This window comes from Antechinus flavipes, chromosome 2 (assembly GCF_016432865.1).
Source record: "Antechinus flavipes isolate AdamAnt ecotype Samford, QLD, Australia chromosome 2, AdamAnt_v2, whole genome shotgun sequence".
NCBI classification, from domain to species: domain Eukaryota; kingdom Metazoa; phylum Chordata; class Mammalia; order Dasyuromorphia; family Dasyuridae; genus Antechinus; species Antechinus flavipes.
Genome location: NC_067399.1, coordinates 399094701 through 399154345, shown reverse-complemented (window position 1 = coordinate 399154345; position 59645 = coordinate 399094701). Strand labels below are relative to the sequence as shown.

Below are 59645 nucleotides of genomic sequence, written 5' to 3'. Positions count from 1 at the left end.
TTATGCATTTCCAGGGCTGCTTATCCAAGAAGTTTAGTCTATATATTAAGCCCACTCTGGCAAGATATCTCAGTAGACAGGCTAAACCAAGTTGAAGGTAACTGAGGAGCCTCAAGCCTGTTAAGTGAGTTAGGGAGATGTTTACACCCAACACATGGAGACTTCTCCTGGGGAAATGGAATTTGTTCCAAAGGCCATGAATGGGCCAAAGCAGGTTCTGTGGAGCATTTAGAGCTTAGTGAGACACTGAAGATGCCAAATCATTCACTGCATCCTGTGACCATCTCTGGGCATCTTGACTTTTGTCTTGTCATTGGACTTCAATGATTCTGGAAGAAAGAGTAAAACTGACATTTTTTTACTTAATCCGATTCATGCATGAGTGAAGATATTAACCTGTGATGTCATTGGTTCTCTTTGAAAACAAAGGACAAACAACAACAATCCCATAAATTGGCATAAAATGCTTCAATTGATGAATACCCCTTCACATTCCCATTCTTTACCACCTCAAAAAGGACTATAAATATTTTTTATATTCTTAGAGTTTGTTTTTTACTTAGGACTAATACCTCCCTTAATCTACAGTTTTCCTAATTCCCTTTCTCCCCTCTTCCCTTTCTGTGATATTTTCCTGTTGAATAATAGTAGCTAATATGTAGGTAGCACTTTTATGTGCCAGACACTGTGCCAAGTGGTTTACAGTTATTATCTTATTTAATTATTGAGTAAAATAATATTCTGTACCTAATTCCGTGTTTATATTCTTTCCTCCTTTGATCAGTTTAAAGTTCAAATGTCAGCCCCTCCCCTTCTTCCTTGTTTTTATAGATTTCTACTTGTGTACCCTGAATACATGAGATAATTAACTCTCACTCCTGCCCAATATATTCTTCCCTTTTCTTTGCATTCTTCTTTTAAGATCAATATATAATAGAACTTCTCCCAAGCTTTCTATATAATTAGATTTGCTTTATGATTCCTAGTGGTAATTGGATTTATAGGAGATGCATGCATCATTTCCCCAAATCTGAATGCGAGTAGTTTATCCTTGTTTAGTCTTTTATGACTGTTCATTTGTATTTATCTTAATTACGTTTCTCTTTATTACTATGTTTGAACTTTAAAGTTTCTATTCACTAGACTTTTCATCAAGAATGCTTGGAGTGTCTCTATTTTATTAAAGGTCCCTTTTCCCCCCTGTAGATTTATACTCAGTTTCCTTGGGGAAGTTATTTTTGGTTGTAAGCTTATATATCCTTTGCCTTTTGGAATATTGTTATTTCAAATTGCATGCTTTTATAGTTGTAGCTGAAAAATCATGTGTGATTCAGACTGTGATTCCTCAGTACTTGAATTTTTTCTTTTTCTTTTCTTTTTCTTTTAGGCTGTTTGTTGTATTTTTTCTTTGACCTGAAAGCTCTGGATCTTGGCTATAATCTTCCTATGAACTTTTATTTGAGATTTATTTCAGGAAGTAACCAATAGATTCTATTTCTATTTTGCCATCAGGTTCTAAGAGATCTGGTCAGTTTTCTTTCTTTCTTTTTTTTTTTTTAACTCTCTTCACATTTTATTCATAAATAAAAAATATGAATTTTATTTATAAATAAATAAATTTATTCATAAATTTTAAAAAAGGTTATTTTAAAAATTTTATAATAGCTTTTTTTTGTCAAAACATGTGCATGGGTAATTTTTCAACATTGACCCTTGCAAAACCTTCTGTTCCAACTTTTCCCCTCTTTCCCTCCATTCCCTCCCCTAGATGACAGGTTAAATATGTTAAAGTATATGTTAAATATAATATATGTATGCATATTTATACAGTTATCTTGTTGCACAAGAAACATTGGATTTAGAAAGAAGATAAAAATAACCTGGGAAGAAAAACAAAAATGCAAGCAAACAATAACAGAAAGATTGGAAATGCTATGTTGTGGTCCACACTCATTTCCTAGTATTCTTTCACTGGGTGTAGCTAGTTCTGTTCATTACTAATCAATTGGAACTGATTTGTATCCTCTCGTTGTTGAAGAGAGCCACTTCCATCAGAATTGATCCTCATATAGTATTGTTGTTGAAGTGCATAATGATCTCCTAGTTCTGCTTATTTCACTTAACATCATTTTGTAGGTCTTTCCAAACCTCTCTATATTCATCCTGCTGGTCATTTTTTATAGAACAATAATATTCCATAACATTCATATACCACAGTTTACTCAGCCATTCTCCAATTGATGGGCATCCATCCAATTTCCAGTTTCTAGCCACTACAAAAGGGGCTGCCACAAACATTTTCTGGGCAGTTTTCTTTTAAGATTTCTTGAATTATGATATGTAGGTTCTTTTTTAGTTATGACTTTCAGGTAGTCCAATGATTTCTCAAATTTTTTTCTCCAAGATATGCTTTCCAGGTTAGTTGCTTTTGCTGTGAAATATCTTATTTTTTTCAGCCTTTCAACTTTGTTTTAATATTCCTTTTTGTCTCATGAATCATTGCCTTCTATATGGTCCATTCTAACTTTTAGTTTATTTCTTGGACAAGGTTTTGCACTTCTTGTGCCAAGCTGCTAATTTCCTTGCCAGTGCTTTCTTTCATAGTTGTAATTTCTTTTACAATTTTCTCCTTCAAGTTCTCTCATTTAATTTATGAAAATATTTTAAAACTCCTTTTAAACTCGTGCTTTATGTGTAAAACCTATATTAAGTTGCTTGCCATCTTAGGGAAGTGGAGAAGAAAAGGAGGGAGGGAGGAAAATTTGGAACTCAAAATTTAAAAAAAGGAATGGTGAAAACTAAAAGAAAAAAATAAAATTATATATATGTAAACCTCTCTTTGAGGTTTTGCTTATATACATATTTTTTCCCAAATCATTCTCTTCTTCTGGGTTGGTATCTTGAATATTCCTGTCCCCACTTTTATGGTAGGATTCTACATATTTTTTGTTTGTTTGTTTGTTCATTCTTCTAGTCACTTCCTGACTTTAGACTTGATAATAACAATCAAACTCTAGGCACTTCTAGAAGGAAGGTATGCCTTCATCCTATTACTTTTTTCTTGACATATTTAGTGTTGTATTATTCTATGTTCTTAGAAACAGCTTAGACTGTAAAGCCATAAACAGTGCTCCCAAAGTGATCTAACATAGGGAAAAGTCTGATTGCTGTCTCTATGGTCTTGAGCTCAAGTTCCTGACTTGGATTTGAATCTGAGCAATAAGAGACTATTGCTGGACTCAGTCCCTATCACCCAGTTAGGAAGTTCTGCTAGTTCAGAGCAACAGAAAAGCAGATTTTTCTTTAGTTTGTAAACATTAAACTCAACATGTCCCAAATTGAACTCATTATCTTTCCCCTACTCATCTCCACTCCTAACTTCCACATTAGTATAGAGAGCAACACAGTCCCTTAGGCTTGAAAACTACCTATCATCTTCAACTCCTTACTACCTCTGATGCCTCATAGCCAATCTCTTTTCTGGCCCTGCCACCACCATGAGATAGTCAGTACAGTCCTAGACTATTACAATAGCCTTTTTCAAATCCCACCCTACTCCAGAATCCATTCTCCACTCAGTTGCCAAACATTTCTCTAAAGCACAGTTCAAACCAGTATTTGCTGATCTTTGTTCTAAATGACACGAGTCTCCTCCCAAAAGAATCCATTCTCCCATCCATCGTGGTGGCCCTCATCAGTGAAACCCATTTTCCAGAAAATACAAGGCAAGGCCCAGGCCATCCTTAAGAAGATACAATGAACTATTCAAAGTTCTATCACCCTTTAAGCTCATCAAACTGATCAGGGAATTCCCTTAAGTAACCCTTTACCCATGTAACCCTATGACCTAGGCTTCATTTCTGGAATATAATTCTGCTATCTGATGCTACATACTAGGAGTTCTTAATCTAGGGTCTGTGAACCTATTTTTCAAAAATATTTTAATAATTGTATTTTAATATAATTTATTTCTTTTGTAGTCCTGTATATTTTATTTTAAGCAGTTAAAACCATTATTCTGAGAAGTGGTCCATAGGCTTCATCAGATGACCAAAGGGTCCATAATACAAAAAATGTTAAGAATCCTTGCTATAATTTAACATGTATTGGTCTACCTGCCATCCGGGGGAGGGGGTGGGAGGAAGGAGAGGAAAAGTTGGAACAGAAGGTTTTGCAAGGGTCAGTGCTGAAAAATTACCCATACATATATCTTGTAAATAAAAAGCTACCATAATAATAATAATAATAATAATCCTTGCTGTATTTTATATTTCTATATATGATCTATTTTTCTGGGCTGTACACTTTTGTTATTTTGGATAGCCTGTGTATTTGGAAAATAGGCTTTGACTATACTGTATGCAAGTGAATGGATATTTTATGGCTTACTTGTGGGGTGTGCATCTGGGGTAATAACTTGTAAATATGGTATGTGTAAGTTAATGGACATTTTATGATATGTACCTATAGCTTAATGAGTACAACTGGCTGATTTTCAAGGACTATAATTTTTTTTTAAACAGTGGTAAGAACTTAGGAGGCATGATCAACAAGAGAGGCGAATTATATTTCCCTTGGTGTCTAAGCCTGAAGAACAGTCTCTTATTAAGAAAAAATTCCCAGGATTTCAGTTTCTATGGATACTGTGTGTCTGTGGTATAGAATGATTGGATTGGGAGGCATGAACTCTGATTAATTAGAGAAGGTCTTCTGATTTGGAAAAGGAAATAAAAACATGATTACTTGGGGAGCATGGTAAGAGGCCAGGGAACCAAATGGGAATGGAATTATAGATCAACTAGGCAAGCAAGCTACAGGGAGGTGAACCTCTACTACTGCAGAAACTGCTAGTTCTTCCAGGGATGTGTAGTAGAGGTAGAGAGCTACAGAATATAAACTTTGAATAGCCAGTGCTCAAGGGTGTCAAAAGACTGTGTTGTTTCCCCCAGTTTGTAGATATACACCTTGTTTTGGAAATAAATTTCCCTAAATTATGTTTAGGGGGAAGAAAGTAGAAATGTACAAATTTAGGAGAATGGCTACTGAGAGTGTTTCTAATGTTTCTTTTATATTATAATTAAATGTTAATTATTATATTTCCTATTTGCCTGGTTTTCCATTAGCCTAGTAATAACTGACTAACTTTGCCTGATATAACTCTGTAGGTTTCTCATCTCACATGGGGATAAGGGTTCAAAGTAGATGAAGTATATTTACTGAAAGATTCCCAACACAAATGTGAACTTATACCTTTGAGGGTTTAAAACTGGAAGGCACATTGCTGATTTATGGTTCTAAGGAAAACATATTAAAGAAAAAATCCTTATCAGGGCAACAACTTCAGGCAGAATTGGGGAACAACCTAAGTTGATCTTTGGTACTCCAATACTTCTTAAAAAAATGTTCTTTTTAAAAATTCTAAACTTAAACACCAAAAATGAATGAACATTTCCATATGGAACACAAAAAAAGATTGTATGTAAAATAATGAATATCCATTTTATTTGGCTTGCTTTCTTAAAACAGCACAAATGTATTTATGCATATATATGTGAATATGTATATGTGTTTATAATAAACAGTTATTACTTCCCAAACTGTCCTTTTAAACATTTTTATGCTTATTAAAAAAAAAAACAAACAACAGGACAGAAGGACAGAAAAGAAAAACAAAACAAAACAGAACAGAACAGAATATTGTTGTGCCCAGAAGAACATTAGGGGATTCAAAATATATAAAATAAATTTTCAGTTCAAGAAAGGATATATAATAATAATAAAAATTATATTCATGAGGGTCCATCTTTGCTTCCTTGTAGGTTGTTCTTTTTTACATACACCCTCCTCACATCCCCTACCCACACAATACATACACATACACACATATATATACATTCATATCTACCCATAGATCCACACACATATACATATATCTGTATACACACATATACACCACATGCATACATACCTACATATACTCAGACACCCACACATATTTGTCCTTATGTAAACATTCATCAAAGACAAAATTAATATGTCTGACATATAATGTAGATTTCTTTTTTGATTGAATCTTTTTTAAGTTTGACTTTGTCTAAGATCAGTGATTACTATCCATACTTTTTGTTCCCTAATACATTTTGCTCCTGATCCTTGTAGTGTCTATTTATATCTCTTTATTTCCTATTCCTACTAACTCTATGCTTTAATTTGGTTCCTTAACTTGCTTTGCTGTTACTATTCCTTTCTCCACCCATGGATACCTCCCTTGTCTTTTTCCCCCATCCTGTACTTCCCTCTCCACCTCTCCCTCCCTTCTTATTTCTAGATCTTGGAGAGTGCTATACCCTTCATGATATATATACATACACACAGACATATTTTTTTTTTCCAGAACTGTGAGCCCTCCTCTCCCCTCTACTGCCTCTGTGTCTATTCTTCCTCTGTACTTCATTTGTATAATATAATTACTATTTTTACCCTTTCCCAAATGATTTTGCTTTTTTAGAGTCAGATCATACTCAACTCTGCCCCAATTTTTATATTAATTAAGTTCCTTGAAATTAATCTTTAACATTGGCTCTTATATGTTAATTTTTTTTTATTGAGTTTGGATTTGGTTAAAGTTTTGAAAATCTGCAAATTCATTGAATGTCCATTTTTTTTCCCATTCAATATTATAGATAATTTTACTGCATATGATGTTTTTGGTTATAGGCCTAGTTATTTTGATTGCCAATATATATAATTCTAGCTCCTGTGAACGTTTATTATGGCTATTGAAAAGTCCTGTACAACTAATTGTAACTTCAGCATATTTGAATTGTTTTTTTTCTTGTTTCTTGCAAAATTTTCTCTTTGATCTAGGGGTTTCAAAATTTGGTGATATAATGCCAGAGAAACTGAGACAAGATAGAGATTAGAGAATATTTAAGAATTTATTTAAAAGGGAGAGATTTACTGGGACCAAATGGATTCATGATTTGGTCCCAAGACTGAATGAGGCTATCGTCTCCAAGAATCCAACAAACAATGTGAGTTCTCAATGACATACACACACACACACACACACACACACACACACACACACGGCTCAGGCTCAGGAGGTAGACTGAGGTAGGGGCGGAGTCAGGGTGCTGAGAGCAAGAACGGGACTCTGACAAGGTGAGATGAGCCTCCAGAGAGGGGGATGACATAATAGGGAGAGGCACACTGGAGATGGGGAGAGGCATCTTGATAAGACCGTATTTGATATTCTGATAGCTTGGGGTGGGGAGAGGCATTCTGATATTCTAAAACATAAGATCTTTTATCTTTATCAAATATTCTGATGAAGAGGGAGGGGAGGTTTTTCAGGACAATTATAAACTGAGGCAGGACACTTAGAGAAACTGAGGTAGGACAATAAAATAGAAATGTGGCACAACAGTGATAATATTCCTATGTGTTTTCCATAAAGGATCTCTTTGAGGTGGTAAAAAATGAATTTTTTCTATTTCTACTTCTCTTGTTCTATTACTTTAGGATAATTTTCTTTGATTATTTCTTGCATTATTGTATCACGGTCCTTTTTTTGGTCACAGCTTTCAGGTAGTCTAATTCTTATATTGTTTCTTCTTGATTTCTTTTCCAGAAAGTTGTTTTTCTTATAAGATGTTTCACATTTTGTTTTATTTTTTCATTCTTTATATTCCATTTTGTTATTTCTTGGTTCCTCATAACAAGGTGGTATAGAGGAAAATATATTCCTGATGCATGGGATGGGGTGGGAAACATTTGAACATTTGTTCTTTTTATATTTTTGAAGCATCACTTTACAAAAGCTAATTGATATTTGACAGTTGAATAGATCTGAGACCTTAGTCACAGGACTCTTAACAATGGAGAACATAACCAGTGGCAATTTGAGTTGCTGTCAGTAGAGGGAAGAATTGCCCAACCTTCTCAGGGTACCCTGGATCCTTGAGGGTCAGAAGTAGCTGACCTATCTCTTGGAAAGGGAGTTAGGCTACTTTTGTATTCTCTTCTTATTAACCCTGATTCTGAGAAAGAGCAAGATCCCCTCTCTTTTTCTTTCTTTCTGTATAGTGTGTTTTTTTTATCCTCTTTTCCTTTCCCTCTTAAAATTAAGCTCACAACAGAACCAATCCTGTTTTTTCTTTCTTTTTCTTTTTTAAAATTTAACTCCTTCACTCTTCTTTTAAGATATTAAAATTCTGAAGGGATACTTGTTTCTTCTTCCTATATCAGAATGTTAGTGATACAATATGAAACACTAAAACTTTTGGTTTTGGAGTCTGCCTCAGGAAACTCTTATGCCCAACCTGTCTGATTTTGATAGACTACTCAGTTCATTGTGTTATGCCACAGTTCTCAGTTTCTCTAATTATCCTGACTTGGTTTCTCTGCTTCAGCTCAAAGCTCAGTCCTGTAAAACCTTCTCTCCCTCTTCATCAGAATATTTGATAAGGATAAAAGATCTTATGTTTTAGAATATCAGAATGTCTCTCCCCATCCTTAGCTACCAGAATGTCCAATACTGTCTTATCAAGATGCCTCTCCTCCTCTCCAGGGTTCCTTCCCCATGCCTCCCCTCATCCTGTCAGAATTGGATTGTCAGAGTCCCTTTCCAGCTCTCAGCACTCTGACTCCATCCCCACCTCAGTTTACTCCCTAAGTATGAGCCATGTGTATATATATATATATATATATATATATATATATATATATATATATGTCATTGAGTACTCACATTGTTTGCTGGATTCTTGGAGACGATGGTCTCATTCAGCCCTGGGACCAAACCATGGATCCATTTGGTCACAGTAAATGTCTCCCATTAAATAAATTATTAAATACTCTCTAATCATTATCTTGCCTCAGTTTCTCTGGCATTATAACTGCTGACTGATGATCTGGTCAGTGATAATCAAATTTCAGAGACTCCCCCCTTAATTAAATCTGGAGATCACTCCCTAGCCCTACTCTTGGATTGTAGAATTAACAGGCCAATGATAGACTCCCTAGCCCTTGAGCCACAGTGTTAGCATATCTATGATAGAAACTGGATAAAATGACTCTCCTTGGTTCTGTTTCTTTACTGCATTTCCTTAGAATTCAGTCTGATTTGTAAGGGTTTCCATAACTTTCAATAAACTTTGCCCCTTGACTAGGAGATGGGTTCAAGCTTGCAAATTCTTTTGAGATACTTTGCAACACCAATCTGGGACTTTTAGGGTCCCCCTTTCCAACCTCAACATTAGCACTATATCAAGTTTACTTCCAATTGTTTACTTAAATTTTGCTTTTGTGATTTCTCTTGAATTGTTTTTATATTTCAAAATTCCTATGTTTTTATTTAAAATATTTGAATGTCTTCTGTTACATTAAAGATCCTTTTTTATACTCAGTTTTGTAGGGCAAATTATTACTAGTTATAAGATTAGATTTTTTGTTTTTTTGGTAATGTATTTCAAGATCAATCATTTATATTAGAAACTGCCAGGTCTTGCATGATCCTGACTTAGGTTTCCTGGGACTTGAACTCCTTGGATGTTTCTAGTATTTTTTTCTTTCATATGGGAACTATAGATTTTGGCTATAGCATTACTAGAACTTTTGCTTTTCTGGTTTATTTCAGGAGATGATCAATGAATTCCTTCTATTTCTATTTTGTCTTTTAGTTCTAATAGATATGAGCAGTTCTCATTTGTGATTTTTAAAATAGAATGCCCAGGCTTAAAAATTTTCAGAGAGATTAGTAATTTGTTTTAAAATGATCTCCCCTTGACCACTTTTCCAGGATAATTATTTTTTTTTATATCAATTGTCTTACATTTTCTTTGATTTTTTTCTCCCTAGCTTTTGATTTTTTCTTTCCTAAGAATTTTTCTTTAATTTTAAATTTTTTGCTTCATTTCTTCTAAGTATTCATGCAGTTCTTGAATAAAATCTATTTTTTTCCTTTTAGTCTTTGCTTAGAGTTGTTATACATATTTTACACTTCTGGGCTATATTTTTGGGCATCTTTAGATCTATGATAATTTTTATAGTAGTTTGTGTTTTTTGTTTTTTTAAAAACTCTTCTCATTAGCTTTAATTCCTGAATAGGACTATGCAAGGGCTAGTCTGTGCCCCTGATTATGCTTTTACTTAGTATGATTTGTTATTCTTGGATTTGCACTGTGTTTTTGTTCTGACCAATACCTCCCAGGATTAGACCTACTAGATTTTTAAGATTTGGAACACTGGATCTTCAGGTCCCTCTCTAGCATATCAGGACAATCCTGAAGCTCTCTTGCTCTGGTTATTGTTGTTTCTGGGGCTCTGCTGAGGGTTTTTGACTATCTTGGGGCTTTCTGACCATTCTGGGACTTTTTCAAGGGAGCCTTTACTTTTGCTACATTTGGACACAGAGCCTTTCAGGCTACCCATTTCTCTGGTCCATCTCTGGTCAAGATTGAAGGCTATAAACTTATTTACCGATGTTCTTTGTGAGGGATCATCCCTTTTTTCTAGTAGTTGGGCTTCAGACTGCCTTTTTTTCTCCCCCTTATCCCTACCACCAATCTACCAAGGTAGAAGAAATCACTTAACTGTAGTTTATTTCAAGAGTAGGTAGGTATGTGGGAACTGGTTCATGTCTGCTTCTGTTTATGAAGCTATCTTGACTGGGAGTGCCCTTCTTCTTTTTTCAATACTCTGCCTATTTTCAACAACATTTTCTGTGGATCCAGCTGATCCATCATCCTCATACAGTCTTGGAAAGATTTAAGAATCTTTAGGCCTCCACGAGTTGGATTTAGATCCTTCTTCCGAATCTACATATGTGACCTTGAATGAATTATTTAACCTCTTAGGCCTCTAATTCCCTTATCTGTAAAACTGAAATAGTATTTTCATTAGTACCTGCTCAGATGTAATTAAAGAATAAAACTTTAAAGGCCATAGGATTCCAGCTATTATTATGGATTAAGTTACCTAGTGGGGTATTCTCTTTCACATCATCTGGGAAGTACTCCTGACTTTTACTTGGCTTTTTCACTAAAATCTGACTTAGCAAAAACTCAAGAGAAGGCTCAAAACTCTTCATCTTCCCATCTTTTAGTCAATATTTTAAATACACTTGATGTCTAGTGTATTAAAACTGTATCATGTTCTGTTTCCTCCTTCCCAGCTTCTAGTCGATATATTAAGTTGATGAGTAGCCAATATAAAATAACAATTTTCAGGAAGTGAGATTGCAAAAAGAAACCTAGAAGACATAAACAAAGCATTCCAAAGATCAAAGGAACATAACCAACATAGCATAATACTAACCAAATATCACATCCTGGTAATATATGATAAATTGGCAGAATCTATCCAAATGTTTCCATTACATGAGTGATTCTCAGTACCTCTCACCCTCCCCATTTTCTTCCTCCGCTGTCTTGCTTCCTTCACTACCCTATCCACTGTCTGCCACTCTATCTATCCCTTTCCCCCCACTTGTCCTGTACTTTCTGTGCTGTTTGCCTTTATACCCTCTGGGCCTTATTAAACACTTTCTGTTGCCTTCATATCTTTCCTGGCAGATGCCCAAAGAACTAGGTATGCCCACACCCATTTAATAAATTAATTAGAGACTCATCTAGTTTTTAATGTATAAAATTTTTTAAAATGAAGTTTTATATTAAATTATTAAAAAGCACTTGATTTCACAATTTTGAAGTTCTGTTTTGTTTACAAATGGAACGTTGCATTTAGATAATTAATGTGTCAGCAGTGTTATAGTGACCAAAAAGCTAATATGAGCTTAGGTTTCTTGAATAAAAGTATGGGATTCAAAATACACATATGTATGTACATACATACATATATGTTATATGCACATGTACACACACGTTTGCTTACTTATTATGAGAGTTTTTGTTTGTTTTTCTCTGTGTCTCTGTTTTTGTGTTTCTCTGTGTCCCTATCTCTCTGTTTCTGTCTCATTTCTGTCTCCCTCTTTCTATCTCTATCTCTGTGTTGCCATAGAGGAAGGATTTGAATCCAGTTCTTCTGACTAGTGCTCTTTCTATTGTCTCACTCTGTTAAAGACAGCTGTGAGGGACAGAACTAGGAAGTAGAATTAAATTCAGCAAATACAAGTTACAGAAAGGGACATTTTGGGTCAACAGAAGGAAAAACTTATTAGAGGTCTTGACACTGGAATACATTGGAAAAAAAGCTATGGAAAATCTGGCAACATACCAACAAGCAGACAATCACCTTGCTGACAAAGGTCTTGTGTAGTCAAAGCTATGATTTTCCAGTAGCAATGTATCACTATAAGAGTTGGATTATAAGAAAAGCTGAGTGCTGCACAATCATCACTTTTGTATCATGGTGCTAGAGAAGGCTTTGGAGAGTTCTTGGATAGCAAGGGGGTCAAATCAGTTAATAATTAAAGAAATTAACTCAGGCTATTCACTAGAAGCTCAAATAATGTGGTTACCTACTGTGAAGATGGAACTCATTGGAAAAGACTCAGATGCTGGGAAAGATTGATGACAAAGGAAAAAAAATGGCAGAGTATGAGATGGATAGATACTGAAATGGAAACAACAAGAATGAATTTTGATAGATTTCAGTAAATAGTGGCAAATAGAAAGACCTGGCTTCCTATGGTCCATAGGCTCACAGAGTACAAGAAAACCAAACAACTGAACAACAAACAACACCAAAAAGATATCTTTATTTCAGATTTTAAAATACGAAATCTTGTGGTTGTAGACTACTTTAAATTTCCTTCTCATAATGTCTATTCCCATATTTGTTATTACAGAATTATAATTTAAAAAACATTTTGGGTCTGGTGATGGTAATTTAGATTTCTTCCTATGTATACTAAGAATCAGAACAAAAAGGAAATAGTCCTGGAATAGTATTTCCTGTCAAATTACTGCCAGAGTAAGTATCATGAATGTGATTATCCCCATTTGACAGATGAGGAAGCTGAAGCATACTGAAGTTTCCTCCTCCTCTCCCCATCTTATCTCTCACACTAAGTGGGTTCTTGATCCTGATCTCTTCAACTAGATTGATGATCTCTAAGATTCTTTTAACTCTAAATCCTATGCTCCTGTTTGTGGTCTGGGTTAGGCTTTAAGAGGAAGGGGTGAAGTGCTGAATTGGGTGACCTGGATCAGAGAATCAATTGATCCTTTTTTCTTTCCCTTTTCCCTCTCCGCCAGCTCAGGAAGGGAGAGTCAAAGGGGATTTTATTGGTGGCAATCGAGAAGTCTGTGATGGGGCTTTCAGGGGCCTCTGCTGCCTGCATTCCTGAGCCCTCCACATACTGAAGGCTTTCAAAGTGGCGGCCAGCCAAACGGAGGCGGTCAAGACTTCCCCTAGCTGTGAAGAAGGCAGCTGCAATTTGAGAACAGCTCACACTCCCCGCCTCCTGGCACTCCCGGGGTGAGTCCAGCCGGGGAGACGCCAGAGTAACCCGGAGCCCAGGAGGTTTGTACCATAGCTCAGGACCACAGCTGGGATCCAAGGATCCAAAAGTCCCTTTCTCCACTGGCATTCTCTACTGAAGAGAAAATTGGTTCTTTGTCCAACTTCAAGCTGTGTCTGATCAGAAGGAGCTGGAGTGGGCGTCTCTGAGAAGCCAAGAAGGAACCTCACTTCTGTAAATGCTAGGAGCCAAATCAGGTATGAAGAATCTTTAACGTCTTGTGAGCATCCAGGGAGGTAAAGCTATTTGTTTTCCCTAATTGTTTAGCTGACTTGGGGCTGATTGTAGCTTCCAGTTTGTATATTCTGGGCTTTTAGAACTACTTAGTCTTTTTTTACAGGCTGTGTTCTCTTCACCTGCTTTTGATCTCTCCTCATTTTCCCTGTTTACCTCTCATTTCCTAAGTTCTAAGTTTCTCCAAATGGGTGCCTGCTTAAAAGGAAGGTGAACAATAAAGCCAGAGAGAGCCTTCTCTTCAGGTGCCCCTCTCTTTGTTTCCCTGCTCCACTGTACTCCTGCATGTGCTATAAAGAGAAGAGCACTGACGAGGAACAGGGAGAATTGTGCTGGGAGACTGCCTGTGTGACTAATTTTTTCTTTAGCCCTCAGTTTCTCCTTCTGTAAAATGAGAGAATTGGACGGGATGACATCTAAGGCCCGTTCAGCTGATTCTCTAGAAGTTTGCTTTACTAGATGAGCTTTCCTTATCCCCATCCTCACTCCCGTCCTTCAGTTCTATGGAGGTCCAGTTATGAGTCTTGTCTCCCTTCTTTAATCCTATGGAGATCTAGTTATGGGTTTTGTCTCCCTCCTTTAATCCTATGGAGGTCCAATTAGGGGTCTGAGGTGCCCACAAGGGAAGAGTCCTATTTCTTTGTTCCCTCTTTGTAGATAAGTCAGTCACCCAAATCCCATTTTTCAGATTTAAGAGAGAAAATATGGCATCCTGGAAAAAATACTAGATTTAGACTCGGGAGTCCTGGCTGTGAATTATATCTGCTATTATCAATATGACTTTGAACAGACTCAGTTTCCCCATCTGTAAAATGAGAGATTTGGACTTCAGGGCTCCTTAATCACATTTGTGTCATGAAACCAATCTCTGTCCTCCACTACCCCCCAGAAGTTTGGTGAAGCCTAAGAAGCACTTTCCCTAATGATTTCATAAAGTAAAAGTAGGATTATAAGGAAACCACATGTATCAAAATACAATTATCAAAATACATATGTTTTTAAACTTCATGGATCCCAGACTGAGAACTCCTGGATTAGATGATCTTTCAAATTCCCTTTTAGGTTTAAGTTCTATGATCCTTTTGGTCTTTCCCTTCAGAGCTTTATTAGACAAGTTAATTTCCTCCTGACTAGCTCATCACAGTATTGAGAAAAGGAGGAGAGAGTTGTTCATTTCTGGTGAATGCAAATTCACTTATTAACAACACTTATTAAGCCCTATTTTTGTTGAATGCACTATGTGAAATTTAGGAAGTTAGGTAATAACCTAAAGGAGAGAGATGTCTATAAAATTAGCACTGGCTTCAGGAAGCATTTATAATGAGTTTAGCACTCTCTACTGCTCAATCCTGGCTCCTACCTATGAGAAACATTACCTGTGAAGGCGAGGGCAGATTTTTTGGAGAAGAATCAGGTAGTCTGGATTCTCTCCCTGGACTTCTAGCTGACGTGGTATGTGACTAGACAAGTTGCTTTCCCTTTTCTATACTTAAGTTGACTTTTTTTTGGAAAAATGAGTCAATAGTCTGAAAGATAATTAAGTTTCTTCTAGATCTGATCTTGTGCATGCTTGGACTTTTGTTGATAAACACATGGGACTTGGATCTGGGAGAAGTGAGTGGTTGGTTTTGTGAGTTTTTACGAGTCTTTTAGTATCTGTATAAAGGAATGCCTAACTGAGCTTCAAATAAGGAAATAGTCAAAGCCTGCTTTGAAAAGCGGAAGAACAAAGGAGAAGAATTTGTTTTGCCTTGTGGTCTGAAAACCCAAAGCTGAGGTAGGAAAAGAACTAGGTAAAGAGTCAAATTCAATAGGCCTTAGCTATTTGCTCCAAGTTTGGGTGCCCTGGTAGGCTCTAGGCTCCTAATTCTCCTTGGGTAGTTTCTGAAATCTCCAGTTGTTGACAACTAATGGGAAGGATAGAGGTAAGTCTGGTAGAGACACCAGGGTTCTTGAGCTGAACTGAGTACAGGGAGTGGATTCCTGATGAAGCCCTCATGAGAGTTAGATAAGAGCAGGAAGGTCCTTTGGTCCCAGCAGCACCCAGCCCACTCCAGTTCTACAGGAATCTGAAGACCATTCTAATATTAGTTTGCCACTATTAGCTGTGAATTCAGATAAGAGAACTGAAGCTGACAGAGGCCGGGACCCAGGAAGTGAAGAAAACAAAGAAATGTTCTTTTGAGGGACCTTAGATTGGTGTTACATGTCTTGGAATCAAATGCTAGTGCAGGAAATAGTGTTGTGTTTCTATTTTCTAGGGAGCCAGAGTAGTAATAATATTAACATTTATTTAAGGTGGAGATTCTTAATCTGTAGTTCATAAACATTAAAGAAATATTTTTAATAATTGTATTTTCATAATTTTTATTTTCTTTATAATACTAAGTATTTTATGCATTTAAAAACATTATTTTGAGAAGGGCCCAGGACCCAAAAAACGGTGAAGGAACTCCAGGTTTAAGGTTTGAAAACCTTTTTATATTATTATGTTTGGCTCTCATGATGGTCTTGTAGGATAAGTGCTTTGTTACTCATTAGAGATGGAGAGACTGAAGGACTTGCTTCATGATTTTCTAGCTAAAAAATATCTAGATGAGGATTTAAATCCAGCTTCTCTTGATTCTAAGTCTTACACTATGCATTCCTACCTCTGCTGTAGCTAGAGTCTTAGACTGAGAGTTAAGTCAAGAAGCATTTATTAAATATTTATGATATGCCAGACATTTTTTTTTTTTTTTGGCTGAGGCAATTGGGGTTAAGTGACTTGCCCATAGTCACACAGCTAGGAAGTGTTAAGTGTCTGAGGTCAAATTTGAACTCAGGTCCTCCTGATTTCAGGGCTGATGCTCTATCCACTATGCCACCTAACTACCCATATGCTAAGCATTTTGCTAGCCACTGCATATACAAATATAAGCAAGAAAGAATGTCGCTGTCTTTAAGGAGTTTATGTAAGTTTTTTGGGAAGTGGGGAGAGGTGAGGCAATCAGAGTTAGGTGACTTGCCCAGGATCACACAGCTAGTGTCTAAGGCCACAATTAAACTCAGGTCCTCCTGATTCTGGTGTTGGTGTTCTATCCACTGTGCCATCCAGTTGCCCCTAAGAGTTTATATTCTAATGGGGGAAGATAACACCTAAAAGCAAGCGGTTAATTTATTGTTTTATGTTGAGTCCTCTCTTATATTTTCCCATGTACATGGAAATGTCCTTCCTTTCCCTCTCACTCCCTTCCTCTTTGTATTTAAGGTTAAAATGAATAAAAGTTTACAAAAAAAAATAGGGGGGTGATATGATGGCCAAATCAAGAGAGTGAAACATGACTGCTCTGAACCTTTCCTTAAATGGAGATCTTGGGAGAAATTTACCAATAGAAGAGGGCTGAAGGCAGTGGAGGAGAGAGAATGTAGATGAAGCATGGTGGCAAATCCAGAGTCTCTAGATAATTAGACTATATGGCCTTTGAAATTCCTCCCTGCTCAAGAATCATATATTTATGTCTAGAACTCTTAGATCTGGAGGCATCCACTCCATCCATCCCAGCTTCAATTTGAGGGATTTCTTATTCTCTCTTGATTCCGTGACTCCTGTTATCTTTCACTCAATTCCCCTTCTTTCTAATAATTGTTAATAATATAACTGTAATAAAGCTATAGTACAGCCAGGTAGTACAAGAGATAGAGCTCTGAGCTTAGAATTAGGAAGACCATCTTCCTGAGTTTGGCCTTAGACACTGTGACCTTGAGCAAGTCACTTAACCCCATTTACCTCAGTTTTCTCACCTGTCAAATGCGCTGGAGAAGGAAATAGCAAACCATTCCAATTTTTCTGCTAAGAACTCAAATGGCGTTGAATAGAGTTAGATATACAGCACAAGTAAAGGAATGTTGACCTAGGAGCTACAGGAGCTACATGTGAGACTTTCTGCTCAGCATGTCTACTGTGCTGATAGTATAACTTAGTTTTCTCACTTCTCAGATGGAGATAGCTTTTTTTAAATGAGTTTTTACTGATAATTTTATTTTTATGTCACATACATTTTTCCTAGTATCCTTTTCTTCCCTTCTTCCAGAGAAGTGTCTCTTATAACAAAGATTAAAAAAAAAAAATAGAAAAAAGAATGCAGATAATTCTTATATTACCTGCCTTAAAGAACTATTGTGAAGAAACTGATACTTATATATGCAGCTGTTCTTAAGTATTTGAACATGTTTTGTAACAGGTAAGTGCTTTAAAAAAAAACAACCCACCACCAAAGCCAAATAAGCCAGGCACTTTGCTAAGATTTGTGTGCTTTGAATAACTGAACTTAAAGAGCCAGAGTACCAGAGTTTAAATCCTTGGCTTCTTAATAGTTATATATGAGTCACCTCATTTCTTTGGGTCTCAGTTTCTTTAACTATCAAATGGTGGAGTTGGCCTAGATAGCTGCTAAGATCCCTTCATCTCAAAAAAAAAAAAAAAAAAAAAAAAAAAAAACCCTCATTGTAGGACTTGTCTCTTATCAGCCAACTTTCCCAAGCTGAGTTACTGTGAAGGAATAATGATGGATAATACTGGGTAGGAGAGAGAGTTTGCTCCAATTTTTTTTATTCCATTTTAGGCTTTTTGTTGCTTTCTGAGATGCAGTTGGGTCAAATGGTACGTGCTGTTTGAGTAGCTCTCTCTGTTTTCTGATCTACTCAAGATGTCCTGGTGTTTTTCCATCTCCCCCGCCTCAAGGGAATGGATGGAAAATCTACACAGGGAGCAATGCTGCAACCAGTCACACTTTTCTAAGGAGAGAAGGATGAGAGGGACAGTAAAAAGAGGGTGATCCCAAGGAGCTAGGGTCGTTTGCAATGTGTCTGTGAATTGACTTGATGTTTAGACATACAGGTCCTGTCTGTCTTCTTCCACCCCCACCTTCTTCCCTTGGAACATCTGGTCTCAGGTTGTGATGGACTCTGTGTTATCCAAGTAAATGCCTGTTTCTAAAGCAGAAGGAATGAAGGAAGCAACCATGATTCCTGCAGAGTCCATTACCATGTGCAAACAAACAAGAGAACCTGGCCCAGAAAAACCCTTTCCTCTTTCATTGGCCTCTGGAGAACACAGGAAGCCTCAAAGTACTATCAAAAAGGATAAGGGATGCTCATTGAAAGTAGACTAGAATAGAAGGGAATGGGAGAAAAAAAAAAGAAAGAAACAACTCAGATCACTAGAAGGCAATGATGAGCTCACTTCACTGGAGGTTTTCAGGTAGAAGTCCAATAAGCAGCTGTTGAAGATGTTGCAGAGATAATTCCTACTCATGTATGGGATAGATCAGATGAGGGTTTAAACTTTGCCCACTTGTGACCCCTTTTCAACCAAGAAATTTTTACACAACCCCAGGCATATAGGTATGTAAAATAGATATATAAGTCAAACATTTATTGATAATAAATCATAATTTCATGACCTCACTTTTGGTTACATGACCCCATATGGATTGTGACCCACAGTTTAAGAAGGTTTGGATTAGACAAGTCCTGAGTGCTCTACCAATGTTGATATGGTATTATAACCCCTTCATTTTACCATCGAAGAATTGGAAGCCTGATGTAGAATAAGAGGTAATAATAGCATGTTAGTGGTAGTTGAGACTTGGATCATAAGTCTCTTTTAGTTTAATTGTCTTATTTTACAAATGAAGAAACTGAGGTACCTTTAATCAAGGTTAAGTGAGTTGTCCACGTAGCAGAGGTGGATTTGAAACCAGATTCTTGGATTCCAAATCCTTGTTCTTTTCAATACTACATGCTGCTTAGTCTAGAAGCCAGGTGTCCTGACATCCAGAGAAGCCTTTTAGATTTTGCAAATCTCCATAGGAATGGGGAAGTTTCATTCTTTTCTACCTGGAATCTGAGGCAAGATATTTGTACGTCCTCAGTAATGTCTCTTACCCCTAGAACCTTCATATTGTCATGATAACATCTACAACCTGACTCATCACAGAGTAAATGAATACATGCCATCAGGAAAGGGGATTTCCCTGGAACTGAAAATATGTGCATTTGTATAAAAGAATATTGAAATGTGTCTATTATTGTATACACACACCCCTACCTCACTTTTGTGTTATATCTTAGGAGGCCTTAACTACCTAAAGACACTTCTCCACCTAATACTAAGCAGGGATACAAACAAGACAATGTCTTGAGGTCTTCATGCTGCATGGCAGCCACTGAGGCCACATCCACTACAGAAAATTAATTCTCCTTCCATACAAGGAATCATTTTGAGTCATTGATCTATGAGTCCCTGTCCTTTCTAGCAAGTCTACCAGGCTGTTGAACTCTTGTTAAGGAGAAGAAAAAATGTAAGAAAATCGGGGGCAGCTAGATGGCACAGTGGACAGAGCACTGGCACTGAAATCAGGAGGACCTGAATTCAAATATAACCTCAGACACTTGACACTTACTGGCTGTAAAACCCGGGCAAGTCACAATTGCTTTGCAAAAAATAATAATAATAAGTTAAAAAAGAAAAGGAAAGTGGTAGGGAGGGTTCTTGGAAGATTTGTAAAACTAAGTCCTTTTTTTTTCTTCTGGGAACTGCTTCATTAATCACATTTCACAAGATCTTTGGGGAGTCATGAATCTTCAAACTCTCCCAGTCTTAGTGACTCACAGCTAGACACTGCTAATTCATCTCTGTACATTCTGGTGAAAAGCTGAAACCACAAAGCTTTCTGTGCAGTTTCTCAGTCTATATGAAAGATCAGCAGAGTAGAGTAGTCCATACAACCCTTGTCCCTTTTTTTGATGAGTAGGTTTACTCGTCAGTTTGATGGATCACTGCTCCCAGCACTTTCTTTGTCCCACTTGGAACAAGCAATAGGAAACTTCATTTTTTTATTACATTTTTCAATACTCTTTGAAGCCTGCCCTGGGCATAGGTGTGGTAAGCACACTAGCAAACACATGCTAACAGTTAGGGTGGTTCTGATGCAATGGAGAGACTGCTGCAATGTTAAGTGCTGACCTGGATCAGCCATTGTGGAGATGAAGTCTAACCTAAGACAAACTGAGGTTTCTACACGTCTGAGTTTGTGGCTGATGAAGAGAATCATCCTGATTCTGTTGGGGGCATAGATGAGTGAACAGGAAGTATTTCAAGAAAGTTGATATCCTTTATATTTCCTGTTGTGGAGCAAAGCTCTGACTAGCTTGCCTTAATTATGAGTCTGTCATGTTTACCTGGGTCATCAAAGTGGGGTAGTAGATTTCTGATAGTAGCAGAACTTGACCAGGGACACGATATTTTAGCAGAAAGAGCAAGGAGAGATTTGCCTCTTATACATTTTACTGCATGACCCACTTTTCATTTCAGGATCTCAGTTTCTTCCTAAATAAAATGAGAGGATTAAAGTACATGATTAACAACCTACCTTCTAACTTCAAATTCTGTGATGCTATATGACATTTGCTGATGATCTATTTAAGATGAGCTGAAGTTAAACACACAGCACTTTCCCTAGCTATTTCTTATTGGGAGAATAGGATGAGGGAGGACAAAATGAAAGTGACATAATGAAGCTTTGGGACAATATGATGATTTTGGTTTTCTGGTACTTGTAGGAGAGGGAGTATGTATTGAAAAAAAGTGGGTCAAAGGGCCCTAAAAACAAATTTTGCCTAAGACTTGCCTGGGAAAGGTAGTTTGGAGAAAAGCAAGATAGGAGAAGGAGGTGGATCAGAGTTGTTACCCAGTAGTGCTATTTGCTGTCTGAAATACCTTGAGCAAGTCATTTTACTTTTCTGGGTCTCAGTTTTTTCATTTTTAAAATAAGAAGTTTTAGACTTAATGATCTTTAAAGTCTCTTCTGCCTCTTAATCTTTAAGATTATTTAGGATGACAGAATCTTAAATTGGGAGAGACCTCAACTATCATCCATTGCAAACCACACTTGAATGAGAAATCTCTTGTGGACATCTAGTCTTTAAAGATCTGTGAGATTATTTACCTAATTAATCCCTAAGACAATTCTACTTTTTGATAGTTCTAATTTTTAGGAAGCTTTTCTTTTCATTAAGCCTAAATTTTCCTCTCTTTTTTCTACTCATTATTACTAGCTTTGCGGTCAAGCCAAAAAAAATCTAATCCCTTTTCTATATGAGGGTCCTTAGGATGCTTGAAGACAGCTGCCTGTCCTCCCTGGATCTTCTCTTCTCCAGGCTGAACATCCTCAGTTCCTTCCATTGATCTCTGTGTAACATGTTCTCTTTATCTTTTTTGATCAATCTCCTTTAACAAATTATCTTGTTAAAAATGTGATACCCAAACTGAATAACAGTTTGCCCTGGTCAGAGTAATATATCCCTAGGCACTCTTCTGCTCCTTAACACAGCCTAATATTTATTACGTTTGCTTCTTCTTTTTTTTTTTAGCTGCTAATCTCATTTTTGGTTCATAATTAGTTTGCAGTGAGTGCACTGAAGCCCTTATTATTATTATTACGTTTTGATATATTGTTGTCTGCCAGACAGGATGACAAGGACAGTTCATGCTTCATCCCATTAGCTATGTGTACTCCATCTCTCTCCTTTCAGGGGAACTGGTTCTGAAATGTCACAAGATTTTATCAAAGACATATAGCCACTTAGTGGAAAAGCTATGGCTACAGATTCATAGAGTAGAAATAGCACACTGTAGTAAGAGTGTTAAGACTAGAAGTGATGGGACACTTAAGTAGCACAATAGATAGAGGACCAGCCCTAGAGTCAACCTGAGTTCAAATGAGGTCTTAAACACATGACATTTATTAGTTGTGTGACTTTGGACATGTCTCTTAATTCTAATTCCCTCGTCCAAAAAAAAAAAAAATTAAAAAGACTGGGAATGAAGGGGTCCAAGTTATTATCCTGGTTATGCCATTTATTTACTAAAGAATTTTTGGCAAGTAACTTTTCCTACCTGGGCCTTAGTTTATTCCTTTGTAGAGAGGGATTGGAATAGATATTCTCTAAGGCCCTTTCTATGTCTATCATTCAGTGTTACAAATACCCTTTTACATCTTTTACAAATATAATTAAGTTCCTTTCATTCTGTGTTCTAAAGTGTTTTACCACTCTACATTCCATAATCTTTGTTCTAAGAATCTTTTAATATTAACATTCTTTGTTCCAAGAGGTTTTCTTGCTCTTAGTCCATGAGGCCTGTGATGATAAAAGTATTGTTAACTAGGCTTTTGTCCCCTAAGAACAAGTAGGTAATTAAATAATGGGCAAAGTTTATATGAGACTTTTAAGGTATGCAAAGTATTTTACATATGTTATATTATCTCATTTAATCCTCCCAACTACTCTCTGAAGTGGTTGCTTTTATTAATCCTATTTTACAGATAATGAAATTGAAGCTCATAGCCTTTAAGTTACTTGCCCAAAGTGGAGGAGGTAGACACTTTTTACTAAGTGCCTCCTTACTAACTAACCCAGCTTCTTCCTGACTCCCAAGTGTTTTGTTTCCTGTACCCTGCTATGTATTGAGAATATAGTATTGGTTTTTAGTAAAGTGTTGTTTTATTGTTCAATTGTGACTGACTCTTTGTGACCCAACTTGGAGTTTTCTTGGCAAAGATATTGGAGTGGTTTGCGTTTCCTTAACCAATTCATTTTTATAGATGAGGAAACTCAGGAGAATTAAATGCTTGGCAAGGATTACACAGCTAGTAAGAAAGCTACAAGTCTGAGGCCAGATTTGAACTCAGAAGGAACCTTGGTACTTTACTTGGTACTTTAACCACTGAACCACCTAGCTGTGGTTTTGCTGCTGTTTACAGTTGTTCTGTTTAAATGCAATCTCAACCAAGAATCTGCCCATCCCTTCCAGAGCCCCTTGAATTATCTCATTAGCTTCCACTCTATTCCATAGCCTGAGGGGCTAGTGACAATATTCGATTCTCAGGATTTTTGAGCCCGCTTTAAGAGATGTTAAGAAATATAGCTTTTTAAAGACACTCTGCCTTATGAATTTCCTCCAGCTGTAGAATTTACATAGGAGAATGATCCTATAGCTGGGTGAGGACTAGAAATGCTAGAAGGAAGTAGATTGCTTCAGCTCTATTGCATCACTAAAAACTCATGTGTCTTTTTCAAGAAGAAACCAAGCCATGTGGCTATTTCTTCAAATAGTTTATTTCTTTTTAAAAAGTGGACAAGCTGACTTCTGGGAATAATATGTGTATGTGGTGGGGTTAGGGGATGGAGGAAGTGTAGTGGGGACTTGGGCCTCCAATCCTCAACTACTTTTCTCTTTAATGAGGGCAAACCCAGGTGTGAAGTACTTCAGGTTTATTCAGTGTTAGCAGAACTTGAGGAGGGTACCTCTGTGTTATTGATTTCTTACTTTAATTTGTTTCTCTTTAGCTTCCTGCCTTTCTTTGTAAAAAACCATCCCTAATATACCTGTCATCGTTGTATTGACTGTTAATTCACTTGATTGCATGCTAGCATTCGTGCTTTCTACTTTATTTTCTAAATAGGCAGGTTTAGCTGTTTGTACAAAATATTTAATAGAGAAATCATGAGTCTATTCAAGGAGCAGAATAAATATAATAACTCACATTTCTATAGCACTTTCAGCATTTTCATCACAAGGTTGAGAGCTAGCAATTATCTTATTCTTATATTACAGATTAAATTAGGGTTCCCCAAGATATTTAATGATTTGTCTAGCATTACATAGCTAGTCAGTCATGGAGCTGGGACTTGAACCTTGATTTTCCAAGAGCAGACCGTGACAAACTGCCTCTTTTTGGGAGTGAATGGGACTAATTGGATGAAGTGTTTCTCAGTGTTGAGTCACATGTTCCCTGTTTCCAGAACTGAGACCTTGGGGAGGTCATTTACTCTCTGGAGGAATGAACTTTGAAGTGACATTGTAATGCCGGAGAAACTGAGGCAGGAGAGAGATTAGAGTTTTTAATATTTTATTAATGGGAGAGTAAAATTGACTGGACAGGACTCTCGTCTCAAATTATCCAGTCAGAGATAAAGATATACTGGGACCAAGGAATCCATGTTGGTCCCAGGGCTGGAGGGACTGTCATCCCAAAGAATCCAGCATCCAGCATATAGCCGCCAGCTCCAGCAATGAAGGGAGGAACCCCAACTTCTTAAATACCTTTTCTCTAAACAAAGGAAGGGGTAAGAAGTGCGGGAAAACTTTTGTCAGGATGGGGGAGGCCATAAATCCTAAAAACGCAGAGACAGAATGTCTGAATATACAGAGATAAAGATGTCAGTGAGATATCTTGGGATATTTTAGAGGGATATTATAAATTCTTGAGGACAGAAAAGAGTCAGGAGGTCTACTCTCTTGTTTGTCTTGCTAACAATTTATAACCTTAGAGCAAAAGGTCCTCAATCTTAATGGACCAGAAGGGGAGTTTACAATTTAGGGGATTGAGACAGAACAGTTAAGGAAACAGACAAGGGAAACTGAGTCAGGACAGTTAAAGAGAACTGTGGCATAACAACATGATTTGTGGGAGGCAGCCAGCATTGGTGATCATTGGTCAAGGATGGCTATGTCCCTTTAGTCTATCCAAAGAGAAGGCTTGAGTCTTTTGCTTTTAAACCCTGGACAAGCAGGAAGCAGGTCAGGTTCCAGGAGCACATGGCAGGGGTTGGGATGGCTCCCAGGTGTGTGTCTGAGCCTCTCCCTGCAGGGATTCAATAAATGTTTTCTCTTTGTACCTGATAAGGTCTCCGATTAGTTAATTGCATTGGGAAGGAGGTCTTGCACCCAACCCATCCCATACAAGAAGGATACCTTATAATCTGTGCCATGCCAGTGGGACAACCAAACTCCAGAGTTTCTGGGTAAAAGAAAATGGCCTTCTGCCAGGCAGAAAAAAATCAGGTACCAAGTTGTCATAGTTAGGATCACACAAGATTAAACCAGAAAGGAAGGCAATGACACAAAACAAGCAAACAAACAAAAAACCTTACTATTAAGAATGCTTTATCTATGCACTAAATATAATTCTACCGAGAAAGAAAAGAATCTTTAATAATAAATTAATTCATTCCTGTTGAGAGAACTAGAGATGAGTAGAAACTTTAAAATGCAATACCAAGGAGGAGAAAAACCTCCAAAAGGCTATATACTAAAATGGAAATCATTACCTCTTTGGAATTCTGTCTTGCAGGGTCAAATAGAAAGCAAAGAAAGACAAACTAAACCTGGGTGTGTCTTTGTTCTGTTCTGTTTTTTTAAAAAAAAGAAAAAAGAAAAGAGGATAAGGAAACATTAGGGAAGAAATAAGGAACCAGAGGGAGGGACTAGTTCATAATCAAGTCTCACAGTAGGAGTGGGGGTTGGAGGAGCGGGCATCTTATCAACTGCTCATAAGAGGGGGCAGAGAAAAAAGTGGGAATTATGAGAAAGAACAGTTATTGAGGAAATAATCAAAAGAAAAACAAACTGAGGTAACTAGGTAGCTCAGTAGAGTGCTGAGCCTGGAAGGACTGGAAGAAATGTAATGCCGGAGAAACTGAGGCAAGATAGAGATTAGAGAGTATTTACTAATTTATTTAAAAGGGAGAGATTTACTGAGACCAAATGGATCCATGGTTTGGTCCCAGGGCTGAATGAGACTATTGTCTCCAGGAATCCAGCAAACAATCTGAGTTCTCACTGACCTATATATAGGTGACTCAGACTCAGGGGATAGAGCGAGGTAGGGGCAGAGTCAGAGTGCTGAGAGTGGAAATGGGACTCTGACAGGGTAGGGTGAGCCATTGGAGATGGGGGATGACATAATAGGGGGAGGCCCCCGACGTGGGGAGAGGCATCTTGATAAGACAGTATTGGACATTCTGGTAGCTTAGGATGGGGAGAGGCATTCTGATATTCTAAAACATAAGATCTTTTATCCTTATCAAATATTCTGCTAAAGAGGGAGAAGAGGTTTTGCAGGACAATTATAAACTGAGGCAGAACACTTAAAGAAACTGAGTCAGGACTGGATCAGGATAATTAGGGAAACCGAGTCAGGACAATAAAAGAGAACTGTGGTGTACAGGAAGACTCATTTTCATGAGTTCAAAGCTGGTTTCAGACATTTACTAGCTGTGTGATTCCGGGCAAGTCACTTAAATTTTGCCTCACAAAGTCAGATGCAACTTAAAAATGACTGAATAACAACAACAAAACAAACTTTAGCAATGAAAGACTAATTATAAAGATGGGTTAAAAGGAAAGGAGGAAGGATAAGATCCAAAGAGTTGGGTGTGGTCTAGGTAAAGAGAAGAAGGAAAAAGGTGCAGGATAAAACCATTCCAGTTATAGAGTACTATATTCCCTTCCTTTTTCCCTTTCAGGGGGCTATCATAGAGAGCGGAAAAGAAGGAAAAAAAAAAACAGAAGAAAAAAATCAGCAAAACTAATCAATACATTGAAAAAAATCTAAAAATATTAGTAATATTTTTTTTTAAATTTTTTTATTTAATAATTACATTATATTTACACTCATTTCTGTTCCGATTTTTTTTTCCCCTCCCTCCCAATATTAGTAATATTGATAAGGTACAAGAATTGAGGGTAAGAGATCAACTAGTGGCAGGCTTTTCGAAAGAATTCACAAACCCCAATGAATACAGGCATGAGGTTTGTGGCAAAGAATGGGATTTATTGACTCTAAGAAGACAACTTGGTAGGAAGACAGCCTTCTTAGTAGGCAAAGTCCTGTTAGGAATATAGCAAAGGTGGGTTAATACTGAGAAGAAAATATCTTTAGCAGTGAGCAAAATCCTGTTAGGGCTTCTGCAAAGATGTCTGGGCATATAGCCCTAGGCATATTGGGATTGCTTTGATCTTTGGCCCCAAAGGGGGAGGAGAGTGGCAACTCTTGAAAGACTGATTTTCAATTCAATTCAATTCAAAATTGAATGAGATGACTTAACTGGGATTTTGAGGCACTCTGTGTTGACTATGCCCCAAACTGAGATTTCCAATTGAAAAGAGATTACTTATTTTGGGAAGGGTGTGGCCCCTCCTAGAGGAGAGTTTGAGACCCCAAATCACCCTTCTCCCACAGATTAAAGCAAACACAGTTTCAGGCCTCCCCAAAGGTTAAAGGGGACACGATTTACATCATTTCCCCCCAAAAGATCTGAGTTTACATTATTATTATATACCTGGGGACTTCCTACTATTGCATAGGAGAGTGTGTATATGTATGTGTGTGTGTGTGTGTGTGTGTGTGTGTGTGTGTGTGAAGTATCTTTTCATATTTCTTCTTTGCTTAATTTTTTGGTAATTTTACAACATTAATTTTTTGTTGTTTTTGTATTTACATTGCTGTAGTCATTGTGTGTATTGTTTTCTTGCCTCTGGTAACTTTACTTTGCATCATGTAAAACTTTCACTGCCTCTTTGTAGTCTTTTTTTTTTTTTTTTTTTTTTTGGCTGAGGCAATTGGGGTTAAGTGACTTGCTCAAGGTCACACAACTAGTGATGAGGTTCGGTGCAGGGCAGAGAGTTGTGGGAACCCCTTCTGGTCAGCACAGTTCTTTCGTAAAAGAATTTGTGAACCTGAAAAGCTAGACCGTCCAAAAGAAGTTTATTGGCACTGAGAAGTTGGCCTTTGCTAGAAAGACTGACTTCCTTCATGGCAAGGTCCTGACAGAGAGAAAGATGAAGTTCCTAGTAGAGAAATCTTCTAGCAGAGAAATCCCGACAAGAGGTAAAGAGAGGTGTAGTGTTGTTAGGGAAATGGAATCTGGCCCTGAGAAGAGAATGCCTTCTCAGCATGCAGAGAGTCCTAGCAAACTGCTTGGGCCTCTGCAAGGAGTGAGTTTAAGGAAACCTGTTATATGGGACAGCTTGAACTGATCAGACCAAGATTTCTCAATTGAATGAGAATTTAGAATTTCAAAAAGATCACTGGGAGTTGATTTGCCCTTGAATAGTATTGCTTCTCTCATCTTGAGAGGATGGGTCCTCTCTCTAGGCTCCTTGGAGCCTGGGAGATCCTGATCTCTCAGATCAAAAAGGGAACACAGTTTCAATAAAGGGAACACAGTTTCAGAGTGATAATCTTAGGAACACAGCTTCAGTAAAGGGAAGTTTCCTTCCCACTTCACTAGGAAGTGTTAAGTGTCTGAGATCAGATTTGAATTCAGGTCCTCCTGACTTCAGGGCCCATGCTCTATCTACTGTGCCATCTAGTTGCCCCCTCTCTGTATTCTTTATTCTTTATTTCTTATAGTACAGTACTATTTTATTACATTCATGTGCCTCAGTTTCCAGGTTTTTGTTATAACATGAAGTGTTGTCATAAATATTTTGGTGAGGGGATATGATAATCAGAAAGTCAGAGTGGATCATTTTTCCTGGAACATCCTTCCTAATCAAAAGTCAGATAATCTTTTATAGCAAAGCACTTTGAAACCATATCTGCTGCCATGATTGAAGACAGACATTTGAGACACTCCTAGTCCAAGAGTTCTGTATTTATGGAGTTCTCATATCTTACTCTTCTGCCCTATCTTGCAGCTGTATTTCAAGTTTCTTAGGGGCATTGTTAGAAAATGTTGGGGGCCATGGAGGTGCATTGAGCATGGGGCTTTCTATCTAAATCAGGAATTTGTAAAGAATAGTTATAGAAATACCACCTCTTTTCTTTCCTTTCAATCTCTTCTCTGTGACTCCCACTATATTAGAAAAAAAGGCCTTAGGAAAAGGCCTTTTCAGACCAGCCTAAAGATTGGAAGTGTAGTCTAAACCCTTTTGCCTAGTATCCAGTCAGTGTGCCAAGACAGGGTTCCCAAGGGCCTTGGTCCAGGTTTTCCTCTGGTTATTCCCAAATTCATCTGTACAATTTAGAATCTCAGATTGTTAGCACTGGGGATAACCTCAAATTCAAAACAGAATTGTAGGCAACCTCATTTTACAGAGGAAGAAACTGAAGTCCAAAGAAAGAATTGTCTGTACATTGGTATAGAGAACATTGATTGGAAAACTAGTCTTATCCATGCTCTCTTCTACTTGCTTAAGCTTGGGCAAATTCCTTTATCTCTTCAGTTCTTAATTTGCTCATCTGAAAATTGAAAGGGTTGAAGTAGATCATCTCCAAAATTCCTTCTATCTCCTAATCTTATTATCCTATGATTTCTCCAGACAAATGTGGCAGAACTGGGGCTAGGATTTCTTCCACTGTTTTATTTCTTAGAAGCTATGGGAGTAGAAGAGGATTTTCCTGGAGTCTGTAGCTTGCAGCTATTGATGATATACTCCAGATAACTCCGTGAAATTCCCTATCATCAACCTAAAAAGAAATTAGGTATATAGGCATATAACATACAAACCACAGTTTGTCAACAGGAGGACCCAGATCCTTAAGAAAAGAGATTACCCAGCATAGATAGGATATTCTAAGCTAGGGTATCAGACCTCATAAATGAAAAGGCTCATCATGTAAGGAAGGAGCAGGAGACAAACTTGGAACTGAGAGCCTGAAACACCAGGCAGAAGAACTTTTTAATAGTATTTTATTTTTCCAAATACACAAAGATAGTTTTCAACATTCACCTTTGCAATGCCTTGTGTTCCAATTTTTCTCCCCTTTCTCCCTCCTGCTCCCTTCCCCTAGGCTGCAAGCAATATGATATAGGTTAAACAAGTAATTCTTCTAAACCAATTTCCATATTTATCATGCAATGTAAGAAAAATCAGATCAAAAGAGAAAAAAAAAAACATGAGAAAGAAAAAAAATTAAGCAAACCAACAAAAAGAGGTGAAAATACTATGCTTTGATACACATTCAGTCTCCATAGTTCTCTCTCTGAATGCAGATAGGCACTTTCCATCACAAATCTATGGGAATTTCCTTGAATCATTTCATTGTTGAAAAGAGCCAAATCCATCACAGTTGATCACCATATAATTTTGTTAGTACTGTGTATAATGTTCACTTGGTTCTGCTCACTTCATTCAGCATCAGTTCATGTAATTCTTTCCAGGCTTTTCTGAAATCAGTCTACTCGTCATTGCTTATAGAATATTCCATTACATTTACAAAACATAATTTATTCAATCATTCCCCAACTAATGGGCATGTAAGTTTTCCAAGGCTTTTCTAAAGTCAGCCTGCTCATCGTTTCTTATAAACAATAACATTCAATATGTGGTATGTATATATATATATATAATAACTTATTCAGCTGTTCACCAAATGATGGGCATCTATTCAATTTACAATTCCTTCAAGCAGAGGAATTTGAACCTAAGATAGTAGGTGGGGTGTTTACATGGGTATGTGGAGATAGCAGGAGGGAATCCTGCTTCTGGATTCTGAGAATGGCAGTTCAAATCCTCCTTTGTTTATCTGTAAGTCACAGTCTTTCTAGGGTTTAATTTTCTCATCAGTAAAATGATGAATTTAGGCTAGATGGAATCTGATGTTCTTCCAGTACAAGATGATTCTATTGGGGAGGATCAATAATTATTAATCATAATAATCTAGCATTTATATAATACTTTAATATTTGCAAAATACTTCACCTATATAGCTTATTTCATCTTCACAACAACCCTCTGAGATAGATTTGTTGTTATCTCCATTTGGTTGATAAGTAGGAGGGTGGATGGTGTGACAAAAGTGGTGTTTGAGAATGTTTAATAAGGTAACATTGTACAGAAGAAGTGGAGACATTCTATGCACAGTAACCCTTTCTTCTCTTCACAGGGTAAATCAACATGAATGCCGTCAGCCAAGCCTCCCCAGAGGCAGTACTGCCTAAGCACATTCTGGACATCTGGGTCATCGTCCTCATTATCCTGGCCACCATCGTGATCATGACTTCCTTGGTGCTGTGCCCGGCCACGGCTGTCATCATTTATCGAATTCGGACTCATCCCATACTCAATCAGGCCTTTTGAAGCTGGTGGATGCTGGGGATGGGTGGGATCCTAGACTGGACTTTTGATGCCTGAAAATGGCCCAGAAAACTTCCCCTCTGATGAGTTAATGAGAGCCTTTTCATTATGGAAAATGGTTTGAAGCTACTAAATGGAACTAGATCTTATCTGTGAAAATGCCTTTTATGAGGCATGTCTCCATCAACACTATCCACAGTATTGGAGGAAGGCAGCTTTTCTGGCAGGGCTGGTCTCCTTCTGTCAAGCAGATTAGGCCCAGTTTCAGGATGTACAAGATACAAGGTGGAGCCTCCCAGAGCTGAAACTTCTGGAAATTGGAGATGCTTCAAGAGCAGGGACAGGGATGACCAAGCAGTTACTCTTCCTTCTTCTTCTTCCCTTTAAAAGTACAAATTCCTCCAATCACCAACAAAGCCCTCCCTGTTCTGGGAAGTCCCATACCAAGTTTTCTATCATGTTAAATTCCTGGTTGAATGTTGTTCTTAGTTGGTTGTAAGTTAGCTAAAATCCTAGCTCATAGTTTTAAGTCCCTTTGCTTTTTAGGACATTTAAATTTGAATAAAATACTATTTATAGTATTTTAATAAAATGCTATATATTCATGTTGCCCAAAGAAATTATTATTATTTGTCAATAAACATTTGTTAAGGACCTACTAGAGGTCAAGCATTGTGCTAAGTATTAGAGATATATAAAGAAAGGCAAAAAAAATAAAATAGGGGTCCCAGCTCTCAGAGAGCTCATAGATCTCAGGCTCTGTGACAGTTCCTTGGGATATATTTGGGGAGAGGGCTATTCCAGAGGTCTGGTCCTGCTCAACAATCAAGAGCATATGTCTTAAACCATTGTGATGGTATCTTAAGCTGGAAGAAGATAAAAAATTTGGATCAGAGAAGCTTGAATATAGCATTTCCTAAATTCTTGCTTCTGTTACCATACAGAATCTGAAAACCAGAGCTACTTAGGTAGAGATTCTATGATCCTTCAGGCCACACAGAAATCTGGTACCTCTCCAAAGAGAGCTACGGCTGGGCTTAGCAGGATATGCACTATTGCCTTATTCTATATCAGCCCAAGATTATATATCTATCCTCTAGGGCTGTGTCCTAATTTTTTTCTCCTTGGGATCAGGTGTGTGATTTCATTGACTCTGACTTTGCTTGTGAGCTCTGTAGCCTTCGGCATGAAATTGACATCCTTGGAGAGGTTAAGTGATTTGTCTAATATCAACAGAATTGGTCAAATAAGTCTTAGTGGAGTGGTTCTTCCATGTCACATTTTAGAATCAGTGTAAAATGAGGACAATTGTTAGATACATTTTATGGCTTTAAGGTTAACAAAAGTCTTTTCTTGTAACAGATCTTTGAGGGAAAGTACAAATACTATTCCTGTTTTAAAGCTGAGGTTCAAAGACCACAGAGACTGGAAGACTTTTGTTAAGTTTCTGACATATATTGGCTATATGGTCATAGGGAAGCCATTTAACCTCTTGGTCTCCAGGAAACTCTTCAAGACTAAAAGTATCACCTGTGTATATATATTTGTGTTTGATTCATTGGTTGCCCAAGTTTTCAAACCTATTCTCCCTTCCATACAGGCTCCAGAATGTTTCTAGCCCCCTCTTTTCGTCCCTTATCCATCACAAGTCTCATGACAACTTCCCCCCCCCCCCAGATCTTATCTCTGCTCAAGTGAGTGGACATGTTACCCTTTCCAAATAAGAGATTTCGTTTTCAAGAGAAAGCTAGCCTACCTTGGTGACTTTCTCATGGGGGCATGTCAGACACTGTGTCAGGGACAGTAGGGGAAATATTCCTCAACAGATGGGGTCTATGTCATCAAGCAAGTATATGAAATTCCCAGAGCTCAGAAAATTGTTTGGAAAGATTACACAAAGATCTAGTAGGAAAAGAATGTTTTTTATTTAGTGTTCTTGTTTTCCTGAAGGACTCTTAATTGCCATTAAAAATAAGAGGATCAAGTGCTGGCCCTGAAGTCAGGAGGACCTGAGTACAAATCCAGCCTCAGACACTTTACACTCCCTAAGCTATGTGATCCTGGGCAAATACTTAACCTCAGCCAAAAATAAATAAATTAATTAATTAATAGGATCAGAATATCTAAGATTTTTTTTTCTTTCATCCATAAATATCTTTGGAGCACCAAAAGCCCTGTGCTCAATACTGGGAATCCAATATAAATAAGATATAGTATCTACCTTCTAAATGCTTACAATGACTTTTCAACGTCTTTAGCACCTGACGGGTCTAACTGCTCTGCTTTGGAGAGTTTGGAGGTATGAATTCACAGGAAGGGGACAGTAACAAGCCTGTCTTTAGCCCTGTGCTCAATACTGGGAATCCAATATAAATAAGATATAGTATCTACCTTCTAAATGCTTACAATGACTTTTCAACGTCTTTAGCACCTGACATGTCTAACTGCTCTGCTTTGGAGAGTTTGGAGGTATGAATTCACAGGAAGGGGACAGTAACAAGACAAAAACTTGGGAACAGTTAAGTTAAATAGCCTAGGTAGGCTTTCCAGGGAAGGTAAAAAGTTTGAGGTACTTAAAGGATGAATAAGTTTTGCCCAGAGCAAGTGGTTAAACTTCCCATCCAGTCTTTTGTTTCCTGAGGTGGTCTTATACTTTCCATGATTCCTTATAACTAGTACCAATACATACTTTCTTTGCTAATGATAGCTCAGATGTCTCTTAGAAAACTTACTATTTTCATGTTATGTTGCTGAAGAAAACATGCAAACACAAAAACAAGAGAAAATTATAAAGCTGAAAGAGTATATTTTAATCTATGTCAAGAGTCTGTAAGTTCTCTGAATTTTTCATCATTCATCCCTTTGGAATTGTCTTGATTAGAATAGCTAAATCTTTCACAGTTAATCATCATTACAATATTGCTATTACCCTGTACAATAATCTCCTGGTTCTGCTCATTTCATTTTGTATTAGTTCATACTTAACATAGTTTTTCTGAAATTATTCTGTTTGTCATTTAAAAAAAAATAAAGCTATTTATTTTCAAAATATATGCATAATATATTGGGTTTAATGTGTATTTTTGCCATGTTTAACATATATTGTATTGCTGGCCATCTGGGGGCCAGGGGAAGGTGGGGAAAAGATGGAGAAAAATTGGAATACAAAGTTTTTCAAGGGTGAATGTTGAAGTTATCTATGCAGATGTTTTGAAAATTAAGAATCTTTAATAAAAATATGCATAGATAATTTTCAACATTCATCTTTGCAAAACCTTGCATTCCAAAATTTTTTTCCTTTCCTTCCCCCACTCCCTCCCCTAGATGGCAAGTAATCCAGTATGTTAAACATGGTCAGTTCTTTAATATATATTTCCACAATTATCTTGATGCATGAGAAAAATTATATCAAAAAGGAAAAAATGAGAAAGAAAACAAAATGTAAGCAAACACAATAAAAAAGGTGAAAATATTATATTATGATCTATACACACCCTCCACAGTCCTCTCTCTGAGTACAGATGGCTGTCTTCATCACAAGATCATTGGAACTGGTATCAATCATCTCATTGTTAGAAAAAGTCATGTCCATCAGAACTGATCATCATGTAATATTGATGTTGCTGTGTACAATGATCTGGTTCAGCTCATTTCACTTGGTATCAGTTCATGTAAGTCTCTCCAGGCCTCTCTGAAATCATTCTCCTAATCATTTCTTTCCTTTTTTTTATTTTTAAAGCTTTTTATTAAAAAAAAAAAAAACATGGATTATTTTTCAACATTGACCCTTGCATAGCCTTGTGTTTCAGATTTTCCCCTTCTTCCCACCAACCTCTCTCCGAGATGGCAAGCAATCCAATATATGTTATACATGTTAAGATATATGTTAAATCCAATATGTGTAAACATTTATACAATTCTCTTGCTGCACAAGAAAAATCAGATCAAAAAGGAAAGTAAATGAGTAAGAAAACAAAATGCAAGTGAACAACTACAAAAAGAGTGAGAATGTTATGTTGTGATCCCCACTCAGTTCCCACAGTCTTCTCTCTGGGTATAGATAGCTCTTTTCCTCACAAGATCATTGGAGCTGGTATTAATTGTCTCATTTTTGGAAAGAGTCACTTTAACCAGAATTGATCATTGTATAATATTGATGTTGCTATGTACAATGATCTCCTGGTTCTGCTCATTTCACTCAGCATCAGTTCATGTAAGTCTCTCCAGGTCTCTCTGAAGTCATCCTGCTGGTCATTTCTTATAGAACAATAATATTCTATAACATTCATATACCATAGGAATTCTTATTCAGCCATTCTTCAACTGATGGCCATCCACTCAGTTTCTAGTTTCTTACCACAACAAAAAGGGCTACTACAAATATTTTTGCACACATAATTCCTTTTCTCTTTTTTATGCTCTCTTTGGGATATAATCCCAGTAGTAACATTGCTGGATCAAAGGAGATGCACAGTTTGATAACTTTTTGACCAAAGTTTTGACCAAACTCCAGAATGGTTGGATCCATTCACAGTTCCATCAACAATGTATCAGTGTCCCAGTTTTCCTACATCCCCTCCAACATTCATCATTATCTTTTCCAGTCATCTTAGCCAATCTAAGGTGAGTATTGGTACCTCAAAGTTGTCTTAATTTGCATTTCTTTGATCAATAATGATTTAGAACATTTTTCATATGACTAAATGATTTTAATTTTTCCTCTGAAAATTATCTATGGCCATGCTCTGGTAAAACTGTCATGGCAGATGAGCTAAATCAGATTGAGGGTAACTAATAGGTTTCAAACTTGTCAGTGAGTTAGGGAGATGTCTATTCTAAGCATATGAAGATTTCCTCTCATACAATGGGCAGATCAAAACAATCTATTCCAATGGCTACAAAGGTGGCTAAAGCAGGCATTATGAAATTCTTAGATCTTGATCAGACAGAAGATGCCAAAGTCATCCATGGCATCCTGGACCATTGTGAGTCTTCTTGCTTTTTGTCCTGCCACTGAACTTCACTAATTTTGGAAGGAAGAGAAAAACTGACAACTTTGTGCAATGCTACCTCATTTAAATTCATGTACAAGTTAAGACATTGCCTCCTGATATCACTGGTCCTCTTTATAAAAAATGAAGGATGAAAATTGACAAATACTCAGCTGAAAGAAGAATCCCTATGAATCAGATTTAAATGTAATTGAGAAATACTTAAGAAAATAAAAATAAAACAGATAACATTACATTTTAAAACTAAGGCAACATGTTGTCTGCACGGCCCCTTATGAATGTTATTTGAATTTCATTCCACTGCTTTATAGTATATTTAGAAAGCTAGTCCATTTGTAGCCAGTCCTGCTTTTCTGTAAGCTAGCATTGATTGGCCCTGCCCAAATACAACAAATATTTCAGGCCTTTAAAGGCCATCATTAGTTCTGTTTCATATTAATTTAATAAACTAACTCTTTCTCCCTCATAGTACATAGTGGGAAGTGCTTTCCTTGCCTTTGACGCAATAGTTCAGTTCCACATTAACTGACTACCTTAGGTCAGACTCTGAGCTATGTGCTGGGAATGCAAAGATGAAAAAATAACATGGTCCTTGCCATGAAGGAGTTTCTTAATATTGGGGATGTGACATGCACACAAATAAACAGGATTCATGACAATGTGTAATGGTGGGTAAGGAGAGATTATTTTTAGGTGAGAGAGAGTGGGGCTGGAAAATTTAGGAAGATTTCCCGAAAGAAATAGCACTTGAAATGGATCTTGAAGAAGATTTTAAAGAAGACAATCTGTGTGCACAAATAAGTAGGATGTAAGGTGAATTGCCATAGGAGGGAAGGAAAGCTAGGAAAAATGCCTTGGAACAATTCGGGGGAGGGAGAGAGAGACAGACAGACAGACACACACACACACACACAGAGGGAGACAGAGAGACAGACACAGACAGAGACAGAAAGAGGGAGAGACAGAGAAAGGGAGAGACAGACACCCAGAGAGACAGAGGAAGAGACAAACAGAGGGAGAAAAAGATTAGGACAGGAGAGATAGATAGAGGAAGAGACAGACACACAAGGAGACAGAGAAAAAGACAAAGAAAGGGAGAGAAAGAAAGATTAGGACAAGGGAGACAGAGAGGGAGAGACAGACAGACACAAACAAACAGGGAGACAGAGAGAGGGAGAGACAAAGGGAGAGCCAGAGAGACAGACACACACACAGAGGGAGACAGAGAGAGGAAGAGGGACATAGACAGAGAGAGGGAGAGAGAGATTAGGACAGAGGAGACAGAGAGAGGAAGAGACAAAGGGAGAGACAGAGAAACAGACACATCATAGGGAGACAGAGGGAGAGACAGAGAGACTAGGACAGAGGTGGGAGGATTGTGGGTGCTGGCAGTCTTAGGAAATAATTATATTAACTGACATTTTTATAGTACTTGAAAGTTTTCAAAATATTATCTCATGGAGCCTCATTACAAACTTTTGACGTAGGTACAACAGATCTTATTGCTCTGGTTTTCCAAATGAGGAAACAGAGGTGCCCCTAGAGGTTAAGTGGTTTGCCTGTGGTCACACAGCTATTAAGGATTGGTCACAATAGAAGGTTTCAGGCATGTAGCTTACCATGCTTTAAGAATTTTGACATTTGTTTTTCATTTTTTCTTTTAATGCCTTTAAGAGTATATCTGATTTGGGGAAGTCCTGATGAGCCAGTGTGAAGATTGATCCTTATCTCAGTAAATAAGCTAGTTTTTAAGGACCTTAATTGAAAAGTCTTTCTGAATTGGGCTTACAATATCTTTTACTGGGCACGAGGCAGTTAAATTTTCATAGACTTTGGGGCCCCACTGGTTTTTCAGGCTAGAGTTAAGTTCACTTACTTTCCTTGTTTATATGAAGAAGATCTGCTGGGGGATAACATTTGCAGGGTATGTTTAGATTTGCAAATCTGGGAAATAAACCTTGCATATTTCTTCTGTCCTATTCCAGAGTGCCAAGAAGAATACACATCTGCCGCCGTTGCCCACTTAAGGAAAGATCTCAGGAAGGTGGTGACCCCTGAGGGCAATTGTTAGCCTATGGGCAGGGTTTACCCTGTTGATAGATGGCCACTTTGCACATCCTTCTGTTTCTGCCCTCCTTTAAGCCACCCCCACCCCAAGCCTACAATCTTCATTTAGCTGCTAGGAATATCTTAAGAGATATTCATTATTGAGGAAACAAATGCCTGATATATTTTCTTGTCTTTGACTCTTCAATGAGTCACATGCACTGAAGGCCTGTGCAGGAAGACAAATACCCACACTACACTTTGTGGCCTCAGAGGGCAGCTGGAAAAATTGGATTTGGGAGATAGCCAGTACTAAAAGGGAAAAAAAAATTAACAGAGACTTCTTGGGGCCCAGGTCTGCTTTAGCTGTAAGGAGCCTTGGTCTAGGAAAGATGGAGAAAGGAGAGGACCAGGCTGGCTCAGCCTGTCTCATTAGTTGATCTGAAAAGCTATTGTTTTCTTTAAGTTCTAAGATCTAAGAATGGATTGTGAGTCATGGAAAAAACAAGCTGTTGAGGAGAAAGATTCCCACCCAGTGTACTCTTTTTTACCTTCCTCTATAAAATCTATCATCTTCAGTCCTGAAGGTAGCCAGTGGACAAAGCTGCCATTTGCAAAAATGGCCTTGGGAACAAGGTTGTTTCCTCTGCCTTCCTCCATCCCCGTTTCTTCTAAGCCAGTTATTTCCTTCCTACTACAGGTTTAGACTTATAGAGAAAGGAAAATCATTCAAAGTTAGAGGCTGGTGTTGTATTGACAGAATCATCTTTACTAGGACAAAATGGAGGAAATATGACTAGATAGAAGGATTTAAAGATCTGGTGATTTTAGTGGTCACCAAGTTCCTGATGAGTCAATTGTGTGGTTTGGCAGGCAAAAAAAGTAATGCATGCAAGTGTGTGGGAGTTGGGCTGGGTTGGATTAGAAGACTTCAAATGGAGCTGGGCATGTGTATTTTGGTTCCTTGAAAAAGAGATTTATGCTATGGCTTCTTGCCAAAAGGCAAACTTCTAGATGGAGAATGCTCCAATCCAAACCCCCACTACACAATCTTAGACTGTCTTAAGAACTGCATATCTATCACTCAATGAGCATTTATTGAGTGCTTACTGTACAGTGCTAAAGTCCTAGGTACTCAAAAAAAGACAAAAACAGCCCCTGCCCTCAAGGAGCTTCCTTGAGAGGAGAAGATAGATGTGAAAATAACTATGTACAAATGAGATTTTTAGAGCAGAAGGAGGGTAATCTCAGAGAGGATGTCATTAGTAGCTGGGGGACTTTCCAAGGAAAGATCTCTTATGTAAGATGTTGAGTCTTGATGGAGGATAGGTAAACTAGGAAGTGTAGTGTCTAGGAGAAGCTGATGATAGTGCTAATGGTCTTTACTCTGCTCTGATTAATAATTCTGGGAGGGGAAGATCAATCTGGTTCTAATTGGCCATCAATAGTCCTAGGCCAAACCCTATTTGGTCATTGTTTGGGTCATGATCGGTATTGAATGTAAATAGTCATTCTGCTTGGTCTAGAAACCCTGAGAGTCTTCCCAGAGTCATTCATTCATTTATTTATTTAGATTTTTCAGAATTAGGTGAAAGCCGAGATTCTTTGTCTCAACTGTTACTTAGCCTTCATCACAGAATGGGTGCATCCTCTGTCAAATGAGACCCTTCCTCACTTAAATCCAATTCAAATCCCTGATGTCATGGGCCTCTTTGAGAACAAGGACAAACAACAATTCTGCTCTGATTAGACCATGTCTCTGGTCTTGTTTTCATGAGGCAATGATAATTTGGAGAGTCACTAAGAAGGGAAGGAGAGCAGAGTGTCAAAGGACCTGGTGTTGATGAGGTCCTGAGTGTGAGTGTGGTGGGCAGAGAGAAACTGGAGAACTGATAAAAAAATTATTCTCTGGGGCAGGCAGGAAGAAGGCTCTGATAATCTAGATCATTTTAGTTCTGTGGTCCCACTCACTGGAGGTGATCCAGTCTGAAAGTTAAGTTATATCAAGTCCCTAAGGCTAAATTCTCCCTATAAGACAACTTATAGCCCATGCCTTAGTGACTGCCCTACTTGGAGTCAGTTCACCACAATGTCTTGTGTGGGACGGTGCTAGACTCCTTTCCCAAATTAACTCATCAGAGACATCTTCAGATACAAAGAGAAAGTCCCTGTGGGGAGAGACCTGCACATCTGGGAGACATCTCAGCTACCAGCACACTTGGTTAAATAGCAAAAGATTTTTTCAATTTTCATTGGATAGATTAAAAGGAAGTAATCACCATTGACCAATGGTCACCAATGTTGTCTGCTTGCTGTGGGTTACGTCACTTCCTGTCACTGACCTGGGGTCTTGGCTTTTAGAGACCTCTAGCCCTAGAGATCATATGACTTCCTGCAACCTCAGCCAAAGACCTGATCTTCTGGCCCTGCAGACCTCTGGGAGTCGGGATCACGTGACTTAGGCCTAAAGTCTGACTTACTCTATCTCATATACTTTTTTGAGGAAGCTTCATCTAGTCCTGTTTGCCCCTAACTCCTCTTCTCCCTAACCCCACTTCTCCTCCTTACAGCCAACTCTTTTAGGGTGCTCATTCCCTCTCAGGACTTAGCCTGCCAGCTAAGAGTGTACCCCAACCTCATGGGGTGCCCTTGTGAGTTCCACTGAGGAACATGTCTTTCCTATGCTTATTTATCCTTCCCTGGTGTCTACTGTATCCCTTCATTTTGTCCCCTAAATAAATCTACCTTTTGCTAAGGATAATGGCCGTTTGTGATTCTTCATATGACCGAACCCCAACTTTTGGTACCAAACCCCACATCATAGATCTCATCAGTATTATGTGATGATTTTTTCCCCCTGAGACAATTGGGGTAAAGTAACTTGCCAGGGTCACACGGACAGAAAGTGTTAAGTTTCTAAGGTCAAATTTGAACTCAGGTCCTCCTGACTTCAGGGCTGGTACTCTATCCACTGAGTCACCAACTGCCCCCTGTTAAATGATTTGTTGGAGAAAATGGGGATGCTTAATCTATTGAAAAGGAGATTTAAGAAGGGATGTGGTTCCTGACTTCCTGATTTATTTAGGGGACAAAATGAAGGGATACAGTCAGGATACAGACCTGAAGACCTGTCATATGGAAGAAGGCTCAAACTGGTGTTCTACTTACCCCCAGAGGATAAAAATAAGAGTAATGGGTGGATAGTATAAAAAGACAGTTATTCAATAGCTTTACTCATGTCCAACTCTTCTGATCCTTTTCAGGATTTTCTTGGCAGAAATAATGGAGTGGTTTATCATTTTGGATATTGGGAAACTGAGGCAAATAGGGTTAAGTGACTTGTCCAGGGTCATACAACTAGGAAAAGTCTGAATCTGAATTTAAACTCAGGAAGATTAATCTTTCTGACTGCAGACTTGGTGTTCTGTCCATTATGCCACTTAGTTGCCTTCCTTAGAGAGAGAGAGTTAAGCTTAATATGAGGAAAAGCTTCCTAAAATTGATTACTATGCAAAAGTAAAATGGGCTATCTGGAAGGAAGTAGGTTCTCTCTCGCTAGAGATCTTCAAGTTGACTGGATGGTCAACCTAGAGAGTTGGAGGCCCAAGACCTGAGAAAATGATCAAAGAGGCTTAGAGACACTTGGTTTAGAGCCTTAGAGACTGTGGAAGGAGGGAAGAAAACACATTTTCTTATCTTTAAATCAAATTAACAAACATTTCTTCACATTTGCCCAGGAGTCTGGAAAGAGGAGAGAAAGTGTAATATTGGTAAAAGCATTTGAATGGACTCAGGAATCAGGAGATCTGGGTTTGAACTTACTAGCTCTGTACCCTTAGGCAAATTATTTTCACTCCTTGGAAGCTGGTTTTTTGTAATGTCCAGACTAGCTCTCTGGAGGACCTTGGGATCAGCCTAAGTTCTTGGTCTTAATGGAGGAGTGAAGGAAGCAGGAGGGCCATGTGGCCGGTCAAAGATGGAGTGTCTGTGACTGAGAGCTGTGTCTGAGACTCCCTCAAATACCTCAGTATGATTATGCCACTACAGCACACTGAGCACATAGAACCATTACATTACTATAAACACCATGCTGTCCTTGATTCAAGTACACCTTTTCAGAGTTCTGGCCCTCTACAGGTTTTTTCATCTGTAATATCAGGGGGACAACTAGGTGATGTGGTAAATAAAAAGATGCTGGACCTGGACTCAGGAAGACTCTAGGTTAAAATCTGGCCTCAGGCACTTCCCTATTGGGTGTCTATGGTTACCTCAGTTTTTTTATTTGTAAAATGAGCTGGATGGCAATCATTAAAACAATCTGGTTGCCAAAGAGATACTAAAAAAAGGAAAGGGACCTGTATGTGCCAAAATGTTGGTAGTAGCCCTGTTTGTAGTGGCTAGAAACTGGAAAATGAATGGATGCCCATCAATTGGAGAATGGCTGGGTAAATTGTGGTATATGAATGTTATGGAATATTATTGTTCTGTAAGAAATGACCAACAGGATGAATACAGAGAGGCTTGGAGAGACCTACATGGACTGATGCTAAGTGAGATGAGCAGAACCAGGAGATCATTATACACTTCGACAACGATATTGTATGAGGATGTATTCTGATGGAAGTGGATTTCTATGACAAAGAGACCTAACTGAGTTCCAATGGATAAATGTTGGACAGAAACAGCTACACCCAAAGAAGGAACACTGGGAAACGAATGTGAACTATTTGCATTTTTGATTTTCTTCCCGAGTTATTTTTACCTTCTGAATCCAATTCTCCCTGTGCAACAGGAGAATGTTTGGTTCTGCAAATATGTATTATATCTAGGATATACTGCAACATATTTAACATATATAGGACTGCTTGCCATCTTGGGGGGGGGGTGTGGAGGGAGGGAGGGGAAAAAACGAAACATAAGCGAGTGCAAGGGATAATGTTGTAAAAAATTACCCTGGCATGGATTCTGTCAATACAAAGTTATTATTAAATAAAATAAAATTAAAAAAAAAGAAATAAAACAACAACAACAACAACAACAACAAAAAACAATCTGGTTAAAAAATAGAGTGATAGGTAAATGGAATAGATTAAGTATACAATGTAGTGTAAATGACCATAGTAACTTAGTATTTGATAAACCCTAAGATCCAAGATTTGGGACAAAAACTCTTTATTTGACAAAAACTGCTGGGAAAACTGGAAAACATAATAGCAGAAATTAGGTGTAGACTAAAAATAGATATAAAATAGAAAGTAGGTATGGACCAAGATCATGGAGTAGTTTACTCATCAGATCTAGAGATGAGGGAAGAATTTAGGACCAAAACAAAGATATAGAAAGCATTATGAGATTTAAAATGGATAATTCTGACTATATTAAATTAAAATATTCTTACTCAGATAAAATCAATGCCATCAAAATTAGAAGGAAAACAGAAAACTGGGGGGGGGGATTTAAAGCAAGTTTCTCTGATAAAAGCTTCATTTCTCAAATGTAGAAAATCAAGTCAAATTCATCAGAATAGAAATTATTCCCCAACTTGTAAATAGTCAAAGGATATGAACAGGCAGTTTTCAGATAAAGAAATCAAAATTATCTAAAGTCATATATAAAAAAATGCTTTAAATCACTATTGATTAGAGAAATGCAAATTACAACAATTCTGAAGTACCATCTTACATCAATCAGATTGGGCTAATATGACAGAACAAGAAAATTATAAATGTTGGAGAAGATGTGAGAAGACTAAGACATTAATATACTGTTGGTAGAGTTGTGAAATGGTCCAAACAGTCTGGAGAGCAATTTGGAATTATGTCCAAAGGGCCATAAAAACTGTGTATGCCTTTTGATACAGCAATACCACTATTAGCCTCTGTATCCCAAAGAAATTAAAAAAAAAAGCTGGAGGGGGGAAAGAGCCTATTTGTACAAAAATATTCATAATAGCTCTTTTTATGGTGGTTAAGAATTGGAAATTGAGGGGATGCCTATCAACTGGGGAATGGCTGAATAAATTGTGGTATATGTGTAATGGAATATTATCATGCTATAAGAAATGATGGGCAGGATGACTTCAGAAAACCTGGAAAGACTTATGTGAACTAAAGTGTGCAGAACCAATAATAGCAATATTGTATGATGATCAACTATGAATGACTTAACTATTCTAAATAATATAATCATCCAAGACCATTCCAAAGGACTCGTGATGAAAAAATCCTATCCACTTCCAGAGAAAGAGCTGATGTCATCTCAATAGACTGAAACATACTAATTTTTTTTTGCTTTTTAGAACATTTGTTTTCTTCCACAAAATGACTAATACAGAAATATGTATTCCATGATTGTACATATATAACCTATATCAGAATCTTCCCATCTCAGGGAGAGGGGAATGGAAAAAGGGAAGATAGAATTTGTAACTCAAAATTTAAAAGTGTTATTAAAAAATGAGCTGATGAAGGATATAGCAAACCACTCTGTCTTTGTCAAGAAAACCCCTAAAGTTTGGAGATCAGGAAGAGTTGAATTAGAGTGAAAAACAGTTAAACAACAAGAACAATCCAACCACCCCCTTTCCATCAGCCTTGTACTCTCCTTTAAGTCTCCAAAGGAGGATAGTTGGTAAAAGTTATGTAAAAGTTTCTCAAGGAGCCCAATGTATCAGGAATTGAGCTGTGACATAGAACTGCCCTCTAATGGACATTTGCCTCATACAAGCTCAGGGTCCAGGAAAAAAGCAAAGGGAGGTAGTGCTGGGATACTCTGAGTAACACTGAGAAACCACAGATTTTGAACCAGAGATTTGTAATCCAGACTTCTAGGGGTGCCTAATACTGGCCTGGCCAGAAGCCCAGGTCATATAAACATGATATCATTTCTTCCTCACAGCAACTGTTTAGAGACAGAACAGAATAAGTGGAAAGTAGTCAGAAACAGGATTGTGTTTAGTCAGATTTTGGCTCTGTGCTTACTAATTATGGGACTATAGACCAATCGCTTTAACTATTTAAGGCTCAGTTTCCTTACCTCAAAATTTGTAATAGGGATATTTGAATTACTCACTTTATCAGACTGTCTTGAGAAAATAGTTCTTTTTAAAAAATCTTAAAACAGTAACAACACAGGGTATTATTATAATATTGTCATCCTCATTTTATGGATAAAAATACTGAGGCTCTAAGAATATGCTTGCCCAAGTTCACAGAGTTAGTAAAATGTCAGAGAGAGGACTTAAGTTCAAGTCTTTTGACTCTTTCTATAACAACTGTGCAGGGACATAGCTCTCACTCTACCCTTTTGCTCTTTGTCTTGTAATGCAGTCATCTAATTCCAACTCACCCATTTATATTTCTTGTATCAGTGCAAAAATACATATTCTGACTGCTTTTTAAAAATCCATTTCCTCTTCATCTAATGCCCAATCTAGTAGTTCAACTACTGTTTTGTTTTTTAATTTTTATAATCAAATCTCCCACTTATTTTGGTCTAAAACTAGTTATCATCGTTTGGATTATGATTCTTGCTGTGGTTGTTTGTCTTGACTGGGTCATCAGAGATCCAAGGAGATTTGAAGTCATAATTTTATTAAATTAAATTTTATTTTTAAAATGAAGATATATGAAAACTCAGTAGGAAATGAAACAGTGAGACATCATTGTAATCTTAGAAATATAATCAAAAAACTCTTCTGGCAGAAGTAAAAAAAAAAATCAATGACATAAGTCTTTCAAAGACATTGTTAAGTATATGCATGATTAGGAGAGAAAGTGGGCCAGTCATAGAGAAATAGTAAAGAATCAACCACAAGATGGATCTGATGTAGCCCTGTTACCTGTAAAGTGTTAAGTTCTCTAGCACTTTGGGCAAGTTAATATTATTATTATCTTTGCAAAGGCATTTGGGGGTGACTTGTCCAAGGTCACACAGTAAGGGTCAAGTGTTTGAGGCCAAATTTGAATTCACACAATTGAGTTTTCCTGACTCTAGGCCTAGTAGTCTATACACTGCACCACTTACCACCCCCATATATCCCAATATATTGTTATTTTAAATGAATAAATATATTTAAATTTTGTTTTAATTTCGAATATGGTAAAAATCAATAGGTATAAATCACATAAATAAAAGCTCTTTAGAGTCCTCAATAATTTTAAAGAGTATAAGGGTCCTGAGACCAAAAAGTTTGAGAACTAATATGATGGAAAGAGGGAGTGGCCTTGGAGTCAGAACCTACTGAAGTTTCAATTCTGCCCTTGACTTACTATAGAATGATCATGGGTAAAGAACCACAGATTTTTATTTCTCTCTTTGGAAAATATGAACAATAGTACCTGCAGTACCTACTTCACAGAGTTTTTCCTCAAGTTCAAATCACCAAATCCCAGGTTACTGTGGACTAAGTGAGACCTCAGAAGTAGATCTGCAAATTGTTTTTCTTTGGTTTGTATGATTCTTGTGGGTAGCTAGGTGGCACAGTGCTGGGCCTAGAGTTAGGAAGACTTCTTTTTCATAGTTCAAATCTGACCTCAGACACTTAACTACCTGTGTAACTCTGGGCAAGTCACTTAACCCTGTTAACCGGTATTCTCATTTGTAAAATGAAGTGGAGAAGAAAATGGCAAACCACTCCAGTATCTTTGCCAAGAAAACCCAAAATAAGGTAAAAAAAAATTAGATATGACTGAAAAGAAAATTGAAAAAAATTTCTGTAGCCCAATTTGCACTTTATCTTTCTATATCTAGGTAGTCCCCAGACCATGCTTTATCCTATCTAAGATCCACCAATATGCTAGGGTCTATCCAGCTCTGATATTTCCACTCCTGCTTTACTAAGGAATCCTCCCCACACCACTAATTAAACCAACCAATCATTCCATGCCTTTGTCTGTGTTCTCATGTCTGTGAGAGATTAGAACAAAGCTCCATTCTCCATCCTCCATTCCCCTAATAAAAGGTAGACTGTATGCTCCTTGAGGGCAGGGACTGGTTAAAATTATTATTTGCAGTTCCACTACCTATCACAATGTCTAATATATTTCATACATACTTTTGATTATTGTTGATTGATCGTGGCTTTAGTCCCTTCTCCTTGGTTCTCCCAGCACTGGTAGACATACATATGAGCTTCTTCTCTCAACAAAAGGTGAACTCTTCAGGAAAGTCTCCTTTGTAGTAGAAAGCCAGAGTCTCAAAATTTTCAAATTTGAGCCTGCTAGAAAGACACCTCCCAGGAACTCCCCCAGAAGGCTGGGGTTCAGGAACTCAATATTATGAAGGAATTCTTCTCATGATTCATGTGGGAGCTTGCCATGTGTTTCTGCCTCAAAGCAGCTATTAATATCTTTCCCCACCTGCTACATTTTCCAGATCTCCCAAAGAAGGAAGGAGAGGCAAAGAGAAAAGGCCTGAGCCTTTTGACTCTTTTATAGGCCAACACAAGAAGGTAGCTCCTCCAACAAAAGTCCATTTTCTTTTTATTTATTTATTTTTTTTATTTTTGCTTAACTATTCCCTTTATTTTTTTTTTCTTTTTCTTTTTTTAATAACTTTTTATTGACAGAACCCATGCCAGAGTAATTTTTTACAGCATTATCCCTTGCAAAAAGTCCATTCTCTCTAGGGAAAATGAACCAACCAATTCATCGTGGGGTGCAGATCCAATCAGTGAAAGTCATTCTCCAAAAATTGCCAAGGGGTGGCTCTGAACCAACAGATTCACTTTGGGAATGGTCCTCATTACTGAGACTTAATTAAGAGATATCTTCAATTTTTTTTCTACAAGCTGCCCATGTGTATATCTACATACATTATGGGGAGATGATTTCAAAACAATACTCATCACTTTACAAGCCCATAAAACTGATCTATGGAATCTCTCTTATTGTAGGTCAGGTATAACTCACTCCAGCACAGAGATTCTAGCTAGGGTAAAAATGCAATGAAACTGGAGGACCATAAAATGAAATGAAAATAACTTTAGTGACAAAGGATAAAGAAGATATAATTCCTAAGGTTAAGAATATACTAATTCAGATAAAATGGCTACTTTTTCCTCTGCCAACATGATTATTGCTGCATGACAGTTGGAATTCTGCTAAAACATCTGACACCAATACCATAGGCTTCTCTACTCTCTTAAGAACCAGCACAATCTACCTGAAACAGATATCCCTTCTATCATACCTCTAATTAATCTCCAATCCCCCAAATAAACATTTCCTCTGCTATGCTTATATAGAGATAAGGTATTTTTCAAAGCATAAAGCACCATGACAAGTAAATAGATAAAGCAATAGTGTTTAGTATGTCCCAAGCACTGTGCTAAAATTCAGGCAGAATTTGTAGTTCCTTCCAATCTGAATACTCTTTCTTATTAATCATGTGCTGAGCAGTGAGGTGGCACAGGATAGAATGCCAGGCCTGGAACAGGAAGAATTATCTTTATGAGTTCAAATTTAGGCTCAGACACTTTCTTTTTTGTTTTCTTTCTTTTATTTTTCCTTTTTTTAAAACTGAGGCAATTGGGGTTAAGTGACTTGCCCAAGGTCACACAGTCAGGAAGTGTTAAGTGTCTGAGGCCAGATTTGAACTCACATTCTCCTGACTTCAGGGCTGGTGCTCTATCCACTGCACCAACTTGCTGCCCCTCAAACACTTTCTGAGTGAGTCACTTAACTGTTTTGCTTCAGTTTCCTCATCTGCATTTAAGCTGGAGAAGGAAATAGCAAATCACTCCGGCATCTTTGCCAAGAAATCCCTCAGTGGTATCACGAAGAGTTGGACACGACTGAAAAATGACAATGATTGCTAGAGGGAGGAGATGAGGACAAATCTATTGATTGCAGATTTTCTTTCTCTTGCCCCTAGAATAGTTCTTCCTCTGATTGACCGGTACAGTTCGCTGAGAAGGAGGAAATGGAGGAGACTGAACCTGGGACATCCATAAAAACCACTGTCCATAGGAATCCAGTGAAAAAGTCTGAAAGGACAGGGTCGGCTGAAGTCAGGGAACCACTAGAAACCTGGAGCACAGATGAACTTCCTCTGCAGCCCCTAGTGCATTTGGGAGCATGTATGTGCTTTGGCCACAGGGTGGCAGCACCCCTATAGATGATAGACTAAATCTGAGAAAGGTCACATATTGAGAGTTGACATTGGGAGGTGACAGTGGGAGTCAGGAATAATTTAGTCCAACTTATCTCTACACAAAAAATCCTTTCTAAAATAGCCCCGACAAAGTGTCCTCCAACAATTGCTTGAAGCTTCCTAGTAAAACCTCTGTTCTATACCAAACATTGCGGCTAGGAATTTTTCCCCTAATATCAAACCTAAATCTACTTTGATTTAATTTCCACCCATTACTCTTTGTTTTACCCTCTGGAGTCAAATAGAGCAAAACTAATCCTCCTTTGATAATCTTTCAAATATAACTATAAGAAGAATTCATTCTTTTCTCCAAATCAGGCATCTCCAATTTTTTTCCCATTTATTTGGCCATTCTTTGTATCAGCTCTTAGCACAATGCCTGGAACACAGTAGGCATTTAATAAATGTTTGTTGTCTTGATTTGTTGATAGTACTCCCATATGTGGTCTCTCCAGGCCAGAGGATTTGGAGATCATTATCTCTCTAGTTCTATAAATTGTATAAAGTAGAATATCATGCCAAGTCTAAGGGAACTTGGAATAAATGTAATTTCTATCAATTTCAGGATAGGAAGACATGGCTAGATATATTTGTAAAAAAATTCAGTAGTTTTAGAACTAATGATCTACAGAATGATAGAACTGTCAAAAATGAGCCAGGAATACATTAAGAAATATCATCCATTACATAGATACATTAAGAAAAGCACAATTTATAGAACTAGAGAGATGATGATCTCCAAATCCTCTGGCCTGGAGAGACCACATATGGGAGTACTATCAACAAATCAAGACAACAAACATTTATTAAATGCCTACTATGTTCCAGGCATTTGCTAAGAGCTGATACAAAGAATGGCCAAATAAGTAAATAGAATAATCCCTACTCTCAATGTAATGGGGGAAACAATATCAAACAACTATCTACAAATATATACATGTATGGGATATATTTATATATATAAATTTATATGTATCTACAAACATATATGTATATATGGAATAAACTAGAGATCATCTCAGAGGGAATGCATTAAGATTAAGGAAACCTGGGAAAGGCTACTTGAAGAAGGTAAAATGTTTTTCTGAGACTCAAAGGAGAGGCCCAGAGATGGAGGCAAAGATGGAAGTAAAGCAGGAAATCTTTGGAGTAGAGGAGAAGACAAAGGGGGAAAACATATTGTATTAACAGTATTGTGAAAAATAACAATAATTAAAAGTGTTGGGTTCACTCTGGGTGTCACATTTAATAAATTAGAGAAGCCACAGGAAAATAACTAAAAGAGCAAAGGATCCTGAGCTTGTTCTTCCTATGGCTTTTCTTAATGTATCTATGTAATGGATGATATTTCTTAATGTATTCCTGGCTCATTTTTGACAGTTCTATCATTCTGTAGATCATTAGTTCTAAAACTACTGAATTTTTTTACAAATATATCTAGCCATGTCTTCCTATCCTGAAATTGATAGAAATTACATTTATTCCAAGTTCCCATAGATTTGGCATGATATTCTACTTTCTCAAGATCTTTTTGAATGTTACTTTTGCAATGACATTTTGGGCCAAACCGCCTCATTTTACAGGTAAATAAACTGAGGCACAGAGGTAAAGAAATTTAGGATCATAGATTTAGAATTGGAAAGGATATTATAGCATATCTAACTTCACTTTCTTGTTTTACAGATGATAAATTTGAGATCTGAGAAGTGAAATCTCTTGCCCAAAGTCACAAGGGTTATAAGTGACAGAAGTGAACTTTTAACTCTTATCTTATGCTTTCTACTTCAGTGTTATTTCTATCATAACTTGTAGATATGGAAGATGCAATCATAACTGAGATTTGCTGTCTCCAAATAGAATGTATGGCTGCTTCTTTTCCCTGGCCCCAACCTATATATCAGGATAGAGAGTATTTAGGAGGGAAGGGGGAACTTTTGGCTAGTTATTTTGGCCTCTGCAAGTACATATGCAATCTTACCCACTAGATGGAAACCCAAATTGAGTGGGTTTCAGTCAGAAGGGAATGATGGCCCTTTTTTTGTCCCCATCCAAGCTGCCAAATGCAGGATGTGGGGATGGATGCAGTTTTGACTACATCCAGCAGATGGTAGCACCGGGCCTGGGTTCTCTACAGTTTATGTGCCTACGTGGAATTTATGCGGTATTCAGGGAGGACTCGTGTCTTTGGTGTGAGGGCCGATGAGTCATTTTCAAGGTTGCTCACTCACATTTGGGTGTCCACCTGTCACCCAACTCTTACTTGTGGCTTCAAGAAGCTATAGCATGTGCAGCAGCCAAAACCTGATAAAACTGTTTTAGCTGATGGACTAAATTGGGTTGAGGGTAACCAATGGTCTTAACACATGATGGTGAATTAGGGGAAATGTCTACCTCAAACATGACAATACTTCTGGGTAGAGAAGTTCCAACAGCCATGAAGTCAGCTGAAGCAGCTGTGAAGCCCTTAAAAGTTACCAAAGTCCCCAAGGTTGATGAATTTATGTAAGTCTGACTCATTTAAATCTAATTTACAAGCAAATCAAGATATCATCCTATGAAGTCATTGGTCTGCTTAAAAAAACACAAGATGGAAAAACAACATGCCTGTAGACATAGCTGGAAGATGTGAGGTAGAAAGAAATTGTGGGAAAGGGATGCCTGATAGAGAAAGAGAGGAAAATAGAGAACTGAGGCTGAAGGAAAGGACTGGGAAGAAGTAAGGTCACAGAAAGAATAAATTACAAGCCCAAGTCCACCAAACTTATATTGTGTTCCTCCAGCTCCCATTTTGTCTTCTAGTTTTATTTCTTTGCTGTTCCAGGTCTTACTTTCTTTCTGGCAAAGAAGATCACAGAATCACAGGTCTCAAAGTGACTCTAGAGATAACTAGTATATCTATTAAAAAATCCAATACCTTCATTTTGCCAATGAGGACCTAGAATGGAGAATAATTTAACCAAGGTCACATACCTAATAATAATAATAAAGAAGAAATATCACTGATTTTAAGTCTAAAACTTTTGGCACTAAGTTCAGAATCCCTTTTTTTCTTACAATGGAACATTGATTTGCTAATTGCAAACCTGTTTTTTTTTTTTTTTTACCAACTGAAGCACTTTGACTCAATGGGTCACAGAATGAATATTGACCTTTATATTCCTAGGGAAGAAGGAGTCCCTTTCCTATTCAGGACCAATATACGATCTCAAAGAAGGGCTTCTTCACAATACCTGCAAGTATTGTTGGAGACCGACATAGAAAAAGGACAGTTATGTTGAGCTACTCACACCTTTGTTGAGCAGACCAGACTTAGACATAGTTCAAAGAAAGAACAGTTCAGAGCTAAGTGTCTTGATATTGACTCAAGTACCCTACATGCTCTGACACTAATTCTGTTCAGAAGGCTCTGTCCCTGGTGCTGAATGATTTTGAGCTGTTCCTGCTTTGTCCCTTCAAGGGTCATGGGTCCCTCCCTAGCAAAAAGGAAAGAAGCTAACTTTCAGTTTGAGTCCATTCTTCCAGGGCTATCACCAGTCCTCCTGATATCTCTCTTGCCATCAGATCCAGAAGACTTCTTCAAAGTCACCAGTGAGGCTGGTGATTTTGCAGTCTTCCCTCACTTATATTCAATTCACTTCATGGTCCTTTTTGAGAAGGAAGGAAAAACAATTCTGAGAATAACCATCAGTGGAAAACCTGGTTGTAGAAAGCAGTATAAATAATATTCCTCACTATGAAGTACTGTATCTTTTGAGTCAGCTCTGAATCCCTAATCTCATTCATTGTGGGTATTTCTGCTTGAACCCTTCCTCTACATCTCCTAAGATGACCAATGACTTCATTTATCTGTCCAGATCCTTTTCCTGGACTTGCCTGATTTAGAAGTGGAAAGAACCTTTGAGATTACTCAGTTTAAGGTCCTTATTTTACTTATGTGGAAACTGAGACAGAAATTACCTAAGATCACAAAGATTGAAGAGAAACAAAATTCAAAACTCATATCCCCTGGTTTGAAATCCAGTGCTCTTTTCTACCATATTATGCTTCCTTCTTACATTTGCACATTTGCTTCTTGCATTTATTCATGTCTGTGAGGGATTTGGACTTTGCTGTTTGATGGATGCCCTCTATAGTAGGGCTAGAAGTAGTCTTGCTACTTCTCATTTCTTCCTCCTTCAGTACTGGTGAAGCTTCTACTGGGATGTATTGACTCTCTGGGATCTGCACGTTTGTACTCAGAGCATAGGGTTGCAAATATGTGTGGGAGTAGAGACCCTGGCAAAGATAACTGTCTCCCAAGACAATCTGGAGGGAAAAACATCTGTGCTAAAATAATCTCAAAGATTCACAGTTATTGATTAATCTGCAAAGATATAGCTTTCTTGTAACTGAAAGAGGTGTTCTAAAAGAATTTCTTTCTTAAATAGAAACAAGAAAGTGACAGGGCGGAAGACCTGTTTGCCTGTTACTGTTTTCCCTCCTTTTGTCAAAGCTTAGGGCTTTGTAAGAGGAACTTGAGTGCTGAGAATAAATTACATTGTAAGGAAAAGTGTTTCATAAATCTTAAAATGCTATATAAATCCAAGTTCTTGTTATAGTCCCAGCTTGTCTAAGAGGTGGAAATGGGAGGACAAAGAAAGGACACATCAGAATTTGCTCCATCAGTCCATCAATTTCAGCTTTTTCTCTGAACAGGATCTTTAAAATTGTGTTGTGTGTGGGTGAAAATACTTTAGTATATATACATTTTCCAGGAAATAGAGTCAGAATGTATAGTATCTGGTTTATAGATTGTTCCCAGCCAGTCCTGAGGGACAATGAAACATAGTCTGATTAAGTCATGGGAGGATCTTAAAGGACAATCTGGGGATACGCCACCTCAATTTCCTAACACCTTTTGAGCAATAATTTATTGGTATGATTTAATTTGATTCAAAAAAAAACTGTTACTGAGCACCTTTTACATGGAAGCTCCTGCTTTGGGCAAGGGGAAGAAAACACAGATGATAGAGACAAGCCTTCAGTTTTCCTGGAGATCATGAGCTAGGTAAAAATTGATTCAAATTATCAGGGAGAGACAAAGAAAAGGATTTAAAGTCAAGTCTCTGGTCTCTAATATGAATAATAAATATCCACAAATAATCCAAAATATAAGTAAAGAATTCCAGATAATACAGAAGATAGATTTTTTTTTCAACAGTAGAATCAAACTAATTGGAAATTCAACTCATGGAAGACCTTGCATAGGAGATAATATTTGAGTTGTCTTGAGGAAGCTAAGAGACAGAGGTAATGAAAGAGAATATTCTAGCTCTGTATAGGGAGCAGTAAGTTAAACAATTTTATTAAACACAGAATGTACATGTTAGAGTAATGTAAAATGTCTCGAAAAGGAGGTTGGAACAAGATTAGGAAAGGCTTTAAGTGCCAAATTGAGGAGTTTATGTTTTAATCTAGAGGCAATAGGGAGCCATTGAAGATTATTGAGCAGAAGAGTAACATGATCAGATCTGTGCTTTAGGAAGATTATTTTGGCAACTGTGTGGAGGAAAGATTGGAAAGAGGAGAGGCTAAAAATAGAGAGGCTAATTGGGAAGATATATCAGTAGCTCAAGTGAAAAATTGATGACTGCCTAAATAAGCTTGGTTGTCATGTGAGTGAGGAGAAAAGAACAGATGTAAGAGATATTGTGGAACTGGAATCTATAAGACTTAACAACTAATTAGTTATGGCGAGTGAAGGAGCATGAAGAATCAAGGATGATTTTAAGATTATGAATTCTGGATAACCAGAAGAATGGTGGTGATCTAAAAGAAACAGGGAAGTTAGGAAGAGTATATCAGTATGTAGCTACTAGGTATCATTGAGGTGGTCAGCTGACCAAGCATCCCTCTCTACAGCCCCTCCCCACTCGCAGCAAGAAAGGGTAAAGAGAGAATGCATTTAAAGTCTATCTATTTCTTCCCAAGCATCCTGTTGGGATGGGCCTTCCCTTCTATTTAGCACTTTCTCCTCAATTTCCTCTCTCTTCTCCCTTGGCCAGCAGCAGAAAAGAATCTAACTCCAGGGCCCTCCCTCCTGCCCTATTAAAACAAAATTGGTTCTTATATTCTAAAGCAGAAAAGAAAAACACATCTCCATATGAAAGATTCTCTGTGGGTTATTAGTAATATAAAAATAAAATCAATATAGGCTTGATTTGCCTCCAGGTGGCATCTAAGTTACCAGGCTGAAAAGGGAGAATTTCAGCTATTTATGCATTGTTAGATGAACCCCCATGGTTTGCACCTCCTGCATACTTAACACATGTTATTAAAGACATACATAGAGAACAACTAGAATCAACCCCATCATTTATCTTGGGGGAAAAAACTGATTTTGCAATACTATAGTAACCATAAGAAAAACAAATAAAAGGGAAAGAGGAAGCTTTACTTTTAGTCTGAAAGGACAGAAGGAGAAGAAAGGAGAGAAACTGGAACAGGAAAGTTATGCCTCACCAGCCCAGGCCAGGGTAATTCACTTAACACTTGATTTAGGAGAGCCCCAGCCCCCTCTCTCCTTCTTCTTCCCCATAGTCACTTTGAGTGAATAAATTATTTTGACTATAATAAATATCTAAATTAGCCATAAAGAGCATATAAAGAAAGAAGTTATCTGCATCCAGAGAAAGAACTGGTAAATAGGATTATGTATAGAATAATTTTACATATATATAGTCTATTTGTGTCAACGGTGGTCATATCTAGGGTGGGGGAAAATAAAAAAAGAAGTTTATATGATAACTTAGTTGTATATTTAAAAGGAATAGCAAACAGTACATAGTGAATTTGCAGTTTCATGTGCAATCATCCTCTTTTTTATTTTATTATGTTATGAAAATGATTGTTTTATCCCATATATTAAAAATATAATAAATTTTAAAAAATACTTTACCATATTGGACTAGGTTTCTAGATATCCTAGTAAAATTTAGAAGCAATCAATATTTTCAAGCAGAGCTGCCTGCTTATCATTGTCCCCTCTCAACCATTTTTCCTTGTATTCCTTGCTGTGGCTGCTGCCACCGCCACTGGAATTAAAAGCTCAGTAGTCTTTCTCTTGTTTCTTTTCTCTCTCTTCCTTGAGATAACACTCTATAACATTGTTTCTTTCAAATATTCCAGACTTGTGAAAAATCTTGCCTTATTTCAAATTGTGCTCTTGTTTCACTGAGATTCTCTATGACATTTTCCCAGAGGTTTTCCCCCACCTGCAAAGATGTCTCCAGTGCTGCCACAAGAAGAAAGAGAATGAGTTCTATTTTGAGAATTTAAGTTTCAAAGAATTTGAGCTTGAGGTATTTATGGGATGTCCAAGTGGAAATGTACAGAAGGAAGTTGCTGCTGCTCTAGATAGGTAGGTAGATAGACAGATAGATGGATATATAATAACTAAATATTTACTGTGTTTCAGGCATTGTACTAAATGTTGTTCATTCTTTTTAGTCATGTCCAATTTTTTGTAAATCCATTTGAGATTTTCTTGGCAAGCATACCAGAATAGTTTGCTATTTCCTTCTCCAGTTCATTTTATAGATGAGGAAACTGAGGCAAACAGGGTTAAGTGATTTGTCCAAGATCACACAGCTAAAAAGTGTCTGTGGCTGGATTTGAACTCAGTTTTTCCTGACTCTAGGAACCTAGTTTGATGTTTATTGAGTCAGTTTATTGAGCTATCTATTGTGCTAAATATTGGGGATATAAATATAAGTTTTTAAAAAAGGCAGTCTCTACCCTCAGGGAGCTTATATCCTAATAGGAGAAGATAATTCATGAAGGGGAACTAGACAGTGGTGGGGTGGGAAGGACAAATTGTTGGGAAAGATGTGGGAAATTCTAGATGTGGGAGTAAAATGAGAGGGAAGTGAACATGTTCTCAGTACCCCATTAAGTGATAATCCTAGACAGAACCTCACCAATTTGGAGAAGAGGATCATAGAAAAGAGGCATCTCCAAGGTAAGAAAGAAGACTACTAGGAAAAAAAAAGGAAAAATGCAGAGTGAAGAGTTAAGCCAAGAGAGAGAGAAGAGGGTTAGATATGAAGATAGGGAGTCAGTTGCATTTAGTTGTTGTTCAGCTATTTCAGTCATGTCTGGCTCTTCTTGACCTCATTTGGACTTTTCTTGGCAGAGTCATTGCAGTGGTTTGCCATTTCCTTCTCCAGCTCATCTTACAGAAGAGGAAACTGAAGCAAAAAAAGTTAAGTGATTAGTCCAAGATCACTTAACTAGTAAGTTTCTGAAGCCTAATTTGAACTCAGGAAAATGAGTCTTTCAGATTCCTTGCCTGGTACTCTATCCACTGCTATGGGACCTGGTGAGCTCACCAAGTTAGAGAATGTAGAGAGAGAAGAGGTTGGGCATACCTATGCTTAGAAACTGGGAGATGGATGATTCCACAAAGGAAGTTGGCAATAAGTGGGCAGACAATTAGGAGAAGAACTAGAAGAGAGCAGTGTAATGAAATGAGAGGAAGGAGCTTCTTGACAGAAGTGATAGTCTCAAGGTGTACAATGAAACATTTTTGGACATAGTCAATAAGTGGATTTATTTTTATGTGACTATACAAACTTATTGCAAGGGAATGTTTTTAAAACATTTTTGGGAAAAGAATGAAAAGTCAGAGAGACATAATTTCTGGGTAATTAATAATCAACTTATTAATTAGACTAGCAGATAATAAATTTAGATCAGTGGTTCTTTTGGAGAACTCTAAATGGAGGCTATTGAATGTTTAAGTATTTTTGAAAAAGGAAGTGTTCCTGAGGGTGAAAATCAATTCTAAGTGGTTAATAATTAATGAGGGATAGACCACTGGCCTGGCAGTTTGGAGGGCTGGAGTTCAAATTTGGCCCTCAGATAGTCGACACTTACTAGCTATGTAATCCTAGGCAAGTTAGTTAACCTGGATTGCTTCCCAAAAAACAAAACAAAGGCAATCAATGAGGGAGTGGACATCATAATACGAAGGACAAAAAATCTTCAATTCCTCCTGCTTAAAACATGGCTTGAAGAAACTTAACTGTGGCCAGCTACAAAGGAATAAAGTCCTGCTTGAGTTGAATAATGAATGATAGGTTACAGTAAGAATTCCATCTGGATAAAATGATATGGATGGAGGTGAATGTTGGGGCAAGATTAGAAATGTCCTTAACAGACTGGGTTTTGAATAAGTAAGAGAAAGAGAGAATCTTTGGATCTCATGTATAAAATTGGTTATTAATATAATTAGAAAATCAGTTTTCTCTGGGGGGGAAGGGCAGTGCTAGTGATATAAAAAATTGCTGAAAAAAAAGAAGTGTCATTTAAACATTTTAAAACGCACAGAAAGAAAAAATAAAGATGCACAGAAAAGAACAGAAGGGGGTTTAGAGGGAAACACAGACAAGTGGAACAGCTTTGGGAGCTAGTGTGCTGAATTTAGTATGTACTTTAAAAAAACAACAACAAAAAAACCAAAAACAAGCTGTATGCAATGAGATTCATTTGCAGTACTCTTTTTCTGCTCTTATTTGTTTGTGTATGGAAATGTATGTTTAAAAAAAGAAAGGAGAGGGAGGAGAAAGTATTCAGGTAGAGAGATGGTCAACAGTGTCAACCTGCTGTGAGGTCAAAGAGGATAAGGAATGAGAAGAAGCTTTTGGGTGTAGTAACTAAGAGATTTTTTGTTCATGTCAGAGAGCAATTTTAGTCAAGAACTGGGGTTGGAAACCAGGTCACAAGAAGCTAAGGAATGAGTAGCAGATGAGGTGAGCTTCTA

General features: G+C 37.5%; 1 protein-coding gene across 1 annotated transcript; it reads left to right on the top strand.

Moving 5' to 3' along the window:
• Nucleotides 1-13492: 13492 nt before the first annotated feature.
• On the top strand, nucleotides 13493-34682 carry SMIM3 (small integral membrane protein 3). Its single transcript, XM_051978701.1, has 2 exons — nucleotides 13493-13683; nucleotides 31441-34682. The coding sequence occupies exon 2, from the start codon at nucleotides 31452-31454 to the stop codon at nucleotides 31632-31634; it is 183 nt and encodes a 60-aa protein (XP_051834661.1). The 5' UTR covers nucleotides 13493-13683; nucleotides 31441-31451; the 3' UTR covers nucleotides 31635-34682.
• Nucleotides 34683-59645: the final 24963 nt, after the last annotated feature.

Excerpts from the sequence above, each read along its gene's own strand:
- SMIM3 (XM_051978701.1), top strand. The coding sequence starts at position 31,452 with ATGAATGCCGTCAGCCAAGCCTCCCCAGAGGCAGTACTGCCTAAGCAC.